Raw genomic sequence first — 72,089 nt, forward strand, 5'->3', positions numbered from 1 at the left:
CCACAATTTTGAAAGTGCTAATAACACTTTTACTTTATTCGTCCCTATTGGTTCCTCAATGGTTTTGATGAATTGAATGGGAAATGGCTTGGCTCAAGTCGGTGATAGAACTGACCTGTCATTGGTGACGTTCTTGCAGCTTTACTAAATTTATGAAATTTATTCACAGTTGTGGAATCTTCCTTCCTGCAATTAGCTGCGTCAAGTATGAGAATATTACCTGTTGCTGATACAAGATAATTTGCTTTGCTGGAACAGAATAAGATGCTGTGTGCTAACTTGTCAATGAAAAATAAATTTTAGAAAATAGCAAATAATTCTATTGCTACTCCGCTGCAGCTTCCTGCTGTATAGATCTTTCACTGTTGAACATCAGAACTGTTTTTGATAGGATAGGAGAATGTAATTTGCCAGGTATTTGAAACGGTATTTCAAGGCTAAACAGTGAACCACTATCTAACAATATACTTATCTAGCTTATGGTAACTTGGTCAACATTTCACTTTCAAATAAAACCTTTGACCTCCACAATAGTCTTCAGAGTCCATGTACTCCCAATATGGGTGACCGCTGTACACTCTTCATAAGTCAGAAACTCTGACATAGTTAATGGTTTCAGAACAAACCTAATTCTGTTGACTACACTTTCCTCTAGAATTTATCGTACATTCCTGTTTTGTGATCAAACTGCTCATAGTTCCCTTTTTCCCAGCGTATTGTTGGTCGTGAATCCCCGTTGTTTCCTACACTTATTTCTTGTTAAATCTTCTGTCTTGAAAATCTTATTTCCTGCTTTCTTCTTTCTTCCAATCTTCCTCTCTTGCGAGTCCTCTTCATTGATGAATTTTCGAAGTCAGATCTAGAAGATTTCGATTTTCACTGAAACAGTATCAATGCGAGAGTTTTCCGGAAACTTCTATGTTCCACCCATCTACACACTAACGCAGCATCCTCTGTCTCAGAACAGTATTTCTCTTTTCCTCTTAAATCTTTTGACTTCCACCACAAGGGAAACTGCTGCTCCTTCTGCGAAATTACCAACTTTTTCCATCATTAACACCTTCTATTTGTAAAATATAAGTGGCTTTCCACTAACGATCTGACATTACCCTTCTGTACATCTGTACATAAATACAGTACCACATACTATTGTCAACTGCCTTTATTTTCTTTGTACTTTTCTTTCTGCAGAATATCACAGAGACAACATTTCGTACCGGACCGAAGTGTATAAAATTTACACGTAAATTTCGTACAGTTAGAGTTACATGCAATATAAAACCTGTTTTAAACCATACATTATATTTGATTTACATTACAACATCAAATAGAAATAGTGGATTAAGAGTGTATTAATAATTACAATCTTTATTATATCATATTAAAATTCCGTTACGTAGCCTTCTGATAAAAGAAAAATATCTATATGTTACAACCTTAATTATATCATACTTAGGTAACAATGTAGAATGGAATACTGAACTGCAAAGCACACTCAGCTTGTAGTGTGGTAAATGATAGTGCACTACATTCAAGAGGACGATGAGATCAGAAATTAGAGTAAATTAGATGTAGTTTTCTTCCCAATGAATCTATAGTGAGGATGTAGAAATAGTTAAAAAACAAGAATAAATATTGATAAACAAAGAGAGCTTCCACAGGTAGCAAGTGAAATGGTCCTCATCTATGTAGAATAAGCGACAAAACTGTAACCCTCGAGCGGACGTGCCATTTTTTTAATACACGATGGGCCCGATGAATGCTTTGTATACACGGAAAAAAGAGCTGTCATTGTTACTAAGGCAAATATGTATGAACAAAAGAACATGGTTTTCTTATTTTCATCAAACAACGATAAAATAAACCTGTATATTGTGAGTTAAATCACCTGTTAGTTAAACATTAATAACACAAACACCGTTGCCGCTTACCTGTGTTACCCCATAGTAATTCCCACTCAAACCATGGAACAGATCTCAGCCAACCGCTTATTCGATAGCCATTTATCTCATAGACAGCTGCATCATTCGGATCGTAATTTTTTTTTCTCGCATAGCTCGTTGTTTATTGAATATTACCGCTGCTCACCTCAAACTACTATAACTGCTGTAACGTAATATTTGCGGCAGTTCCCATAAGATGTTGCTTGAGGATATTTAGTCTAATTTTAAATCACCAAGAACACACGCCACTTTGTCTGCTTAAGACTTCGTTATTGACTCTTTACCTAGCAGTTATCCCAGAATCATCACGTCTTTGCTACCAAAGAATAAACAAAAAATAAATAAAATTTTAAAGATATTACATCATGTTATCAGTAATGAACTCTAACTATTAACGGTCTTGGCAACGTAATAAAACATAAAAATTCCATTTAGATTCATCACTGTTACCTTTACAGTACCATGGCACAACATAGCACTGTGTTAGCAGAAACAGTAATGGAGGAATAGGTAAGGGTTCGCATTTCTAAAACAACAATGAAGCGGTACAAAACAACGTCGGTGGCGCACTTTACAAAACAGGTTCTCCCACTCGAGGATTAACACGCTTTCGTTTAAAAGGTAATAATGTATGTGTCACAAAGCATGTAAGTGTTCAATACATTAACGTGTATGTTCTTAGACTATTGTAGATACGCATCGTCAAATAGGAAAGTCATTTATATTAGTCACATTACAGCACTGAATTTGTGCAGAAGTAATGTGGTACGTAATATTCGAATTATTTGATACTATTAAGAACACACAGACATTAGCTGGCTCTGCTGAGACATTCGTCAAAGAGTTGGCCACCAATAAGTACTTCAGGCCCCTCTTAAACTGAAGTTTAGTAGCAGTTAAAGTTTTATGGAGTCTGGTAACGGACACGTTCTTGGACCAAATTAAATTAATATAAATCTTTGTGAAGATTACTCTAATCTCTAGCACTGATTCATGGAACTGAGCTGTTGGTTAGAAAAAAAGATATATGTATTAAATACAAATTTCATTAAGAAATGAATATATTGGGAATCAGTAGCTAGTAACTTCAATTTCTTAAACAAGGCTCTGCGGAACGTTCTTGAGTTCACACGACCGATAATTCGAATTAGACGCTTTTGGAATTGGACAACTTTGACTTGATGAGTTACCCCAAAAGTCGTACGTGTTAAAGCGGATAGAGTAGGACGGAATGACGTGATATGGACGTGCTCTTGTGCATTAGTGGTCTAAGTGAAGGAACGTAACTTGCAGAAAATGGTGGGTACTGTGTTCTATTGCGAGTCTTTCCCTTTCCTGTTCCAGTCGAAAATAGAGTCTCCTTTATTAAGTCTTTACGCGAGATCAACGTTGGCTGTAGAATCGTTCTGCAGACGGTTCTCTGAGCTAAGTGTTCGTCCACACGTGGAGCACTGACTCCTGTAGCATGCCAATGCTAGCCCATACACGATCTCTTCCGACATCTGCAACAATCCGACACCTTGTGTTCACTTTCATCGATCATCCTTCATACAGACCCGAACTGGCCCCATACGATTTTTACCTGTTTCCAAAACTTCAAGAACACCTTCAAGGACTTCACGTCGATAGTGATGAAACGGTGCAAGCAGAGGTGATGTTTGGATCTGTCAATAAAGTCAAACATTCTGCAGCACGGCTGGCCAAACAGCGCTCCCCTAGCGCTGTTATGAGTTGGAATAAATATTCATTGGGAGATCATTACAGCACGTCTGTATGATGCATTTATCTTGTGATGAGCAACAGTGAATGCTGGCTGAGTGCGGGCGTTACGTGAAAAAGGTTGTGACAAAATCTTTTATGGCTCACACCACCCAAAGAAAAAAAATTCACTTCATTAAGCTCTCGGTTACTCACCGTACTCAATTCATTAAGCGTTTTAATGCAAGGGGAGAATTATTTTGTAGCAAATATTGCGGGCAAGGTTGAGATTGTCTTCGACTGCACAGAGAAGTCGTTAAAGTTATTTCAGTATTTGGTCCGACGTAGGTGTGAGAACAGTATTGCTTCCACTGCGAAACTGAGAAAGTTCAGCCAACGTTTGGGGTTAACAGATTTTAATCTGCGTAACACCATATGTTTGTATCATGAACTCAGGTCCAAATACGATGGTTGGAACTTAAATAGTGGCAACTATTTATTCACAAACGAAACAAAAGAGTTACATACTTGCACCTGTTACTGTGCGTCAAAGTAGTCACCAGCGTTGTGTAGAAGCCGTTTCCAGTGATGTGAAAGGCGTAGTATACCGTTAGCAGAGCCTGGTTGTTGATGATGCAAATGCAGCGGTCTAAAATTATGGTGATTCTCGTGTACGACTGTGATTGTGTTATCCTAACGCATTACGTCCTTCCACGGCAGACCGTCAATGCGCAGTATTACTGTTCGATTTTGGAACATCACCTGCGACCAGCTTTGCGAAACAAGCGCGACACTTTCTGAACAACCCACCAATCATTTTGCACGACAATGTGCGGGCGCATACAGCGGAAGCTGTGGCTGCTCTGTTCGGTCGATGGGACTGAGAAGAACTGTACCGTCTACCATACTACCCGGACTTAAGTCATTGTGAGTTTGATTTGATTCCGATGACGAAGGAACCACTTCGTGGCATTCACTGCAGAACTGTTCCAGAGATTCGACGGGCAGTAGGCCGGTCCATTCGCACTATCAACAGAACAGCCTGTGCTAACAGTATACTGCGCTTTCCACATCGCTGGCAACGGTTCTACAAAACGCTGGTGACTACTTTGAAGGACAGTAACAGGTGCAAACATGAAATTCTTTTGTATCGGTTGTGAGTAAATAGTTGCCACTATTTAAGTTCCAACCCTCGTATATAGCATATTCTGAAATCTTAATGTGAATAAACTTATGAAGATCACAACTTAATGTCAGATGCCTCTTTGTAGAGTATTGTAGTTCAGCTCACTGTATTAGCACTATCTAATGTACTTATTGAATTAAGTACTAAAGCTGTTGCTTTTGGGGCAAAATAAAAATTTGAAAGTAAACACTAGTGATGAAATCATCATCCTAAGAGTATGTAGGAGTAGTGGCACTGTGTTGCAGACACGTCTTGCTAGTAAGGGAAACTCCCCATCGCAGTGTGGCGGTTTGGCGGTTATTGTGTATCACCAACATGGAGAAATGCAACGAATATTGATGATATGACACTCTACGGTACCCTGAGGTTTGAATTCACTGTTTTTTTTTATTTTTTTTTTTTTTAGCACTTGCATTGATTTGATTTTGTAAATGATACTGACAATATTATACACATGTATAACGCATTATTCATACTACAACTTCTCCCAGATAATTCTTTTGTTCAAATTGCACTAGAATTCTACCTGATGTAGTGTAATAATGTTGACTGTAAGTTGTGTTCATATCACTAAAATTACAGATCGTACATCAGAGCTTTTATAATTTTTGTCTTCGATGGATTTAATTATTCTTAGCAAATTGATCATGAAAAGGAACCACACAATACCACCCGCACACAACACTGACGTATGCTACCAGAAATATTTTTCTCCGTGATTCGTTCGTAGTTTAAATTTGGCCTCATACATCAGCAATGAACTTACGTTCAGTATTTTAAACATAGCTGCGCAACAGCAATGTTTCCACGTAATAAGACTAAAAACAGCCGACCAGTTGCAATGGAGAAAGTAATCTTTACCTAGGTTTCGACAGATTTAAACCTGTCTTCTCCAGAAGGCGGCAGTATTACATTAATATGGAATGATGTATCATTGTCGTTTTTACAAATATCTGCATAGATCCATTAGTCCAAAATAAAATATAGCCCTGAAAATAGAGTTTGTCATGTAAATAAAAATTAGTACATGCATGTAGCAGAGCTCATAAGCGACTCAAGATATTTGTAAAAACGACAATGATACATCATTCCATATTAATGTAATACTGCCGCCTTCTGAAGAAGACAGGTTTAAATCTGTAGAAACCTAGGTAAAGATTACTTTATCCATTGCAACTGGTCGGCTGTTTTTAGTCTTATAACTTACGTTCAACAATAAATACCATCAGCACTGTTCTTAGAAAATGCAGTCTGATTCGATTAATTTTTTCTTTTATAAATAGAGTTCAGTACCACCGGTGCACATTTATTTCTTACACATCGGAATATTGTTTGCAGTTTCAAGTAATTTAAATTTGCCACTGTGATAAAAGTTAAGACGGCGGCCAACAAAAGAAAGAGGGTTTCTTTTTTAATTAAGATTTTCCTTTTCTCAATAAATAATTAATCATTTGAATTGATGCTACCAATAAAAAAATTATTAAATTGTTTTGCAAATTAGTTTAACACAAACCCATCCTATTTTCAACTAGAAGTACAGACGAAGTTGCTATATAATCGCAACTAACAATGGCTGCGCTTCTTGCAGCTATGATAAAACAATTAATACAAAATTGTAATTAAAAGAGGAAGTGAATTTTCAATAATTAATCATAAATAGTTGTAACGCATTTGGCTCTATTTGTTTTTACCAGCAAATGAACATTAAAGTACAATAATTTTACATTAAATGTTTTTCATTCAACACACCTCAAATCGATTCGCGTCTTGCGTCAGCGACGTACATCAGAAGAAGACGACAAAAGGGTACAAAGCAAAAGAAAAGAATGACATAGATTAACAACGAATGTGAAACTAATATTGTCTCTGTTTTACATAATTATCATCTTTTTAAGAAATAATTACATAATTGAATGAATGTTATTGAGTTACGTAATTTTCCACACGTTCATATTCCACTCGTAATAAAAATATATATATATCCTGGAGTTATAGCAGTCCTCTCAGATTTAGTGGTAGAATGGCCCAGTGGGTAGTCCGTCAAAAACTGAACACAGATCAAGCATAAAACGAGCAACATTAGGCGAACTTGAATAGTCATGGCGTCGTGGTGATGTGGTCAAGGTGATGGACTGCGCCAAGGGAGATACATGTTTAAATCTCCATCATACCTCTTTTTTTTCACAAAATTATGAGCTGTCCGTCCGGTCATTGACGTGTCTGTTCGCTGTACTCAAATTTGCGTCTGTGTCGTCCGATTGCAACAGCGAGGGGTAATGTTGTTGTTGTTTGTTTGGAGGGAAGAGACCAGGGGGTAATGAAGGGACCCTTAGACGTATGTACCTCCTATTTGTTCTGCACAAATACGACGTGTTGTGACTCTTGAGTTTCGTTTTGGAAGTACTGACTGCTGAATTCCTTTGTTTTACGATAGTCCACATTCATTTATTGTTGTTTTCATGTCTCCTACTCTCCCTACTCATCTTATTTACTTGCGACAGTAATATATTCTTACCTCATGTTTAATATTCTGTAACCAGTGTACGGTATTACAATTGCCAACATTATACACACTTCAATGACTTGACGGACAGTTCATAATTATGTGGAAAAAAACAAAAGAAAACTGGGGCACGCTGCAGATTCAGACACGCATCTCCCACTTCGCAATCCAACGCCGTGGCCGCACAACTACGACACTATGACAGTTAAAACTTGGTCAGTGTTGCACATCTTAAACTTTCCCGTTCACTGTTTCTATTTTGCTTCTTTTTTCACGATTCAGTACAGCTCCTTCCTGTTTTCATGCTTGATTTGCATTCAGTTTCAGAGTATCCACTGGGCCGGGCCATTCTACCATTAAATCTGAGGGGGAGGAGGGAGCAGGAGTTAACCTTTGCAAGATTCTTACCTGTACAGTCTTCGGTTGCTCGGAAAAGCGCAGTGGTGGGGGAGGCCAGAACGTTGAGCAGACTCACCTGCGCTCGTGGAGCTCGTGCGCTCTCTGGAAGCGGAAATTTTGGCCAGGCCTGTTCTACACTTACGGTATCAACAAACCGGCCTCTGGTTCTACACAGATTACGCGAAAGAACTTGCCCCCCTTCTAACAGCCGTGTACCGCAAGTCTCTAGAGGAACGGAAGGTTCCAAATGATTGGAAAAGAGCACAGGTAGTCCCAGTCTTCAAGAAGGGTCGTCGAGCAGATGCGCAAAACTATAGACCTCTATCTCTGACGTTGATCTGTTGTAGAATTTTAGAACATGTTTTTTGCTCGAGTATCATGTCGTTTTTGGAAACCCAGAATCTGCTATGTAGGAATCAACATGGATTCCGGAAACAGCGATCGTGTGAGACCCAACTCGCTTTATTTGTTCATGATACCTAGAAAATATTAGATACAGGCTCCCAGGTAGATGCTATTTTTCTTGACTTCCGGAAGGCGTTCGATACAGTTCCGCACTGTCGCCTGATAAACAAAGTAAGAGCCTACGGAATATCAGACCAGCTGTGTGGCTGGATTGAAGAGTTTTTAGCAAACAGAACACAGCATGTTGTTCTCAATGGAGAGACGTCTACAGACGTTAAAGTAACCTCTGGCGTGCCACAGGGGAGTGTTATGGGACCATTGCTTTTCACAATATATATAAATGACCTAGTAGATAGTGCCGGAAGTTCCATGCGGCTTTTCGCGGATGATGCTGTAGTATACAGAGAAGTTGTAGCATTAGAAAATTGTAGCGAAATGCAGGAAGATCTGCAGCGGATACGCACTTAGTGCAGGGAGTGGCAACTGACCCTTAACATAGACAAAAGTAATGTATTGCGAATACATAGAAAGAAGGACCCTTTATTGTATGATTATATGATAGCGGAACAAACACTGGTAGCAGTTACGTCTGTAAAATATCTGGGAGTATGCGTGCTGAACGATTTGAAGTGGAATGATCATATAAAATTAATTGTTGGTAAGGCAGGTACCAGGTTGAGATTCATTGGGAGAGTCCTTAGAAAATGTAGTCGATCAACAAAGGAGGTGGCTTACAAAACACTCGTTCGACCTATACTTGAGTATTGCTCATCAGTGTGGGATCCGTACCAGATCGGGTTGACGGAGGAGATAGAGAAGATCCAAAGAAGAGCGGTGCGTTTCGTCACAGTTTTATTTGGTAACCGTGATAGCGTTACGGAGATGTTTAACAAACTCAAGTGGCAGACTCTGCAAGAGAGGCGCTCGGCATCGCGGTGTAGCTTGCTCGCCAGGTTTCGAGAGGGTGCGTTTCTGGATGAGGTATCGAATATATTGCTTCCCCCTACTTATACCTCCTGAGGAGATCACGAATGTAAAATTAGAGAGATTAGAGCTCGCACGGAGGCTTTCAGACAGTCGTTCTTCCCGCGAACCATACGCGACTGGAACAGGAAAGGGAGGTAAAGACAGTGGCACGTAAAGTGCCCTCCGCCACACACCGTTGGGTGGCTTGCGGAGTATAAATGTAGATGTAGATGTAGATGTGGTTGAGAGAAATGTAACGTCGTCAGCGTGACTGTTTCGAAAAATAAATTTGTAGACCCGAAGAATAAAGATGTAGAATGTTAATAAATTTTATTTTACCAGACGTTGAAAATACCGCTGCAGTTGTAAGGTTCTTTTACTTAGAACACGACCGGTTTCGGGCTTTCATTCGCCCGAGTATTAGTTCGTGCTGTGACTAGTACAGGACGCGGTGTAATAACAGCTGGTAATACACCGCGTCCCGTACTAGTCCACCGCGGCGCTCGGAGTCACAGCAAGAAGTAAGAACACCTGGGCCGGCCTTGGTGGCCGAGCGGTTCTGGGCGCTTCAGTCCGGAGCCGCGCGACTGCTACGGTCGCAGGTTCGAATCCTGCCTCGGGCAAGGATGTGTGTGATGTCCTTAGGTTAGTTAGGCTTAAGTAGTTCTAAGTTCTAGGGGACTGATGACCTCAGATGTTAAGTCCCATAGTACTCAGAGCCATTTGAACCATTAGAAGAAGAACACCTGAAGACGGGCATATAAAAGCCCGAAACTGGTCGTGTTCTAAATAAAAGAACCTTCCAACTGTAGTGGTATTTTCAGCCTCTGGTATAATGCTCAGTTGAGGATGTTCCTCCGACAGGATTGTTTGAAGTTTAATTTATTCAAAAAGGCTTAAGAGCTCCGAAAATATTAATGTTTAAAATATATCGGCTCAACCATTTGTTTATAGTGTAAAACACAAGACTGACGCGTTTCGGAAGTCAAGCTTCCATCATCAGAGTAATAAAAAGTAAAAGAATCTGTTAAGACTCGCTAGTATGGAACATGCACCAGGCACAATAAAATTGATAATAAAATTAAAACAGCTTGGCTACTTCCCTTGTTGCAGCCGTGACTTCCAAGGTGCGTCTGCACATAGTCAAAAGTGGTGACGACCATGTGGAGATGCACCTTGGGAGTCACGGCTGCAACAAGGGAAGTAGCCAAGCTGTTTTAATTTTATTATCAATTTTATTGTGTCTGGTGCATGTTCCATATTAGCGAGTCTTAACAGATTCTTTTACTTTTTATTAGTCTGATGATGGAAGCTTGACTTCCGAAACGCGTCAGTCTTAGTGTTTTACACTACAAACAAGTGGTTGAGCCGATATATTTTTAACATTGACATTCACAACCACGACCTCTCATCCAGTATGGATAAAACCGAAGATATTACTTTTCAGCTCGCCTTCGTAATTGGTTCTACGAGGGTCACTCCAAAAGCAATGCACACTATTTTTGTAAAAAATACATTTTTCATTCTGCATGTGTGAAAGTTTTACAGCGTGTAGATACATCCTTCCCGCTCGTTTTCAAACTTAATTCAACATGTTCCCGTAGTGGCGCCGTCACAGCATGTCTTCAAGATGGCTGCTACACTTGACGTTCGTCAGAAGCAACGTGCTGTCTTAGAATTCCTGTGCTGTGAAAACGAGACAGTGGGAAACACCCACAAGAAGTTGAAAAAGGTGTATGGAGATGCTGCTGTCGATCACAGTACAGTTAGTCGGTGGGCAAGCAAGTTACGTGATGAAAGCGGGCACGGGAATATTGAGGATTGTCCTCGCAGCGGCAGGCCTCGAACTGCACACACTCCAGACAGTGTGCAGAGAGTTAACGAATTGGTGATTGCTAACAGACGGACCACAGTGAACGAATTGTCACGCTACGCTGGGATAGGTGAAGGAAGTATTTGCAGAATACTGAAAGTGTTGGCGTTAAAAAAGGTTTGTGCCAGTTGGGTTCCAAGGACGTTGACAGTGGCTCACAAAGAAACAAGAAAAACTTATGGCTCAAAATGGTTCAAATGGCTGTGAGCACTATGCGACTTAACTTCTGAGGTCATCAGTCGCCTAGAACGTAGAACTAATTAAACCTAACTAACCTAAGGACATCACACACATCCATGCCCGAGGCAGGATTCGAACCTGCGACCGTAGCGGTCACGCGGTTCCTTTTGGAACAGTACGAGAATGGTGGAGGTGAACTTCTTGGACGAATTGTGATAGGTGATGTAACATGGCTCCATCATTTTTCACAAGAGACGAAGAGGCCATCAATGGAGTGGCATCATGCAAATTCACCCAAGAAAAAAAAATTCAAAAACACACCTTCTGCTGGAAAAGTTATGGCTACGGTGTTTTTCGATTCCAAAGGACTCTTGCTTGTGGACATCGTGCCAAGTGAAACCACCATAAATTCTGATGCATATGTGACGGCACTGAATAAACTTCAAGCTCGATTGAGTCGTGTTCGACCACATCGGCAAAAGCAGGATGTTTTGCTGTTGCACGACAATGCACTGCCACATATCAGTCAAAAAAACCACGGAAGCGATCACAAAACTCAGATGCACAACACTGAAACACCCGCCTTACAGTCCTGACCTGGCTCCATGTGACTATCATCTCTTTCCGGAACTGAAACAAATGTTCAAATGTGTGTGAAATCTTATGGAACTTTCCTGCTAAGGTCATCAGTCCCTCAGGCTACACACTACTTAACCTAAAATGTCCTAATGACAAACACACACACCCATGCCCGAGGGAGGACTCGAACCTCAGCCGGAACCAGCTGCACAGTCAAAGACTGCAGCGCCCTAGACTGCTCGGCTAATCCCGCGCGGCCTTTGGGAAACTGAAAGACTCTCTTCGTGGAACGAGGTTTGAAGATGATGGCTGCCTTGTGCAGGCTGCCAAACAGTGCCTCCAACAGGTTGGTCCTGAATTTTACCGTGCGGGTGTACAGGCGCTGGTTTCAAGATGGCGTAAGGCAGCTGAGAGGGATGGAAATTATGTGGAGAAATGAAAATATTGTTCCTAAAGGATGTATCTAAACACTGTGAAACTTTCAAACATGTAGAATAAAAGATGGATTTTTTATTTTTAATATAGTGTGCATTTGTTTTGGAGTGACCCTCGTACTACTCAGAAGATCTCCGAGCCCCGTATCGTGTTGATGTGTACTGTAAACGGGCCGTTTCGTGCTGTGCAGGATGGACGGCGTGGTGGAGGAGGAGGGCAACTTCTCGCTGCTGGGCGATGACCTGGAGCAGGTGGAGTACACGCCGTACTCGGAGCGGCCCGAGACGTACGTGGTGCCGGTGCTGTTCGCGCTGATCTTCCTGGCGGGCGTGCTGGGCAACGGCACGCTGGTCGTCATCTTCGCCCGGCACCGCACCATGCGCAACGCGCCCAACACCTACATCATCTCGCTGGCGCTCGGCGACCTGCTCGTCATCGTCACGTGCGTGCCCTTCACGTCGATCGTGTACACGCTCGAGTCGTGGCCGTGGGGCACGCTCGTGTGCAAGCTGAGCGAGTGCGCCAAGGACGTGTCGATCGGCGTGTCGGTGTTCACGCTGACGGCGCTGAGCGCCGAGCGCTACTGCGCCATCGTCAACCCGATGCGGCGGCACGCGGCCGGCCGGCTGGGCGCGCGCCTCGGCTCCCGGCTGCTCGCAGTGCTGTCGGCCGCCGCCATCTGGGCGCTGGCGCTGCTGCTGGCGCTGCCCGCCGCCCTCTACTCGCACGTGCCCGAGGTCAACCTCTCCTCCGTCAACAGGACCATACAGGTGAGCCGGCCGGCCGCCGACCATCCTCTGTTAACAGTAGCGGCGGGCTGCACGTCTCCCGAAATAAGATACTAACACCGGGAGAGTTGGACCACTGGGTGACACGGACTAGAGGCCTATACAGGGTGGTTCACTGATCCTGACCGGGCCAAATATCTCACGAACTAAGCGTCAACCTAAAAAACTACAATGAACGAAAGTTGTCTACCTTGAAGGGGGAAACCAGATGGCGCTATGGTTGGCCCACTAGATGGCGCTGCCATAGGTTCAGAGGGTTCAAATGGCTCTGAGCACTATGGGACTTAACTTCTGAGGCCATCAGTCCCCTAGAAATTAGAACTACTTAAACCTAACTAACCTACGGACATCACACACAGCCATGCCCGAGGCAGCGTTCGAACCTGCGACCGTAGCGCTCCCGCCGTTCCGGACTGTAGCGCCTAGAACCGCTCGGCCTCTCCGGCCGGCTACCATACGTCAAACGGATATAAATTGCGTTTTTTAAATAGGACCCCCAATCTTTTATTACATATTCATGTAGTACGTAAAGAAATATGAATGTTTTAATTGGGCTACTTTTTTCGCTGTGTGATAGATGTTGCTTTAATAGTCACAAACATATGGCTCACAATTTTAGACGAACAGTTGCTAACAGGTAGGTTTCTTAAATTAAAATACAGAACATAGGCACGTTTGAACATTTTATTTCGGTTGTTCCAATATGACACATGTACCTTTGTGAACTTATCATTTCTGAGAACTCATGCTGTTACAGCTGATTACCGGTAAATACCACATTAATGCAATAAATGCTCAAAATGATGTCCGTCAACCTCAATGCATTTGCCAATACGTGTAACGACATTCCTCTCAACAGCGAGTAGTTCGCCTTCCGTAATGTTTGCACATGCATTGACAATGCGCTGACGCATGTTGTCAGGCGTTGTCGGTGGATCACGATAACAAATATCTTCAACTTTTCCCACAGAAATAAATCCGGGGACGTCAGATCCGGTGAACGTGCGGGCCATGGTATGGTGCTTCGACGACCAATCCACCTGTCATGAAATATGCTATTCAATACCGCTTCAACCGCACGCAAGCTATGTGCCGGACATCCATCATGTTGGAAGTAAATCGCCATTCTGTCATGCAGTGACACATCTTGTAGTGACACTGGTATAACATTACGTAGGAAATCAGTATACATTGCACCATTTAGATTGCCAACGATAAAATGGGGGCCAATTATCGTTCCTCCCATAATGCCGCAGCGAAGGTCACTGATGTTCCACTTGTCGCAGCCATCGTGGATTTTCCGTTGCCCAATAGTGCATATTAAGCCGGATTACGTTATCTCTGTTGGTGAATGACGCTTCGTTGCTAAACAGAACGTGTGCAAAAACTATGTCATCGTCCCGTAATTTCTCTTGTGCCCAGTGGCAGAACTGTACACGACGTTCAAAGCCGTCGTCATGCAATTCCTGGTGCTTAGAAATATGGCATGGGTGCAATCGATCTTGATATAGCATTCTCACCACCGACGTTTTTGAGATTCCCGATTCTCGAGCAATTTGTCAGCTACTGATGTGCGGATTAGCCGCGACAGCAGCTAAAACACCTACTTGGGCATCATCATTTGTTGCAGGTCGTGGATGACGTTTAGCACATGGCTGAACACTTCCTGTATCCTGAAATTACGTAACTACCCGGCGAACGGTCCGGACACTTGGATGATGTCATCCAGGATACCGAGCGGCATACATAGCACACGCCCGTTGGGCATTTTGATCACAATAGCCATATATCAACACGATATCGACGTTTTCCGCAATTGGTAAACGGTTCATTTTAACTCGGGTAGTGTATCACGAGTCAAATACCGTCCTCACTGGCGGAATGTTACGTGATACCACGTACTTATACGTTTGTGAGTATTACAGCGCCATCTATCACAAAGCGAAAAAAAGTGGTCCAACTGAAACATTCGTATTTCTGTACGTACTACACGAATATGTAATAAAATGGGGGTTCCTATTTTAAAAAAAAAACGCAGTTTATAGCCGTTTGACCTATGGCAGCGCCATCTAGCGAGCCAACCATAGCGCCATCTGGTTTCCCCCTGCAAACTAGATGAGTTTCGTTCTTTGTAGTTTGCTCCTTTGATGCTTATTTCGTGAGATATCTGGCCGGGTCACTATCAATGGACCACCCTGTATCACAAATGCACCGCTGGAGAGCAGCCACCGCTAATTGTGAGGAAGCTCTTTAGTGAAAAAACATGGTGCGAAAGTGTTGCTGTTATTTTCGTGTTAGTTCTGGAGAAAAATGAAGTTCCTGTTCCGGTAGGCCTAAAAATTTTATCGTACAGCTACATAATTTTATTTTTTAGGCATGTTTTGCACTATATTCATGTAGTTTTCTTTTTACTGAGAGCTTGACAAACGTGTAGCCATGAAACTAACCTAAAATGGCCTTCGATTTCGCTATGTGCAGATAGAAGTCGTGGTGGTCCATCTCTCCCAGACAATAGGGATAGATACAACAGTGTTATTCTCGGAGAAATTGACCGCTTGTTTTACTGTGGGAGAAGTGGAGTGTAATTAAATTTTGTTTCGAAGCATGTGAATAATCCCAGAGCAGATGATCGTAGACTCAGACTATGCTAATTTGTAGGAAGATATGTCCGTGCCAAGAAACGGAAGAGCAGAAACTCACACAGACCAGCAAACCAAAGCTCATCAAAAGGTCCTGTGACGCCGAGCACATCATAAGAGCAGAGTTATCTGTACTAGACAAACTCCTACACTGACATCACTTCGGACTACACTCCTGCTAAAACTGAAACTTCCACGAGAAAATGTCTACTCCTAAGCCAACACAGACAAGACTTTTGCAAGAAATAGCACCTGTTTCTTCTATTGACAGAACAATGAATCTCAAGAGAAAGGCAACAACTCTATCCAAATGACTAAACTTTGCAGAAAATATTCAAACTGTAAAGAAAAAGAGAGATACGAAAATAAAGGGGGGAAAACGCACAAAAAGATCACCAAAAGAAAATGTTGGTGAAGAAACAGTGTGAAGAAGCTAAAAAGGAAAAATAATCTAACCAGCTGACCATGTTCATCAGGTACAGCAATTGTAGAGAATTATGAAAATAACTTTGAATAGTATCAAGATGAATGTGTTGAGTGTTCTCAAACCAATTAGGAAACTAATAAAATTGACGATTGGAATCAGTGTGTTTGTCGTTCACGATTGCCAAATGAATTTTGTTCAACATTTGGTAATAAGTGCAATTCCTGTGATGAGAGAAAGATAGGATACTGCTTCAAGAAAACAACAACTCATCAGAAAAGCCAACGTTCAATCAAGATTTACAATAAACTGATAAATTTGCTTTGGACTAATATATTTAATCCTATAGTTCTGTATTCATTACAAAATATTTCAAATAAAAACATGTAATTTTAATTGTCTCTTTTCTCATACATAGCCGTTCTTTATGGTCAATCTCTCCCAGTACTGTGCTCCATCTCACTCATACCCCTATCGACCACTCATGTACATTTTCATGCTATCTCTTGTATTTTGAGTGACAATGCCTCAGTAATGTATTGTACTTAAGCTTGTATGATACTACACAAGAACATGCTGCCAGATGAGGACAAAAGTTGAAAAACACAAATTTTATGTTGAAGAAGAAAAGTGGTACAATTCTCACAGACTTGCCCTACTTAGTACGACACAGCAGTGCCTTCATTATTAACAAGTACGATGCAATGTTCCTTCGGACATCTGTGCATGTCTGAAGGAACATTCCATCTACTTCTCAACAACAGAGGCGCTGCTACTTCGTATTTATTCGCCAACAGCAGGCCGTCGACTCTCAATAAGTTTGTCCTTCCTGAACGGGAATGTACGTATTGTAGAAGCCCAGGTTGTGACACAAGGGCGATGACATTGTCATGATTCAAGCATGGGTAGCCGAAGAGGTCAAGGCGCCTTCTCGTGTGAAGGCGAAATTCGGATTCGAGTCCTGGTCCAACACAAATCTTCATTGTCATCTTTCCGACATACAGCTGACGATTGTTAACCAAGATACTTGGTTTCAGTTTTGGTTTCAAAATCTGGTAGACTGAACAGATTAAACTGCAGTCTCATTTGTTGAATGTATTACACATGTACGAGGGGCAGTCAAATGAAAACCGAACGTATACTATAATAGGACCATGCAATGCATCCACTTAGAGTAATCACCACATGCGTTAAGACATTTATTTCGCTGGCTGATGAGATAGTCAGTTTCCGTTTTGTAGAACGCGGTCGCCACTAACAGATTCGCAGCAGCACCCACTACTGCACTTTTTCATCTGATTGAAAGCAACGTCAATGCATGTCTTTCTTCAGGTCGCCAAATATGTGAAAATCACACAGTGAAAGATCCGCGCTGTACGGAGGATATTGTAGTGTTTCCCAACCAAATCACTGAAGTGTAGCCTTTGTACGATTGGCAGTTTTTTTTTAATTTACTCGTCAAATTTCGTAGGAACAAATTGAGGAGCAAATCTCCAAGGTCATGGAACGTGTCAGTACATGCAATACAACATAAACGTAATAACAGATAAAAATAAATGTTCATGAACCTTAAAAAAGTCAGTTCATAAGTCTAAGTAAACGCTATCAGCAATACAATAAAACTCAGATTAATTTTTCAAGGAACTTCTCGACAGAGTAGGAGTGACCGATGAGGAAACTCTTCAGTTTCGATTTGAAAGCGCATGAATTACTGCTAAGATTTTTGAATTCGAATGGCAGCTTATTGAAAATGGATGTTAGCAGTACACTGCACACCTTTTTGCACGAGAGTTAAGGAAGTCCAGTACAAATGCAGGTTTGATATCTCCCGAGTATTAACCGAGTGAAAGTTGCTTATTCTTTGGAATAAACTAATATTGGTAACAAGAAACGACAGTAAGGAATAAACGTATTGGGAGGCCAATGTCGAAATACCCAGACTCGTGAACAGAGGTCGACAAGAGGTTCGTGAACTAACACCACTTATTGCCCGAACCGCCCGTTTCTGGGCCAAAAATATCCTTTTAGAATGGGAAGAGTTACCCCAAAATATAATACCATACGACAATAGCGAATGAAAACAAGCAAAGTAGACTAATTTTCGCGTCGAACGATCACTCACTTCTGATACCGTTCGAATAGCAAAAATAGCAGTATTAAGTCTTTGAACAAGATCCTGAACGTGGGCTTTCCACGACAGCTTAATATCTATCTGAACACCTAGAAATTTGAACAGTTCAGTTTCACTAATCATATACCCGTTCTGTGAAATTAAAATGTCAGGTTTTGTTGAATTGTGTTTTAGAAACTGTAAAAACTGTGACTTACTGTGATTTAGAGTTAGTTTATTTTCTACAAGCCGTGAACCGAGGTCATGTACTGCACTATTTGAAACCGAAGTGTGGAAGCAGGCATCATAGTGCAATAGGGTAATTCCGTTTGACAACATTCTCACAGTCCAAGAGCAAATAGCAAAGCCAACAGTGAAGGCACCCTACATCTCCACCGCTAAATGAATCCAGTGCTTTTTCAATAAGTTCCAGTAAGGTCTTGATAGCTTTCTTCGACTGCTGGGGCCATCTACTCGTCGATCTCATCGAATGTGGAACGCCCAGGAAATCTGTCGAGCGGATTCATCTTGGTGCACGATAATGCCCGCCTCCGTACTGCCTACTGGGCGAAGGCTACGCTTCAGAGATTTGATTGGGATACACTGCAACATACTCCTTACAGCTCACATCTTTCACCGTGTGATTTTTACATCTTGGGCGACCTGGAGAAAGACATGTGTGGGCGTCAAATCCACTCAGACGAGGAAGTTTAAGAGTGGATACAGTTGTGGGTTCGTCAGCAGCCGACCGCCTCCGACGAAACAGGAATTGATAGACTTCTCTCGCAGTGGGATAAATGTGTTAGTGTGAGCCGTGATTGCTTTCGAATAGCACCATTCTATGCTCCCGTTGTGGTAGGTGTTTCGTTTTCACTCCATATCTGTTGTATGATAATGTGTTATATGCACGTTACCGAAGTATGGAAATGAACGGCTACACTCGAACCCAGTCACCAGTATAAATTGCATGAGTTGCGAGAGAAATTTAAGTAAAGAACTATCATTCCATTCTTTTGTCGCTCCACACTGTACCAACATCAGACACCCTGGACATTACACAGTACCCCACCCTGGCACCATCCCGTTTCACATCATTCCAAACTCCTTGCAGGTGGCTGAAGTTAATGTTTGGTTGTGGTCATGAAAGGATTAAATTACGCCTAGTGAACTTCAATAATCTGTGGTTCCAAAAGCACCTATGCACGCATTTTTTGTCTCTGAACAGATTTTATTTCACAGGTTGCATTAAAAAGCACATTCAGATACCAATAAAATACACTACTGGCCATTAAAATTGCTATACCACGAAGATGACGTGCTACACACGCGAAATTTAACCGACAGGAAGAAGATGCTGTGATATGCAAATGATTAGCTTTTCGGAGCATTAACACCAGGTTGGTGGCGGTCGCGACACCTACAAAGTGCTGACGTGTGGAAAGTTTCCAACCGATTACTCATACAAAAACAGCCTATCGCGATTGCGGTTTACCGTATCGCGACATTGCTGCCCCCGTTGGTCGAGATCCAATGACTGTTACCAGAATATGGAATCGGTGGGTTCAGGTGGGTATTACGGAACTCCTTCCTGAATCCCAACGGTCTCGTATCACTAGCAGTCGAGATGACAGGCATCTTATCCGCATGGCTGTAACGGATCGTGTAGCCACGTCTCGATCCCTGAATCAACAGATGGGGATGTTTGCAAGACAACAACCATCTACACGAACAGTTCGACGACGTTTCCAGCAGCATGGACTCTCAGCTCGGAGACCATGGCTGCGGTCACCCTTGATGCTGCATCACAGACAGGAGCGCCTGCGATGGTGTACTCGACGACGAACCTGGGTGCACGAATGGCAAAACGTCATTTTTTCGGATGAATCCAGGTTCTGTTTACAGCATCATGATGGTCGCATCCATGTTTGGCGACATCGCGGTGAACGCACATTGGAAGCGTGTATTCGTCATCGCCATACTGGCGTATCACCCGGCGTGATGGTATGGGGTGCCATTCGTTACACGTCTCGGTCACCTCTTGTTCGCATTGACGGCACTTTGGACAGTGTACGTTACATTTCAAATGTGTTACGACCCGTGGCTCTACCCTTGATTCGATCCCCTTGAAACCCTACATTTCAGCAGGATAATGGACGACCGCATGTTGCAGGTCCTGTACGGGCCTTTCTGGATACAGAAAATGTTCGACTGCTGCCCTGGCCAGCACATTCTCTAGATATCTTACCAATTGAAAACGTCTGGTCAACGGTGGCCGAGCAACTGGCTCGTCACAATACGCCAGTCACTACTCTTGATGAACTGTGGTGTGGTGTTGAAGCTGCATGGGCAGCTGTAGCTGTACACGCCATCCAAGCTCTGTCTGACTCAATGCCCAGGCGTATCAAGGCCGTTATTACGGCCAGAGGTAGTTGTTCTGGGTACTAATTTCTCAGGATCTATGCACCCAAATTGCGTGAAAACGTAACCACATGTCAATTCTAGTATAATATATTTGTCCAATGAATACTCGTTTATCATCTGCATTTCTTCTTGGTGTAGCAATTTTAATGGCCAGTAGTGTATGAACTGATTAATTATTTTACATATTACTTCGAGTAGTTGTTAGAGTAAAGGACAAGGACAGCGTTCTGTTCATGGGTGATTTTAATGCCAGGATTGGAAATCGAACAGAAGGTATGAGAAGGTTATGGGTAAATTTGGAGAGGATATGGAGGCCAACAGGAACGGGAAACAACTCTTGGATTTCTGTGCCAGTATGGGCTTAGAAATCACAAATTCCTTTTTTAAACATTAGAACATTCACCAGTATACTTGGGACGGCAGGGGAACCAGATCTGTCATTGACTATATAATAACAAATCAGGAATTCCGGAAGGCTGTGAGGGACACACGTGTGTTCAGGGGATTATTTGATGACTCTGATCACTATTTAATCTGCGGTGAAATTGGTATTGTGAGGAGGATAAGAGTGGAGAAACTTCAGGATAAGGAAATCAGGCACAAGCACATAACAGCGATCTCAGGAAGGTACCAGTTAGTTGAATGTAGTCAATTACAGTCATTGGAAAAGGAATGGACAAGGTACAGGGACACAGTACTAGAAGTGGCTAAAGAATGTCTTGGAACAGTAGTGTGTAAAGGCAGGATGAAGCAAACAGCTTGGTGGAATGACACAGTCGAGGGAGCCTGTAAAAGAAAAAAGAAGGCATATCAAAAATGGCTACATACTAGAACTCAGGTAGACAGAGAAAGTTATGTTGAAGAAAGAAACAAAGCCAAACATAATTACAGCATCCAAGAAGAAATTTTGGGAAGACTTTGGAAACAGGTTGGAGACTTTGGGTCAAGCTGTTGGAAAACCATTCTGGAGTGTAATTAGCAGTCTTCGAAAGGGAGGTAAGAAGGAAATGACAAGTATTTTGGACAGGTCAGGAAAACTGCTGGTGAATCCTGATGATGCCTTGGGCAGATGGAGGGAATATTTTGAATAGTTGCTCAATGTAGGTGAAAATACGATCAGTAATGTTTCAGATTTCGATGTACAATGGGATAGGAGTGATGATGAAAATAGGATCACATTTTAGGAAGTGGAGAAAATGGTCAATAGATTGCAGTGCAATAAAGCGGCTGGGGTGGATGAAATTAAGTCGGAACTCATCAAATACAGTGGAATGTCAGGTCTTAAATGGCTACACAGGATGACTGAAATGGCGTGGGAGTCGGGACAGGTTCCATCAGACTGGACGAAAGCAGTAATTACACCGATCTTTAAACATGGAAACAGAAAATACTGTAACAACTACAGAGGTAGCTCTTTAATCAGCGTTGTGGGTAAAATATTCTCAGGTCTTGTTGAAAGGAAAGTGCGACTATTAGTTGAGGACAAATTGGATGAAAATCAGTATGGGTTTAGGCCTCTTAGAAGTTGTCAGGACCAGATCTTTAGCTTACGACAAATAAAAGAGAAGTGTTGCCAGTGGAACAGGGAATTGTAAAAAAAAAATGGTTCTAATGGCTCTGAGCACTATGGGACTTAACTACTGAGGTCATCAGTCCCCTAGAACTTAGAACTACTTAAACCTAAGTAACCTAAGGACATCACACACATCCATGCGCAGGGCAGGATTCGAACCTGCGACCGTAGCGGTCACGCGGTTCCAAACTGACGCGCTTAGTATCGCACGGCCACACCGGCTGGCAGGGAATTGTATCTATGCTTTATAGATCTAGAAAAGGCATATGACCGGGTTCCTAGGAGGAAGTTATTGTCTTTCCTACGAGATTATGGAATAGGAGGCAAACTTTTGCAAGCAGTTAAAGGTCTTTAGATAGATAGTCAGGCAGCTGTTAGAGTTGACGGTAAACTGAGTTCATGATTCAGAGTAGTTTTAGGGGTAAGACAAGGCTGCAACCTGTCTCCACTGTTCTTCATACTATTTATGGATCATATGTTGAAACAATAGACTGTCCACGTGAGATTAAGATATGTGAACACAAAGTAAGCAGTCTCGCATATGCGGATGACTTAGTTGTGGTGGCAGATTCGATTGAAAGTTTGCAAAGTAGTATTTTAGAGCTAGATCAGAAATGTAAGGACTATGGTATGAAGATTAGCATCTCCAAAACGAAAGTAATGTCAGTGGGGAAGAGATATAAACCGATTGAGTGCCAAATAGCAGGAATAAAGTTAGAACAGGTGGACGGTTTCAAGTACTTAGGATTCATATTCTCACAGGATGGCAACATAGTGAAAGAACTGGAAGGGAGGTGTAGCAAAGCTAATGCAGTGAGCGCTCAGCTACGATCTACTCTCTTCTGCAAGAAGGAAGTCAGTACCAAGACTAAGTTATCTGTGCACCGTTCAATCTTTCGACCAACTTTGTTGTATGGGAGCGAAAGCTGGGTGGAGTCAGGTTACCTTATCAACAAGGTTGAGGTTACGGATATGAAAGTAGCTAGGATGATTGCAGGTACTAGTAGATGGGAACAATGGCAGTAGGGTGTCCACAGCGAGGAAATCAAAAGAAAAACTTGGAATGAACTCTATAGATGTAGCTGTCAGGGTGAACAGGCTTAGATGGTGGGGTCATGTTACACGCATGGGAGAAGCAAGGTTACCCAAGAGACTCATGAGTTCAGCAGTAGAGGGTAGGAGGAGTCGGAGTAGACCAAGGAGAAGGTACCTGGATTCGGTTAAGAATGATTTTGAAGTAATAGGCTTACCATCAGAAGAGGCACCAATGTTAGCACTGAATAGGCGATCATGGAGGAATTTTATAAGGGGGTCTATGCTCCAGACTGAACGCTGAAAGGCATAATCAGTCTTAAATGATGATGATGATGATTGCTTCGTGTGGCTCGTTCATTAGATGACAGACTGAATGATTTCAACATTGAGTAATTAACAGACAACATGTGTTTCATGTTTCCAGGTGTGCAACCCATTTCCTGAGTACCTGGGCGAGGGCTACGCGGCCTTCATGGTGCTGTTCAAGTTCCTGACGTACTACGCGGTGCCCCTGGTAATCATCACCGTGTTCTACACCATGATGGCGGCCCAGCTGCAGTCGGCGGCGCGGTGCATGCCGGGAGAACCGCAGGGCCAGAGCGCGCAGGTGCGCGCGCGGAAGAAGGTCGCGAAGATGGTGCTCGCCTTCGTCGCCATCTTCTTCCTCTGCTTCCTGCCCTACCACGTCTTCATGCTCTGGTCTCTCGCCTTCTTCTCCGTCGTATTCGTTCCATTATCTCTCCTGATCTACCGTCTGAAGTTGCTTCTTTTGCACGAGTTTGGTTCCATTTCCTTACTTCTGTGAGAACTTCAGCTGTACCTTAAATAACACAGCATCATTCTCACAGAAGATTATGGTACTAAGGCAATATTTGTATAAATCTGCATCATTAAGTGGCAGAATATCGCTACGAAATTAATTATGAAGATATTTAAACACGGGATTGAATGTCTGTAAGTACCTTTTCTTAATTTGAGCATCGAGATAGTTCGACAGTTTTGTAATGTATATAACACATGTCTTATTAGAATATGGCCTCAAATACACGTCTGTTTACTTAATGTGCAAAAATATAGCTGTAACAATGAAACATCAAGCGACTTCAGTAGGTAGGTCATGTTCTCAGATTTTAAAGTGGTTATTAAGTGTAAAAATATTTCTTTCCATATATTAGATTTCTTAATTGACGTACATAGGATTGCAGTTCTGCTTTGGAGATCCACACAAGTGATTCATTTAACTTAAAAGCTTCTAATGAAATGAAATTTGTAAGAATGTACATAAATGAGTAATGTGAAACTGTGACAAGTTCAGTTATATGGAGTTGACAAATTTACAAATTTTTCTTGCAGACAGGCTAGCGTTTGAAAAAACTGGTCATGCTATAAACCAGAACACATGCTTACTTGTCACCATGATAAACTAGGAGTACTCACACAGCCTTTATTTCAGTGCTGCATAGAATGAAGTATACTATAACTGAAATCTAACGATATCCAGCTGACCACATATCTAAAGTAAAAGTATGGTAATCATGGAAATACAGTTCTTGGCATTGGTTATGAGCATGCTAGCTGCACATATTCAACCATTCACTCCTTTTGAGCATTCTGATGATGTCTCGATATGTGCTCTGACTTGGACTGGTAGCACAAAATTTTCATGAAGTTACAGACAAAAGCCAGTTCTGTTACTGTTCTTTCGTAACGTAATATACATTTGGTCATAAGTCTTCCTCTGCACAAGTAATACATCCTACCGCCTCTAAAACCTGTTCTACATTTTATGATTTTTATTCACCCTACACAAGCAAATGAACTACAAAATCGTGGCTTCTTCTAGTAAGAATTTTGTGTAGACATGTATCCTCGCCAATTACTTTAAATATATTCTCACCAGTTATTTCAAGCAAATTGTTCTTACACACTTCGACAAACTTTGTCCTTAACATTTTACTTATCTCAGGTTTGAAATGCTAACAGCTTTTCTTTCTTCACGTTTCCCATGATCCATGTTTCAAATTGCTTACAGTTTTATGCTTCAGACGTAAACAAACCTCACGTGGGACTGTGTATCGTCGTCATATACACTTCCACTTACTCCCCTCCACGCTCCCTGCCTGCACCAGCCTTGCGAATTCCAATCTTTTCACTCGTTAAGTGTGGGGTCTTGCCCACCTTGAGTGGATTCTTGAACATTAGTATAGTGTAGTATCAAGGATGAGTCACAACTTAGCCATCTGGAGGAGTCTTCCCATCAGCTGGTGTGCCCTGAGTCGTATTATGAACCCTGCCTTATTGTGCAAAGATGTCGATTAGGCGACGCTGTGTTCTCGTCTGGAGCGGCATAGCGTTCCGAGTAGTTATGTCACTGCCTATGTTCCCTAACTGTGTAGGCTGCTGTCTACAACAGGGCTTAACAACTGGCCGGTTGTGAGCGCGAGTACTCGCGTCTGCTCAGGCACGTGCTCGCGAGCAGGTGGAAGGTCGCGGAGTAGGGAGGGAGGGGAAATGCGCGCGCACGTTTGAATGTGATCTCGCGTTCTTAGCAGATTTAACTAGACATCTGAATGCTTTGAACATTTTACTACAAGGTAAAGATCTGCTAATTACTCATTTCATAGATCGAATACGAGCTTTTACAATGAAATTGACACTTTGGGTGAGTCAGCTGGAAACAGGAAAGATAGCTCATTTTCCTAAATTATCATCCATGCAAGATGTTCACAAAGACTGTGAACGTTATTCACATAGTTTAGTTGATCAGCGCTTTCAAGATTTGACAGCACTAGACAGTGATTTTGATCTGTTCTCTCCATATTCAGCGAATATTTAAGAGATTCGTCCTGAGCTGCAACTAGAAATTATTGAACTGCAGTGTGACAGAGTACAGAGACAAATTTCAGAACAAGAAAAACATTCTGGAATTCTACAGACACTTCCCTCAGGATAGATTTCATCGTTTGCACAAACTGGCGGCTACAATAATATCAATATTCGGTTCCACGTATGTTTGTGAACAACTGTGCTCTGCAATGAAATGTAACAAGACGCGCCTGAGAAACGCATTGTCTGATCGACATTTAAACTGCATGCTGCACCTAAAATGCACAAGAACAATTACTCCGAACATAGACGCAATTGTAAAGGGCAAAAAGTACAAGATAACCGAGAATCCCACACTTCAGTGACACCTTTTATTGTGTAACAGTTCACAAATTAATGCGAATGTAGAGGCATACACTAAGCTAATAGAATTATGTGGAATGTGTACATTCTCCTTTATTTGTTTCATTTGTCGCAGTAATAATTCGTGAGTGATATCCCTGCAGGTGGCCGCGGATTTACATTGACTGGCGGCAGCTGTTGTGTGCCCCACGTGACTTTCCCCACTCTCCGCTCTCGTCGGGTAGTGGGGGTAGCGTGCTCGCGCTGCTCCGTGCTCGCGCCTTGCTGCTCACAGCTTGCTCCGCGAGCACGTATGTTGTGAAGCCCTGGTCTACAAGGAATATTGTGACAGTGTTTGCGCTTGTTTCATCTGATGGACGATAATGTCCGACCATACAGGCGTGGCGTAGTGGATGAGTACGAGGAACTTCGTTACGTCACGCGACTACTATATTCCTGGGCTTTACTTCAGACTGAAGTTACTTGCGACGCAAGTAACGATTAGAGAGCGCGTGATGTTATGAAGTACCTGGAACTCACATACTACGGCAGGCCTATGTGGTAGCATATTGTCATCCACAGCATAATACCCAAATCTACACGTCCAAGGATCGTTGCTGACTTTCAGGAGGCACTTGTTAAGTTACGTGTACGACTTGATCCACACCAAGGGGATCCTGAACAAAATCTTATCGGCTTTATAGCCACGTTATTGCAACAAAAATACTTTTTGTGGTTTATGCTCTTTCATAAAATTATCAGAAATTCATTCCTTTCTCCTGGAGACACAGCGTCGCCTTTATGGCAGAACGATGGCAACGGTTGCATATCAGCACACCACTCAGAACAGCTCTAGTATAAGCAATGCCATATACTCGCAAAATCTGTGCTGCTAAAATTATTAGAAAAATATGCCTTATTGGATTATGACTATTGTCAGCCTATCAGTTAACTGTCACTTATAATTACTAGTTTATACCTGGACCAGAGTCCCATATCTCAAACTGATACATGTGTCCACCTCCAACATTCACCATCCCATTTACATCAGCTCCGTAGATACAGCCTCGTTAAGAAACTGTCGTCCTTTCCGAGAAGTTTAATTTCTGCAAGTAATGCATTTATCTTCTGTTTCCTATCCGACTGCACATCATGAGCGATCTCCGCTGCTTCGATTGCAAACACTCTCAAAGTAACTGGCGCAAAGAGGAAGGTGTTAGAAACCGAAAACGTACCTCCTGTTCAGAGAACTTCTGGAGCAGTACTGAAACTGGGGTATTTTCCACACCATCCATTGAATGTGAAAGATTTCTTCTGTGTGCGACTTGGCTTTACCATCTACCTGATATTCACTCTGCCCATTAAACTTGTATGGAATTTCATCTCTCGGCCATTTCCTCGAGCAAACTGATACATTTGCTCGTCTCCAACATCCAGTGTCTCATTTACATCTGCGTCTTGGTAACAGTCTATTTAACAAACTGTCTTCGTTTCCTGGAAGGCTGTGTTCATCAAGGAGCGCGTTTATCCGAATGTCCCATCCCACTAAATGTCATTAGTGATCTTCGTGCTTCGATTGCAGATACTCTCACCAATGACTGGTGCAGAAGGGAAGATGTAGAGGCAGAAGACGTACCCTTCACCCAGAGAATATGTGGAGCAATACTGAAATGAGGAAATATTCCTAAACATCCAGCGAATATTAAATATTTCTTATGTGTGTGAAACTTTGCTATCCACCTGACATGTCACTCCACTCGTTAAACTTGTTTGGAATTTCATCGCTCGGTCATTTTCATCAAGTAAACGCTGAGGTGCATATAATGGAGCTGAACTTTGTCACTGGTACAAAAAGTGTAAGGATTTCTTTAAAGCCGGCCGGAGTGGCCGAGCGGTTCTAGGCGCTACAGTCTGGAACCGCGCGACCGCTACGGTCGCAGGTTCGAATCCTGCCTCGGGCATGGATGTGTGTGATGTCCTTAAGTTAGTTAGGTTTAAGTAGTTCTAAGTTCTAGGGGACTGATGATACAGCAGTTAAGTCTCATAGTGCTCAGAGCCATTTGATTTCTTTAAAAGTATGAAGGCCTTTATCAAAAGTTGTGATGTCTCCACTTATTTCTGATTATTGACTTCTTCTGAAACATTTTCCAGCTACAAATTGAATTTTAACTTTTTCATGTGCTATGACACTAGGAGCGTCCACGTCTACGTTTCATATTTATTTATTATATTGTAGCCTACACTGAGCTGACAGTCGTGAGATTGCGAAGCGCACATATACAGGATAGTCCATTGATCGTGACTGGGCCAAATATCTCACGAAATAAGTGTCAAACGAAAAAACTACAAAGAACGAAACTTGTCTACCTTGAACGGGGAAACCAGATGGCGCTGCTGTTAGCCCTCTAGATGGCGCTGCCACAGGTCAAACGGATATCAACTGCGTTTTTTAAAATAGGAACCCCCATTTTTTTATTAGATATTCGTGTAGTACGTAAAGAAGTATAAGTACGTGGTATCACGTAACATTCCGCCAGTGCGGACGGTATTTGCTTCGTGATACATTATCCGTGTTAAAATGGACCGTTTACCAATTGCGGAAAAGGTCGATATCGTGTTGATGTATGGCTATTGTGCTCAAAATGCCCAACGGGCGTGTGCTATGTATGCAGCTCGGTATCCTGGACGACATCATCCAAGTGTCCGGACCGTTCGCCGGATAGTTACGTTATTCAAGGAAACAGGAAGTGTTCAGCCACATGTGAAACGTCATCCACAATCTTAAACAAATGATGATGCCCATGTAGGTGTTTTACCTGCTGTCGCGGCTAATTCGCACATAAGTAGCAGACAAATTGCGCGAGAATGGGGAATCTCAAAAATTTCGGTGTTGAGAATGCTACATCAACATCGATTGCACCCGTACCATATTTCTATGCACCAGGAATTGCGTGGCGACGACTCTGAACGTCGTGTACAGTTCTGGCACTGGCCACAAGAGAAATTACGGGACGATGACAGATTTTTTTCACGCTTTCTATTTTCCGACGAACCGTCATTTACCAACAGCGGTAAAGTAAACCGGCATAATATGCACTACTGGGCAACGTAAAATTCACGATGGTTGCGACAAGTGGAACATCAGCGACCTTGGCGGGTTAATGTATGGTGCGGCATTATGAGAGGAAGGATAACTGGCACCCATTTTATAGATGGCAATCTAAATGGTGCAATGTATGCTGATTTCCTACGTAATGTTATACCGATGATACTACAAGATGTTTCACTGCATTACAGAATGGCAATGTAATTCCAACATGATGGATGTCCGGCACATAGCTCGCGTGCGGTTGAAGCGGTATTCAATAGCACATTTCATGACAGGCGGATTGGTCGTCGAAGCACCATACAATGGCCCGCACGTTCACCGGATCTGACGTCCCCGGATTTCTTTCTGTGGGGGAAGTCGAAGGATATTTATTATCGTGATCCACCGACAACGCCTGACAACATGCGTCAGCGCATTGTCAATGCATGTGCGAACATTACGGAAGGCGAACTTCTCGCTGCTGAGACGAATGTCGTTACACGTATTGTCAAATGCATTGAGTTTGACGGACATCATTTTGAGGATTTATTGCATTAATGTGGTATTTACTGGTAATCACGCTGTAACAGCATGCGTTCTTAGAAATGATAAGTTCACAAAGGTACATGTATCACATTGGAACAACCGAAATAAAATGTTCAAAGGTACCTACGTTCTGTATTTTAGTTTAAAAAACCTAGCTGTTACCAATTGTTCGTCTAAAATTGTGAGCCATATGTTTGTAACTATTACAGCGCCATCTGTCACAAAGCGAAAAAAGTGGCCCAACTGAAACATCGATATTTCTTTACGTACTAAACGAACATGTAATAAAAATGGGGGTTCCTAGCCGGCCGGTGTGGCCGTGCGGTTAAAGGCGCTTCAGTCTGGAACCGCGTGACCGCTACGGTCGCAGGTTCGAATCCTGCCTCGGGCATGGATGTGTGTGATGTCCTTAGGTTTAATTAGTTCTAAGTTCTAGGCGACTGATGACCTCAGAAGTTAAGTCGCATAGTGCTCAGAGCCATTTTTTTGTGGGTTCATGCTTAAAAAAACGCAATTGATACCTGTTTGACTATGGGAGCGCCATCTGGCGGGCCAGCCATAGCGCCATCTGGTTTCCCCCTTCAAGCTAGACAAGTTTCGTTCTTTGTAGTTTTTTCGTTTGACGCTTATTTCGTGAGATGTTTGGCCCAGTCACGATCATTGGACCACCCTGTAGAGATGGCACTAGTATCGCGTACACAAGGTATAAAAGAGCGGTGTGTTGGCGGAGATATCATTTACACTCAGGTCTCACGTGAAAACGTTTCCAACGTGATTATCGTTGCACGACAGGAGTTAACTGACTTTGAACGCGGAATGGTAGTTGAAGCTAGACCCATAGGACATTGCATTTCGGAAATTGTTAGGGAATTCAGTATCCCGAGATCCATAGTGTCAAGAGTGTGCCGAATATACCAATTTTCAGGTATTACCTCTCACCTCAGAAAACGCAGTTGCCAACGACCAAGAGCAGCGACGTTTGCGTAGAGTTTTCCGTGCCAACAGACAAACAGCACAGGGGAGGGGCACTGAGGCGAAAACGCTTGCTATTGGATGGAGCGCCGTGACGTCACGACGAGGACCCTAGCGCAGTGCAGCCGTGTGCTTACACAGCAAATGCGTCGCACCACAGACTCAGTGCAATGTTACTCGTTCACTTTACTTTCGGTTTCGTTCGATACGCATCTGTACAAATCAAAACAAGGGGAATGACATGTTTTGTACACATTAAGAGTAAATAAATGATAATTAAGATGAAAAATAACTCACTCGTTCGATGAAGAAGCAAATGTTAATGTAGTCTGTTTCTACTGCCCTTTACCAGATGACGATGCAATCCATAACTGCTTCCAACTTTGCTTCTTGATTGAGATGCCTAATCCTTATAAATTCTCGTTTTTACATAAAGAGTAATAATTGCTTCATGAACCTCAGGAAACTTTTGTTTTAAAATAGAGCATAGAGACTTTAGACTTTTTTTGTTTACACACTCTATTTCCGTGAAAAGCAGCAAGTTATTCTTCAAACTGCAACACTCTGTTTTCCAATGCTGGCGTTGGAGTGTAAAGACCACCACGAGATATAATTGATATCCAGTCTGCAGTATGATCTCCTTCACTTTTTGCTGCTGGAAAGCCTAGTGATTTATCAATGTTGTGGCACGTAAATGCAATATAGCCTGCAATGTATTTTACCGCATCTGGAAGAACATCTGAGATTACAGAGTCATCCCCCTTTGTTACCACATCTGTCAGTAAATTTTCTTCCACATTCTCAGTTTCTGGGATTTCTCGTAGTGGCGCTTCGTCAACAACATTTACACAGAGCTCACTGGTAATGAAACTTAGGGAAGCAGAATCCGGTTCGACGTCACACTGGGAAGACTCTGTGTTTAATTCTTTAGTAACTGGCGTGTTCCCAGAGAAAGAAATATCACTTCCATTACCCATCATTATAAGGAGACGTATCCTGTTCCTTACTTCAAAAGTTGTAGGATACACATAATCCTCGTACCTTAGAAAAAAAGTTATCCAGGCAATCTTGATTCAGTCTAAAAGTTCATATATAGCTAACTTTCATACTTTTCAGATTTTCGAAAAGACCAAAGAGAGATTTTATTGAAGTTATGAAACGTTTTTGGAAAGGCAGCATTATTTCTTTGTCACCAACTCGCATTGCTGAACAGATGTCTAAGAATCTCTTCAAAGTATTTTCTTGAATTATGATATTCATTCCAAACCCACTACGCATGGGTGAGCATTCATCTTTTGGAACTCTTACAGTTCAGGACATCAAAGACGTCATTAACTTGCATCGCTTGGGGCCGGAATGGCCTACCTGCTTTTTCTATATACCTGCTTGAAATAGCCGCAGAAATCAATGTGGGACGTACGACGAAAGTATGAGAACAGTGCAGCGAAATTTGGCTGTAATGGTCTATGCCAACAGACGACCGATGCAAGTGCCTTTGCTAACAACTCTACATCGTCTGCAGCGCGTCTCCTGGGCTCGTGACCGTGTTGGTTGGACCCTAGACGACTGTCAAATGGGACCTTGATCCGATGGGTGCCGATTCCAGCTGGTAAGAGCTAGCTGACGGTAGGTCTGAGTGTGGCTACTGGGAGACCATTTGCAGCCATTCATGGACTTTACGTTCCCAAACAACGATGGAATTTGTATGGATGACAGTGAGTCGTGTCACCGGGCCACAGTTGTTCGCAATTGGCTTGAAGAACGGTCTGAACAGTTCCAGGGAATGGTTTGACAACCCAGATCGCCCGACACGAGTCCCATCAAGCATTTACGCGATGTAATCGAGAGGTGAGTTGGTGCACAAAATCCTGCGCGGGCAACACCTTCACGAGGCGGCATGGCTCAGCAGTTCTTCAGGGGACTTCCAGCGACATGTTCAGTCGCACTATGGTGGGAAAAAAGTAACCCATGACTTTTGTCACCTCAGTGTCTTATCTGTAGTATAGTTTAAACACAGGATGTATTCGTTCTTACACGAACTGTTACTATCTCTAACAATTTTCCATACACACCGGTAACTAATTATGTAATATAGATTGTTACATCCAAGACATACTGCTTCCCAACACCATTGCTGTTTCTACTATTATTACTATTTTTACTAAGATTACACCTTCTAACGAAGCGATGTCTAGCACTATTACTAACATATGATTGTTTTCTTCCTGTTTGTCGCTAGTATACACCGTAACAAGTGAAACAGTTATAAGCAGTAAAGACATCAGTTCCACAATGCACTTCATCGCTCCCGATTCGGAAGTACGCTTTACCTGTTGTAACGTCTACTTTGGAAAATTATATATTACTGTGCTGGAGAACTTCTACGTTATTTGATTTTCAAACAGATGAGCAAAACTGAACGTACTCAGACATTTCTCTCTTTACTTATTCTGATCATCACTAAACTGACACACAATGTTTTTAGCGCAGCGCAGTCTGACTTTCAGTAATCTCCACAAAATAATGTCCGTGACTAACAATAACCTTTACCTTTCATGAGTCACTTACCTCACAAAAATCTTCGTTACTCGAACTACTGCAACACAGCGAGCGCCAATACTGCCAGCTAAATAAAAGATTCAAACTACTGAAGGCACTAACTACTGATAGGCATAGTTAGCAAATGAAAGATTTTGATAGAGAACAAACAATGTATTTACCTTAATAGTGTTCAAAAGTCATAACATATGTATCAGTTCATGACATCCAGTCTTACAAATTCCTTTTTTCTGACGGACAAACGTCCAGATCGTCTGCTCTCAAACTTGTGCCATCTCTCTCTCCACATCCGCCATTGCTGGTGGCTCACCTCCAACTGCGCAACGCTGCGCGCTGTTCACATCCAACTGCCCAACACTACAATAGCAAATATTCCAACAATGCAAACCAGCCACAGACTGCACACAGCACAGTCAGTGATTTTCATGCAGAGCGCTACGTGGCGTTACCAACATAGAAACCTAAACAGCCTACTTACACTGTTGCTCGGGTGCTGTAGAGGACATTGTTGTTGCACCTGCCTCTCCCTTTGTCTGTCGGCTTCCTAACTGCAGGAAAAGACTCGTCAGTTCCCAGGAAGACCCGTTGCTGAAGGCGAGAAGTGTAGACGCATGGGGGTCGTCCTCATCGCGCTGGTTCTAGTTCCTTGGATGGCGATAGACACGGCAACCGGCCGCACGTCACACTACTGGAATCGTTACGACTGCCATTCATGCGGTGTTGGTTGTTCATCTGCCGCAACTGGTTGACCTTACATGTCATCTCTGTGTTGGTTCTGGATCTTCTGTCGCAACCTCCAAGTGGTGAAGTAGACGGCGGTAGATTAATAACGTAAGGCACTACCTAAGCCTTTCTGGAAACAGGGCAGACAGTATTGTTCAGGATCCTCTGCCCCGTAACACACCATCTGCTTAAAATTGAGTATTCCGTGTCGAGCCAGTTGTTGTCGATCGTCATCAGCAACTTAGGCATACAGTGGATATCCCTAGGCTTGCTTTCTTGACCACAGACACATTTGGAGATTTCTCTTCTACCAGTTTTTGGTGCCGATAGGTGGCACAACGTCCATGACCAGTCAAGCAGCCTGACAGGCTTTTGAGGAATTCAGGTGCCTCTTTCGAGTCTGTTTTACGTCTGGGAGAAAACTATAGGTGCCGGTCGCTGTTTGGGTATCATCGAGTAGTTTCTGTCATCCAGTCGTTTCTCCCGTAGGTCGAGGATCTGATTGTGAATTTGCTGCTTTTTTTGTCCATTATTCCTGTTATTTTGTCCGTATCTGAGGTCGAGTGGACATATTCTGAGTTTTACCTGCAAATCTGCCGCAGCCAAAGAAGTATTTCGCGTTGCACCCTGTGAAATACCCGTACTGTACGCAGCAGACACGATCACTGTGAATATTGCGAAGACTGTACAAAAGAACTGTGGGAAACAAACTTTTCTATCTGAAGCAGCGCTCGCTACGCAGACGCGTCCCAATACACTGACATTCCAGGGCGCGTGCATTCCTGCCATACCGCACACATGCCAGACGTGCGGTTTCCCAAAATACGGGCGGCCACGCGAGATAACGGGCCACTATCATAGCTGTGACCTGCTGTCTACAAAAACAGGATTAGCGGCGCATTTATCGTGCTCTTCTTCCTGTCAACAGGAACATTCATTATTACGACAAAAGACAGGAAGGCGTTCGGTCTGAGAGTTCCACAACCTCATGTAAGCCAAGTTTATGTAGATACCAAGCATTTCTGAATAAATTTCAAATCATAATGCTATGAGGAGACCGACTTACGCTTAAGAATTTTCGGTAATTAATTCATTTCATTTTATTGAAACAATCTTTTCACCTCAAGTTAGTGAGTGGTTAACGGACAATAAAAAAAGGATTATGCTTATCCATTACGGATATTTTAGAACCGTGACTGTATATTGAATGCAAATAAGTTATACACAAATGCAACCAGTCACTTTTTTGGATAATAATGCTTTATTACATGAATCGGTTTCGAACCTTTTCAGGTTCATCTTTAGATGGTTTCTGGAGGATCCGGGAAGTTACATCATTACTGGTAGTAGCATAATGCTGGGTGCTGGTTTGCGACAGTATAGGCGGCTTTTTTCGGATCTGTCTGCCTCCATTTTGATGTCCAGAACACTTTCACACAAACTATATTAGTTTGCGCTTTATAACCTGGATGCTAGATGCTGGTAAAGTGTCACTGTCAAAGTGTAAACTAATATAGTTTGTGTGAAAGTGTTGTGGACATCAAAATGGAGGCAGACAGATCAGAAAAAAGCCGCCTATACTGTCGCAAACCAGCACCCAGCATTATGCTACTACCAGTAATGATGTAACTTCCCGAATCCTCCCGAAACCATCTGAAGATGAACCTGAAAAGGTTCGAAAACCGGTTCATGTAATAAAGCATTATTATCCAAAAAAGTGACTGGTTCCAGTTGTGTATAACTTATTTACATAAAAAAAGGAGAAAAAGATTAATTTAATGAATCTGTTTTATTAAGCTGCGACCTGAATTTCCACCAAAATATCGTGAAATACTTCAAACTTGCGCCGTCTTCATTTCGTGAACCTTTCAGAACATTGAAATTAGGTTTTCGGCATACGACAGTATCAACATTATCTCTTGAAAAGAGGAATTCGATGATGTATTGCTTGTTAATATTGGTGTTGAAACTTCCCAAAAAATATCCGTGAGCTGAGCTAATATTGGAAGCCAATCTGGTCAGAACTGACTGTTGTGATATATCACGACTTTCGGCTGTCTACTCGTTTTCGCAAAAGCTGTTCGCTTAGAGATGAGTACGTACACATATCTAAAATTATTTTCCCTCCCCGCCTGGTATGCTACAGGGTGTCCAGCAAAGGAGACCTCCATTTCAAAATGAAATAGTTCTAAAACTAAGATCACGAGTGCAACAAAAATTATGTTTATCGTGAAATCTGTGAGAACAAAAGTCGTACAGAAGTTTCGAAATAATTCGAAAAACTGCTACTAGATGTTGCCGTACGCTGTGCAGCTCGTGCAGTATCAGCGCTGCATAATTAAACTCCTCTTTTGCAAGCAGTCTTGGCAATCACATCCCAATCTTTTAGAAATGCCTGCCGCTATGAGTATGAAGGTCACGAGAATGAACCGTGAATTTTCCCACCACATACTGCAGCGTCTCAAAGGAAAAGGATTCAGATGCCACACACACCACCGATTCACAAAATTTAGAGTTTTAAGTGACTCGCTTTGTACAATCGCTCAGTCTTACGGCAACTGACAAACTTGCTTTTTATTCCTGGTTCATTTTTCGGACACTTCTTCGAAATGTTTCAACGCCAGCGTTAACTGTACTCCCCTCTTAAGAAACTTTAGGAAGTTAGAAAAGGATTCCATTTATAAAATTTACTTTCTTGAATACCTCTCTTGATTAAACACGCAACTAAGTTACCTGTCCCTCTGCGTACTATCATTCGTTCCAAACCTAGTGTCGACGTCGTGAACGTTACACAAAATTTAGAGCTTTAAGTGATTCCCTCTGTACAATCGCGCAGCACAACTATAACTGAGAAAAGAAATTTATTCCATCAAGGATAGTTACTTACCTTCCAACACCGGCTAGTTACGCCATTCATACTCTTCACACAACGAAGAACTTTAAGATACAAGATTAATAGACATAGCCCATGCGTTAATTGGACTTAACGGAAGCCTAGAACGTTTTATTAGTGGCAAAGTGCTTAATACAATTCATGGAAAATTTAGGTCAGAAAATGAACAAATTACTATTTGCAGTTGATTGTAACAGGAAAGTATATGCCGAAGAAAAGTGGAAAGACTTGGGCAAAATTTCCATTCTGTGTAATGAATGGCAAACGCTCTTTAAATGTGAATATATGCAAGACAATGCCCATAATAAAGAGAAAGAACCGACAATATCTGATTACAAAATACTGAGCCCGTCCCATTGCATAAGTATATGTGGAAATATTAAGAAGTAGTATGGTATGAGAAGATCACATCGAAATAGTATTAAGAAGGGCCAATAAAAGACTTATATTTTATGGAAATGTTCTGGGATATTCCTCTAAATCTGTAAACAATACCGCTTACAAGACGCTAGCCTGACCAATTTTACAGTTTTGTTCCATAATTTGGAGTTCTCAGCAGGTAGGCAGGACAACAGACAGCGAAATAAATGAAAGAAACTCTGCCAGGATCTAACATGTCTTTATAGCCGGTACGAAAGTGTAACAGAAATGCTTGGGAAAGAGATACAACGCAGTTCCTACGAAAACTTGTTGAATATATTTAGCGAGGGTGTACTCGAAGAAGATTAGTGGGAGCATTATGCTGCCACCATCAATTGTCTTGCGTGGGGATCATGAGGATAACAGAGATTAGGACGCGTACGGAGATTTATAGGCAGTGCGAGAATGGAACACAACAGAGAGTCGATAATGTTGGCACGAAGTACCCTCCATCATCTAACATAGTGTGGGTTGCAGAATTTGTATACATATTAAGATTTACCCTATGAGTGCGGTGAGCAGAGACACAACTGTAGGGCGCTGTTTCTGGATGGTATGGGTTACGATTGTTTGTTGTTGTCCAGAATGGAAACGACTAAAGATAAGCTGCACTAAGGTCCGTCTATCAACTGTTTCAACTGATGATAGTCGGCGACGATCCCTGCGACAAACATATTTCATAAGACTGAATCCAGCTGCTAACAGTAACACCAGTTTCTTCTAGTAAAGTAGGTTTCAATGCTTGGCAATCCTAGTACAATTTTGCTGTGCCACCAAATTTCTATGTCATGTTTAGCACATTCCCCGAATATTATTGCGGAGCACTTAATTACAGACATTAAGAAGCGTTTACATAATTTTCCTTCTAGTTTCCATTGTAAGAAAATCTTTTTGCATCAATACATCGACAAATTAAATATTAAGAAATATTAACAATATTTGCGGTCCATCATAAATCAAAATCTTGCTTCAGATACGTCAGAGACATATGCGAGCCGTTGATCTCACTATTAGAGGTAATGCTTCTCCATAGCCAGGTGTATTGCGATAGCTAATTTGTCTTTGATGGGGATCGGTGCGTGCTGGCAATCGTAGTAGATAACGATATTGGACAGCCTAGGCTGTAATCTCTATCTCCGATGGGCGGGTAGCAATGCTTTCACCGAGATTGGACAACTCGCGCCATCAAGTGCAAAAGGATATTTCTTTTCATTCGCCAGGCAAAAGTTAAAGCTCCTACTATTTCACAAGACTGGAGCAGAAGTGTTTCAGGGGCTTCTTCAGTATGACTTATGTGTCCAACCTTTCGGTTCGCTCCTCTGTTTTGTTGAAATGGTATTTTATGTAATCCACATGGTTGTCTTTAATTTAAGTTTCTTTAACTCCTCCAATAATGAGATGCGGATGATAGGGGAAGTAGGTCTCGCAATCTCGTACTGCCACTGAGCTGGCGTTCGTGTCTTGACGCCGAGCCTCTTCCTGAAATAAACTTGAGGTCTCCCGGAAAAGTCCCCTTAGAAGAGAGAGGGGCAAGTGGTGGGGCGAGCTTGTCATTTTAAGGATCTGTGGTGTTTGAACTCCGTCAGCAGTTGGTGTACCAAACGCAGTGCACGATTCTGAGCTGTATACGTAAATCCTCCGGGTTTCGTCACGTTTTGGTTGCTTAGTTTAGTATCTACCATCGCAATAACTTGTACAAGACGACCCTGTGGTGTGGATTTGAGGCTGGTGTTGCGGCTTTAAGCCTATCCTGCGCCATACCCCACAGATACTGGACTTAATGGCGCTTCTTTTCTGAGTGTCCAACTGGAGTCAGCACTCCATTAGCCGACAGCCTGCAGCTACCTGAGACACGCTGACAACGATGCACACTGCTTCCGTTAGAACTGTAGCATTCTGTGGGATCAAAATGGCGTAAAGCGTTCTACAAACGTTAAGATATGGTAACGTTAGCGATTGAGCATAACCTCAAAAAGTAGGTAGTAGACAGTACATCTACACTCCCTAAATACAGAACGATTACAGGTAGGACCTCCCTTTCAGAAATTGTATGTCTTTAATCATCTTAAGGTTGAAGCTGACAAATAAATTTGTTTTTGGAAAGGGTTCGCCTTGAGCAAAAGACATTCTTTTCTTTTCTTCTCTTACTCAGTCGCGGTTTTTCTGGGTTTTTTATCTTTTGTATTGCACTTGTTTTCCTGTTTCCTTTGACAGTTTGTCATGTGAAGCCTTGTAGAACTTAATGTAGAAATGTTCAAAATGGTTCAAATGGCTCTGAGTGCTGTGGGACTTAATATGTGAGGTCATCAGTGCCCTAGACTTAGAACTACTTGAACCTAACTAACCTAAGGACATCACACACATCCATGCCCGAGGCAGGATTCGAACCTGCGACCGTAGTGGTCGCGCGGTTCCAGACTGAACCGCCTAGAACCGCTCGGCCACACTGGCCGGCTACTGCATACAGGCATGGCGTGTAGTCAGAGATGAAATATTACTCAAAAAAATGGTTCAAATGGCTCTGAGCACTATGGGACTCAACATCTTAGGTCATCAGTCCCCTAGAACTTAGAACTACTTAAACCGAACTAACCTAAGGACATCACACACACCCATGCCCGAGGCAGGATTCGAACCTGCGACCGTAGCAGTCCCGCGGTTCCGGACTGCAACGCCAGAACCGCTAGACCTCCCGGCCGGCAATATTACTCAATACGAGAGTTGTCAGACATGCATTTAATATATGGGGCGGCAGGATGTAGTTTGCATAAAGCAGCTCGAACGTGCACAGAACAAGTTCTCAATAGGCATCAGCCTAATTGGAAGAAATTTATCTATGGAGTTACCAACTTACGAGAGATGGGGTCGTTGACGTCACAGAGAGCCAGCCAAGTTCCCCACCACTTCCGATCACCAGACATTGTGGAGATGGATCATGTGACTGACCACCCAGCGACAAGGACCCATCAACTCGCCCTAGAAAAGGAAACTTCAAATGTTACAGTGTGGAGAATACTGGTGGAGCAGGTATTAAACCCCTATCATAAAGTGCATGTTGAAACATTGTGCCTATTGTGTACTGAACCGCGGACCTAGAAACGATGTCGAGGCTTCGTCCCAGCGTAGTCCTTAGTTGTTCACAACCCCACAAGAGGCCACTGCAGTCCACCCACCCCACCGCCGCCCCACACCGAACCCAGGGTTACTGTGCGGTTCAGCCCCCAGTGGACTCCCCGAAGAAAGTCTCATACCAGACGAGTGTAACCCCAAATGTTTCCGTGGTAGAGTAATGGTGGTGTACGCATACGTGGAGAAAGTGTTTGGTTATCAATCGCCGACGTAGTGTAATTGAGGCCGAATAAGTGGAACCTGCCCGCCTTAAAAACCATCCACAGGCTGGCCGGCACACCAGATCTCGACACTAATCTGCCGGGTGGATTCGTTCCGGGGATTGGCACGCCTTCTGCTCGGGAAGCAGCGAGTTAGACTGCGCGGCTAGCCGAGCGGGCTGAAACATTGGGACCAACGGATTTTCGACCCCACATTCACTCTGTCAATTGTGCCGAACTTTGAAAAGTTTGTATTGTTCACAGATGTCGCCTCATTCACCTGTGATGATGTTTCCGACAGCCACAGCAGCCATGTCTGGAGTGAGAACAATCCCCATACCACCGACAGCGGTAGCCACCAGCAACGATCCTCTATCAACGTATGGCCGGGCACTGTCGAAGATCACCTAATATGAGCTAATATACTGCCTCCCTGTATGACTGGTCCATGTTAGCTACTGTTACTGAGAGATGTGCTGCCACAATTCTCGGAGACTATAACAGTTGTTGTCCACTGAAGCATATGGTTTCGGCACAACGGTGTACCAAGCCACTTTGGTGATAATACTCGCGAGCGCCTGAGCAATTAGAAGGGGAGGTCCTACCCCCTGGCCAGTGCGACTGCTGGATCTGACGACTCTGGATTTTTTCCTCTGTGGTTACGTCAAGATGTTGGTGTACGAAACCCCTGTAGACGAGCGTGCAGCAGAGCTTCAAGCGCCATTGCTATATAAGCACTGAGACAAGCAATCGTGACTTTAAACAATTACTGTGAGATATGTTTTTGTTATGTGGTGTACCCGCCACGTTAGCCGAGAGCGCTAATGCGCTGCTTCGTGGACTCGGGGAGACGCGCTGGCCCCGGATCGAATCCGCCCGGCGGATTAACGACGACCGTCGGTGTGCCAGACAGCCTGGATGTGGTTTTTAGGCGGTTTTCCACATCCCCCTAGGTGAATACCGGTCTGGTCCCCACGTCCCGCTTCAGTTATATGGCTCGCAGACATCTTAACACTTCCGCATTATTCCACGGATTACACTAGTCGCAAACAGTTGGGGTACACTAATTCCGTCCTGGGGGAGTACGAGGTGGCGGCAGGAAGGGCATCCGGGCACCCTTTAATCTAACATTGCCAAATCCGATTAACCACGGTGACCCTGGTTACCTGTGGGACAAGGGCACAAGAGAAAGAAAAAAAGCGTTTTGTTATGTGGTGTATGCTGTGCATTTCCATAACACAATAAATATGTATTTCTGAGCGATGGTTCCATATTTTAGTATAATCGCTTGTGGACACTGTCATCTGTTTCAACTTGATGCAAATGTTTGAGACACCCTGTTTGTTTTACTTTTTTCGACGATTTGAAGTCATCATTTGTAAAGAATAAGTTATTTCTAGGGGATTTTTACTATTGCTGTCTTCTAATGTACCAAGTGATCAAAAAGTCAGTATAAATTCGAAAACTGAATAAATCACGGAATAATGTAGATAGAGATGTACAAATTGACACACATGCTTGGAATGACATGGGGTTTAAACAAAAAAATACAAAAGTTCAAAAAATGTCGTACAAATGGCGCTTCATCTGATCAGAATAGCAATAATTAGCATAACAAAGTAAGACAAAGCAAAGTTGATGTTCTTTATGGGAAATGCCCAATATGTCCACCATTATTCCTCAACAATAGCTGTAGTCGAGGAATAATGTTGTGAACAGCACTGTAAAGCATGTCCTGAGGTATGGTGAGGCATCCCTAGAGATGTCGGTCGATCACGATACACTTGCGACTTCAGGTAACCCCCGAAGCCAATAGTCGCACGGACTGAGGTCTGGGGACCTGGGAGGCGAAGCATGACGAAAGTGGCGGCTGAGGAGGCGACCATCACCAAACGACGCGCGCAAGAGATCGTTCACGCGTCTAGCAATATGGGGTGGAGCGCCATGCTGCATACACATCGTACGTTCCAGCTGGTGTTTATCAGCCAGGCTGGGTATGATGCAATTCTGTAACATATCGGCGTACCTCTCACCCGTCACGGTAGCAGTCACTGACGTTTGGCTGTCCAGCGCCATCTGTCGGCCTTTTTGTGAACTGTTGTGTACATAGTTCCGCGTAGTCAGCGCGTACACATCTTTCCCAACAGAGCGCGCCCCGCTAAGCACAACAGAACAGGCGCAGCACTCATCCGTCTCCGCACTACGAGATGGCGCTGTCTTAGAGATGTACCAAATTCTGCTTCCACCGACCCGCGTATTAATATGTAACGCAGCCAATGAGATGGCTGCTAACGTAGAACCTTTTTTCCTCGCGGATCACACTCGCGCAGTGATACCTGAACGCTCGAGGTACTATAATGAGTGTACAGACCTCCGATTAGTCAGTCTGCATTAGTCTGCATCAGTCTGCATTAGTCTGCACCAGTCTATAGTCAAGTTTCAGTCTGCGCCTAATAAGATTATCATATTCCTGTACTTAGCCATGAAGAGAAATGAATAGACACATTGTCAAGTATCAGAGATATGTGAGAATAAGATTAACGTACCAAGACCAAAGGAACTTCAGATTGTCAATTGTAAACAGCGTCCAGAATCAAGTTACGTAATATCTATGTTTTTATTATTTTAATAAATGTGTGTGAAAATTAATCAAGTTCTGTTTAAAGTTGGTCACCGTCAATCTGCTACTCTAAGCGTGCAAGTGGCATTTCTATTGTCTGACCTAACGGCAGACCGAGCGAGGTGGCGCAGTGGCCAGCACACTGGACTCGCATTCGGGAGGACGACGGTTCAATCCCGCGTCCGGCCATCCTGATTTAGGTTTTCCGTGATTTCCCTAAATCGCTCCAGGCAAATGCCGGGATGGTTCCTTTGAAAGGGCATGGCCGACTTCCTTCCCCATCCTTCCCTAATGCGATGAGACTGATGACCTCGCTGTCTGGTCTCCTCCCCCAGACAACCCAACCCCAACGGCAGAAGATAAACACGCCACGATAAGACCACGAGACATATTGCTGACACTCGCCTACTTCGTTAGAGCGACAAGTCAAATAATCTGATGGTGTGTGTACCGAAGGTCTTACAGTACGCACACCACATGAACTTCGTTTTTTTTTGTTTTTTTTTTTTTTGTTCTAATAAAACCCCATGTCATTCCAAGCATGTGTGTCAATTTTTACCTCTCTATCTACATTACTAAGTTTTCAAATTTATACTGGCTTTTTGATCACCCGGTACATTCTCAGAATGATTTTCTTTATGACTGTACAATGTTTTTTCAGTCTGTAGAGTCACTCATAAGGTCATGACATAACTGGTGTTAGTGAGAAGGCAAGATAAAAACAAACTGTCAATGTCTGCAGGTTCCACCTGTATCCAAACTCCCGACTGGACTACAACCTGGCGTGGCACGGGCTGCGCATCGTGGGCTTCTGCCTGAGCTACATCAACTCGTGCGTGAACCCCATCACGCTGTACTGCGTGAGCGGCGCCTTCCGCAAGCATTTCAACAAGTACCTGTTCTGCTGCTGCGCGCGCCCGGGGCAGGGGCGCGCGCGCAGCGGCAGCTCGTGCACGGCGGCGCGGGCAGACGGCGCCGACCACACGTCGCTGGCGCACCTGCGCAGCACGGTGCGCGGCCGCTGCCACGGCGGCTCCCGCCACAACTCCACCGTGCAGACGGCGCTCTTCCACACCGACAAGACGTGCGACGGCTCGCCGCCGCTCGACAAGTCGCGCCTCTAGCGGCGGCCTGCCCAAGTGCGGCGCGACACGCGCGGACAGAGCAAGCAGAACACCTTCTGAGGGCCGCGCCCCTAGCGGTCGTCCTCCCGAACTAAGCACAGTGACTCGGCGCTTGTGAAATTAGAAGCGATACCAATGGTGGTGCTCTTTTCTGCGACTGTGTTAGCATGTACCTCTAAATCGTTGGAGTTCGCTCCTATTTCACGGCCTGTCGTTCAAAAGGACAGCTCGCATGTCACTGTAACATATGCAGGTGTTCCACAGCAACATACGGGTATGCGATAACAGGTGTTGCTACAGCATATTCTGAAGACAAAACACGGTATACTTTAGTCGCAATGGTTTCCTAGATTTAAGAGTATGAAACTACCAGGAACAGGATCGAGTTAGTTACATGTTCCATTGATCATTTTGTACGATAGATCGTAATGATGTGGAACCAGTCATTCCACATTCACATGTCAAGTTAAATTACTCATATGGATAACATTCTGAACATTTCTAAGTTTGTTCAGCTTTTTTTATTTATTTTTTTTCTTTTTTACAAAAAGTAAACATTGAGTTAGTAATTCCTACCCATCTGCGTCTACGGAACAGAAGGCGTTGTCAAGGAGAAACTTTCTCAATCTGTCAGACACTTTATATCTCTGAGTAAGTGACCAAAATATTTTTACAGGATTCTGCATCCCTCTTTGTACTAAAGACAACTTTAAAATGGATGTCATTCTACATCTACATCCATACTCCGCAAGCCACCTGACAGTGTGGCGGAGGGTACCTTGAGTACCTCTATCGGTTCTCCCATCTATTCCAGTTTCGTATTGTTCGTGGAAAGAAGGATTATCGGTATGCCTCTGTGTGGGATCTAATGTCTCTGATTTTATCCTCATGGTCTCTTCTCGAGATATACGTAGGAGGGAGCACTATACTGCTTGATTCCTCGGTGAAGGTATGTTCTCGAAACTTCAACAAAAGCCCGTACCGAGCTACTGAGCGTCTCTTCTGCAGAGTCTTCCACTGGAGTTTATCTATCATCTCCGTAACGCTTTCGCGATTACTAAATGATCCTGTAACGAAGCGCGCTGCTCTCCGTTGGATCTTCTCTATCTCTTCTATCAACCCTATCTGGTACGGATCCCACACTGCTGAGCAGTATTCAAGCAGTGGGCGAACAAGCGTACCGTAATCTACTTCCTTTGTTTTCGGATTGAATTTCCTTAGGATTCTTCCAATGAATTTCAGTCTGGCATCATTTTTCCTTCCGATATTGTAATTATGCACGTCGTTGTTCCTTATAAACTATAGTGGATTATTTACAACAAACTTCATGAGGGTATAAATATACTGTGAAGCCACAGTCACATTGCCGAATTTCTTAAAGAGATATCCACAAGGTGATTGTGGGTGAGCACCACATATTACTCTTAAAACACGTTTTTGCGCAATGAAGACTTTCTTCTTAAATCTTCGTACATCCATAGTTGAAATGCAGGACAGTGGGACGTCAGCTGGTACAAATTTAGATTAAAAATGAAGAAATTCTTCCAGCTGTATTTAAGGTGTAGATTTTATTTTGGAAACAGATGAGTTTCTTCAGAACATTATTCTATTTGACATTATTGAATAAAAATATGCAAAATATGAGATCTGTAAGATCGTCTCTTACCAAAGTCGATGTATTTTGCAGATATAATTTTGTTGTTAAAAACAAATCTCTAATCATGCTTTTTTGTGACCACCCGAAACCTTACACGTTACTTGTGAGAATCTGCTTACATTTCCAGCCAGTGCGTTCACAGTCTTACCAACTGACTCGACGTATTAGACGAGTCTTGCATTCAAAATACCAACGAACAGATGAAGATGAGTAAGAAATTCAATAGCTCTTCTTAAGCCAAGTATTGGCTGCAGCCAGGACTGTTCAATAAACTCTCCCAACTTTTCTTGCAGCATTTGTATCAAGATACATGTGTTGATATTGGTTCCTCGTATCTAAATCTTATATCAACTCATACACAAGTATTAAAAATCCTAGCGATTAACGTCTAGTTTTTTCTTTTTTCATATAGTTTTCTCTCTTCACGTAATCTTATAGACACTAATGACATAGAGAAATGGCATGTAATCTTGGTGGGCACACGACCATACCTTTTCAACCCCTAAGATTGGCTTCATGTGTGTGCTGTACCACTTACAGTGGAGAATGTCCAGTGGCATTTGTTAATAAGAGTTTAAAAGGCAACGCTACAATAAAGCAGCAATAACGTGTTAATTTACTTTGACCTACGACATTCCCGTTAATGGCAGTTTCAGACCTAGGAAACCAATGTACAAGTGTTTCCCTTCAGAAGAGTACATTCGTAGTACACTTTATGTATGTCCATTTCAGCTTGAAACAGCCTGCAGACTGTAATATATCTTAGAGTCGGACGTTTCATTCTTTGAACTGTCTCTTATACACACGTCTTATTTCGACAACAACATTTTTTTACAAAATTAAGAAACACCTACAAATACGTAAAAAATATCGGAACAGAGGAACCTTTTGACAGGTGCACACAACCTTAGGAACCTTTGGACAGGTGCACGCAACCTTCTTCGCAGATCTTCGTCAAATTATTTGACTATTGAAAACTGTAATCCTTGGCATATGCTCCAAATTTTTCGACATTTGAAGTGACAATGTGACGAGAGACTGGGAAACTACTGACTGAATTAGTTAATGTTTCGAATATAACACAGTCACTTCATTGAGTTGTATTCAGCGAGCTATTAAGGAAATGTAAGTCTCAATTCAGGTTATTTGACACACCTTCACATGATATGTAGATTTTCTGCTAGTGAGAACCTGCAGTTCCAGACGTACCTAGCTCTTTTAAACGCGAAACCAAATCAGAAACGCGAATCGATCTTACACACATTTATCTCTCGTAATAAACGGTAGTGCCCGCACGGAAGGTCGAAAGCGAACCTAAATGTGCAAGGCGGCTGTCTGTTTCGTGACCGGCACGATCTACTTCTGTTTATGCAGATTTCATTGCCGATGGACAAGCGTGTATTCCATATTTCCAGATACAACGAGGTGTGGACACTAGTGTAGCAAGCGCTGAAAATATCCCACAAACTAAAACTTAGACATTGAAACAAATAAACTTCCCGAAACGTTTCTTCCAACTGAGGTAATGTCGGAAATACTACCGGGAAACCAAATATTTATTTGTTAATCAAAATTTTCTTCACCGAACCTAGTCATCTTACGATTATCTTAATTTCTATCACGCACTGTTTTGTTTTTCTTGAAATGCAATCACTTGCAGACTGAGGGTCGTTTCGAATGATTTTAAGGGCTGTGGATTTTGTTCTCTTTTTTTTTTGTTGACCAACACAGACTACAACTACCAAATTTACTACCAGTCCCTTATAAACAAATATTTCGACATTTCATCATCTTTATTTTTTCATTCGATCATGTACATTATAAAACAGTTAATGTAAAAAGCTGAAAAGCCATACATATTATACTATGTAGCCTCGTGAGAATAACACTCCTTTAGTTAAAAGTGGAACTGGTGGTGGGAAGGGGTGCTTTTGCTTTCATGAAATAATATTATCCTTCTCGATACAATGTAATACAACATTTTTGTCTCACACTCCTTGCTGCTCATATATTTTGTAAAGGTGTTCATTGTAAAATAGGGTGATAATGAAATCATATACTGTATTCTGTAACATTACAAGGACAAAATTCGGAAACGAGGACCATTTCGTATAACATGCCAAGTGTTCGTTCGTTGCTGAGTATCCTACTGCACGGATCTCGGTTCTATAGCCTCCGGACATCCTGTAGCGATGTGGGAAAGCGACTGTACGCCGAAAAGTGCTACATTATTCTCTGAAAGCTCCTCCCAGATATACTGCAGGCGTGGCTGAAGCAGTTTTCAATTGAGCCGTCCATATTCTTTGAGCCCTGATAAAGATATTGAACTGTTTCCTGAGACGTAGCAGATTTCATTACTGCAGCAACACACTGATGAAGTCAAATTTGAGAGACATATCAGAGCGGTTTTAGGCCACAGTGTTAATTCCATTTCCGCGGTAAGCTGACTGTGACAACATTATTCATAAGTGAAAACTATCTCCTTACTGAGCAAAACAAAGCTTGCTGTCAACATCTAGTGGTCTCTATGCTCCGACCGGCTGTTGGAGCAGATAGTTCTGGCAGCTGTACCCAAAAAGACTTTGCTTGTAAAATGCGGTGCTCATTAAGTGATTTTGTATTAAATACAGTATTATAGATTATCACCTGACATTAGTTCAGACAACTGTTATTGCATGGCATAATATGTCCAGTAACGTACCTCAAACTCTTGAATCGAACCTTATGCGTTTGTAAATAGTAAGAAATACATGTAAATTGCTATTTGCTTTCGGAATGCTAAGTAATTTGTGCTAGGTGTTTCTGAATTTGCCTTCTTGTGACTGTGGTTTGGAGGGATATCTCGTACTGTAGATAGATACCGTTCTGATTAGACGTTTAAATGATACAGTATCTGTTTTACTTGATTTTACACATTTGTCAACAGAATACGTATCAAATTTGCGATTCGTACCCATATTTTAGCTTTTCTGTTTGCAAGTTGCTCTTTTGCGTACATTGCACTGGTATGTAGTATGGTCTGATGTTCTAGTGATAAACGTGCCTGGACACCCTAAAACCATGGTCTCGAATCCCAGAATATTTCAGTCTGCCTTAACCTAGCCATCACCTCTAAATAATGTGAAGATTCGTGAAGATTCGCTACTAACGACTCACGGCTCGGCTTCCGCGTTAAAATTTAAGTCCCTTTTCCCCGGTAGGACTACTAGGTATATTTGTGATATGCATGTTGCCGATATGGTGTCCAATTTAATGACCTGCAACAACTCTTGAGCCACATGGTATTAATGTTTGGAGAAATGACTTTAAAAAGATTTTTGACTCGCTTCTGCACGTAGGAATTACAAGAAGAATAAAAGAACGAACGAATCAGTGGAAATTCATTTTTTCTTTGTAATATTTTGTGCATAATTTTATGACAACGCGTTTTGGCTCTGCTCTGTGTGCTACTGACGGACGGTTTCTACATCGTCGCTTACATGTGCTTCTTTTCTTCTACTTATTATGGTCTTCAGTCTGGTTTTATGCAGCTCTCATCGCTGATCTATCTTCCTTATATCGCTCACCTCTGCGTAATTACTGCAGCCTATCTCCATTTGAACGTGCTTGCTATAGATGCGTCGTGGTCTCCCTCTACGATTTTTAACCTCCCAGTTCCCCTTTCTGCAGATTTTCTGGACCTTCAAATAACCTATTCTTCTGTACCTCAGAATGAGTCTTACCAAGCTACCCCTTCCCCAGATCGGCTTCTCCCAATAGTTCCCTCCGTCTATGGATGATTTAGTGTAGTATGACTTTCTAAGCTGATACTTCTGTAATACCTACCCAGATGTCTGAGGGCACTGCTCAAGTCTCGTCTATCCTATATAGTAGGTGGAACAGTTTCGTTGTTGTTGCTTCTTCGTGGGATATCAATAATTCTGAGGGAATGTTGTCTACTCCTGGTGGTTACTTTCTACATAGGTCTTTCAGTGTTGCCGAATTCTTCTCGTAGTATCGTATCCATCATCTCCTCTGCGTAAACTTCCTTTACATTATATAGTCCCCAACATTCATTCTTTTATATAGTCATTCTGCATGTTCCTTCCACATTTCAGCCTTCCGTTCTTTTCTTCGTACTGACGTACCATACTATCTGATGTCTTGATGATAGATCCCTAACAGTTAGAGAAAACATTTGAGAACTATACTTTATTATTTATTCACTATTAAGCAGCTTCTCTTTTCTCGAAGTTCTCCTCTTCGTGGCATCTACCCGCCATGTATGCTTTTACTGAATTGAATTTCTCCTGTAGCCATTCCTTCTGTGCCACATGCATCTTCTGGCAACCTAGCTTCTTAGAAGTATGCTTTCGCTTTTGCCAGATTCGTTCGTTGCATTTTTACAATCTCTCATTTCATAAATGAAATTTAATATGTCATTCGTTATCCAACGATTCCTGCTAACCCTTATCTTTGTGCTTACTAGTTCCTTTCCTGCCTTCACTATTTCATCTCAAAAACACAGCCATTCATGTTCTGTTGCATTTCTTCTCCCTATTTCTGTCCGTTTTTTTCAATGCTTCCTTCGCAACTCTCAACGATCTCCAGTTTTATTACTTATCCAAATCCCGTAGCCTTAGTTTCCTCCCTTTCTCCTATTTCTTTAACTTTAATTTGCACCCCATAACTAATAAATTATGTTCAGAGTACTTTCTGATCTAGAAATGTTTTTCAGTTTAAATTATGGTTTCTAAATTAGTATCTTACTCCAGCGCTTCCTCTTTTTTATCCTACTTTCCTTTCATTTCGTCGTACATTTTTTTCAGTCTCGTCTTCTGCAAGGCTAGTATGTAAATATACTCTTAGTACTGCGGTAGATCTTCCTTGGCTACGATGACGCGTTCTCAATGCTGTTCAAAGTAGTTCCTCTGAATTCTTATTTTCTTTTTCATTATAATCCTTATTAGTTATGGTTTTGGTAGCCCTGTACTCACCATATGGTAAATCCTATTCTACCAACCCCCATACTTCGCTCTTTCCCATTGCATCTACCTCCAACCTACCACTTTCTCTTTTCAAGTTCTCAATTCTACCAGCATAAATAAAGGATCTCGCATTCCACGTTTCTATCCGTAGAACGTCACATTTGTTGTTTCTGATGACGTCCTTCCCAATACTCCTCGCCGAAAGATCCGTATGGGGGACTACTTTACCTAGAAGCGTGCCATCGTCATTATATCACACAGTAGCACAGCATCTCCTCCTGAAATATAACGGCTGTACCTTCCCCTTGCTTTCAGCCGTCCGCAGTACCAACAGTGCAAGGCCATGTTGGCTAGTGTTACAAAGCCTGATCGGTCGATTATCTACACTGTTGCTCCTTTAAATAATAAAAACTTTGCTTTCTCTCTTCAGGAAACATATGTTATTCTGCTCTCTCCACAGTACGACTCATGTGTGGTTTGGCTATCTGTGTCGGTGAAGCGCACATGGTAATAATTTGCGTAAGTAGACGTAAAAACGATCTAACGTTCGTACTTCTTCAAGCTGAAATCTTACGCAAGTATTACGGGCTGTATACCTTTTCCAGCTTACGTACGGTTTCTTTTTTTTATGTCCTCATCCTTTCGGCTGTTTTGACGCTGCCTTCCATCCATCCCTATCTTGTGTTACTTTTGATTTCTTTCCGGAACTAGTAATCCCCACATCTTGTATATTTCTTTTGTATAATATGCTTTTGTTCTGCCCCTTATTTTCGCCTGTGCTGTTCTTTACAGCGCCATATTAACTGCTCCTTGATACCTTAATAGATTTACGTTAACCTTGTCTCTCCCAGAGACTTTTTCTGAATTTCTTCCTTAACTGCATGTCAGTATCTGACACCAGAACTCTTTCACTGATTAAGGATTTCTGTACCAGTGGCAATCTTCTCCCGTTATCTTCCACGCTACTCCCATTCTCTGTAATGTTGCTACGTAGATAGGAAAATTCTTTCAGTTCTACCGTTACTATATTAAGTAAGTTGTTATCCTGATTTCATTTTCTATTCATTACCTTCGTCTTTGCTCTGTTAATCTTCAAGCCATATCGTGTGCAGTTAAAAATATCTACCTCCGTGTGTGCATCATTTCTTTCTTCTCCGTTAGTTTACATCTCTGTCGACAATAAATATTTGCTGCATGCCTATCTGTTGAAAAGTACGTAGGAAGCTTATGAATAACACTGGTTCAGTCTTCAGCGATACAAATGTTGTTCCACACTTCACGCTTCATAACACACCTCAGCGCGGTTCCGTAACCTTACACCTGATGACGTCACTACCAGACCTTTTAGTGCATACACGTAAACAGTTCTTATTCTGAGATTTTTTCAAGTACGAAACTACTTTCTGAGTATACGCTCTGATGAAGACGGTACTCTCATTCGTCAACGTTATTGTGACACTGTATTCTTCCCTAAGTGCGTCTTTCACTGGTGCATTCGGCTCTGACTTCATTTTTAAGCTTCCACACCTCAGTCTATAAATACAGTAGCTTTGCAGGGTCTCTTCCTTGTCCATCTTCTACCCCGTCTGTTTGTCTGTATGACAATCGTGGGTAGAGGTATGAAGCTGAAATTTGTCTTATGTACAGTCCATGGTCCCTTGGCACTGCAAATAACTGAAGTTTGTAAGTCAATACAATGAAAAAGATATGACCATACATGTCACACACACAATTCGGGCTGGTGGTCTAACAGTAAAGGGCGCGCGCGCCTGGAAACCGAGGTCGCGGGATCAAATCTCAGTCGTTTACTATCAAAAACAGTCTTGATCACAATTTATTTATCACGGTGACCGGTGTCGACCACTACTGTGGTCATCTTCAGACCTACAAGTCGTATACAAAGTTTTAATTAGAGGGCTACGTTAGTAATGACATCATTCCGTCAGAAGTGGACAGAGCCTCCATTGTATGTAGTAAGACGTGCACTGGTTTCTCCAGTAGTGATTCTCCAGCAGAAGGCGGTTTTTACTCATTGGTAATTCATCGTTCTATAGCTTTATAACTTTAATGTACGTAGCCCTCTAATTAAAGCTTTGTATACGACTTGTAAGTCTGAAGATGACCACAGTAGTGGTCGAAACTGGTCACCGTGATAAATAAATTGTGACCAAGACTGTTTTTGATAGTAAATAGTTGTAACACATTGATCACTGTCACTCCCATAATGTATTCAAAAGTAAATCTCAGTCAGACCACCGATTTTTCAGTCTTAGTTTTGACCTAGCCTTCACCTTTCAACGATGTGAGGAGTCGCCACAAACAACATGTGGTTTGGATTCCATGTTAGACTGTAGGTCCTATTTCACCGGTTGGATACCTTGCTTAGGTTAGGGAACGCAGTTTACCAAAGTGGCGTCCATTAGGAAGACTTTAACTAGGCTATTGAGCCACACGAAGTTATTATTATATTCATATGTAATTAATTTTGTAGAGCATACTCAGAGAGTGCGTCCACTGACTCTTAACCGGTTTTTATTGATGATAATTTTGACCGCAACGAATTTCACAGCTGGAGCTGCCCTTGGAACGAGAGAATATTTGGCGAATGGACTGCCACCCCCACCCCACCCCACCCCACCCCCCCCCGTCCCCCGTCCCCCATCTCACGTCTCCGTCCCCCATATCCCATTCCCCGTCCCCTGTCCCCCATCCCCCATCCCACGTCTCCATCCCCCATCTCCCGTCCTCCATCTCCCATCCCCCATCCCCCATCCCACGTCTCCATCCCCCATCTCCCATCCCCCATCCCCCATCCCATAATTAAAATCCCACGGTTAGCATGCACTGGGGAGACGTTTGCACCACGTCCACATGTACCAAAGGACATCAAGCAGTTGGAGGAATGGAACGCCGTACAACAAAAACAACTCGTGGCCACCGTAGGCGCACGTTGCAGAGCACACACGGTCTTCTGTGGTGATCACAGACTACGTCCTCTCTTTATAGAGGTCCGTCATGAAATGCAGTGACTTCCACATAATTATTGTCTTTGAATAAGAATGTCTTTTCTGTTCGTCTCATTGCGTATTTCTTTCAGTTACCAACTGTACGACATTGTAGCAGTTCTTCCTATGAATGGTTCAAGTTTCATCGAGCCATGTTACTTTGCGGTGACACATCGTGTGAAAGTTACTTTCGCCCTTATGTTTTGTACTCCACTGTATAAATAAAACGAACAGATTCGTTTTTACATGGTGACATGGGTGATAACACTTGTGACTCTCGTGTAAATTGGGTAGTCGCTTTTCAACGAACTTGTTTAAATTTTGGTTTACGAATACCCGAGGGGTAAACTTCAGTTTTGATCGGCTTTGAATATGTTGTATCGTAGATGATAATAAGAGGCACTTATTTTCTTATACAGGCCTATACGGCCGTTAAGGGAATGAAACACCCCTTGAAAAAAAACTGCGTTTAATTTTTCTGACTAATATTCGTTGAAACAGTAACAGTTATGAAAATAAACTTCAAATAAAAGTATAGCAGTTTTTAAGTACGTTACAACGGTGCACCCATATTTGTCGAGAAAGTCGTTTTTTTTTCGAAATCCGTCCACCCCCCGCCCTGGTCAACCGGCTTGCCACAGTGGTAAAACCGGTTCCCATCAGATAACGGAAGTTAAGCGCTGTCAGGCTGGGCTAGCACTTTGATAGGTGACCATCTGGTCTTCCGAGCGCTGTTGGAATGTGAGGTGCACTCAGCCATTTTGAGGCAAACTGAGGAGCTACTTGATTGAGAAGTAGCGGCTCCGGTCTCGGAAACTGACATACGGCCGGGAGAGCGGCGTGCTGACCACAGGCCCCTCCATATCCGCATCCAGTGACGCCTGTGGGCTGAGGATGACACGGCGGCCGGTCGGTACCGTTGGGCCTTCCAAGGCCTGTTCGGATGGACAGAGAGTAATCCCGTCCCCCAACACTATTTTGGTTTCATTTAGGCATTTAACTAATAGCATTAGCAGGAGATTCAGTCGTATATGATGAAGTGATATTCTAAAGACGCATTTGTCAGACATAAGCTATAAACACCTTTATATCATTGTATGTGAGCAGGATATGTCTGCTTCAACGCCATTTGTTATGTTGGGTTCAATAAGTCTTTCCCAAATAAACATGTTCTAAATGTATATTCTACCTATATTGTTCGATATTTATTTTTACTTTTATCTGAATAAAATATCTTTTGTTGTATTTGTGTTTTCTTTTTACAATTTATGCCTTTTTTCAAGTTGTAGCCTTTATGGATTTAATTACGTTATATTTGAAATATGATTACGTAGGCTTTCCCGGCGTAATAAGTCTTGAAAGTCTCTTCGGGTTTGCTGCCGGATCCTAAAATCAACTTGATATTTCGGCGATCCGACTGGTCCCCATCTTCAGGAAAATGCTGCTTCTGCTGATGAGTCCCGCTGACAACTGACACCTGGTTGCAAATCGACGTCCAATACAGGCCACTGTTCAGTACATGGCACATGCGCCGCCCATCACGGTTTCTGCCTTCCAAGACAGGGAGGTGGCGTCGCCCTTAGTGAAAAACTGCTGGCAACGATATATCGCAATCAAGGCCGCACCGAAGAACGTTCAGTTTTGATGCGAGATAATACAGGATTCCACGTCTTGCTAAGAAATTATTGTGACGTTATTACAAATCTGTATTATAATGAAGTGTAGAACTGTTTGAGTCACAAAATTTGCTGAATATGAGGGGATTTCGAAAAAATTACTTTTCCTACAAATATGGGTGCACAGTTGTGACGTACATTAAAAACCATAGAATTTCATTCAGGACAATTAAACACAATTTTTTCAAGGTGATATTGCACCCACTTAACAGCCGTATGGGTATGAATAAGAAAGTACGTGTCTCTTATTTTGCTCTACACTATAACATATTCAAAACTGATCAACATCGAAGTTTATCCGTTGGGTAGGTTTAGTTGTAACGGGATAATGTCCGACCGCTATAAAAATAAATAAATATATTGGAAAAAATAAAACATTGAGGCCACCATAGTAGTGCTTGCAGTCCGTCTGCAGATAGAGTATTACCGTATTTGACTTCACACTCGAATGTTACCCGGTTTTTGCCACCTTTCATTTACGCAGAGGTTCTGCCATGCTCCCTAAAGAATTAATGTGATGAGCAAGTAGCAAGTGTCGAGCTCTGAATTTTACAGCCGTTGAACATCATACCCGACGACGCCTTCACCCTGCAGCCTGCCGTGCAGAAACAACACCCCTATTGTGAACTGGGCGGAAGTGGCTCGAGGAAAAGCACCGTGACGTGGCCAGCACGTGGGCGCCATTGTTCCACAGAAAGCCGGCCGGCGCTCGGCTCTCGCCCGGAAACGCCCACGCCGCCCGCAGACGATTGAATAAACGCAGCGGCTGCGCCCGCGTGGCGGTTGCGACAACAGCCGCGGGCCCCTGCACTCGTGTAGCCGGCGCGGCGCTGTCCTGCCGTCTGAAAGCCGGCCGCGCTGTGTGTGCGTGACGGCTTAAAAGGAGGCCCGGCACTCGAGCGCTGCGGGCCAGACTAACCACAAGGGGCGCGCCGCTTTTCTGCCGTCAAAGTCTTTCATTGCGTCTTCGCTTCTACCTCGCGACGCCTGCCGAGCCCAAATAGCAAACCACAAGTCACTGTTATTATATGGTAGACAGCGATACACTTGTCAAACGTACATGTATCGGCAATTACGGAGTGTCGCCCACGATCCTCAGCACAATTTTTTTGAAAATATTCCAGCGTTACATTTCTAGTAGCCAGAGCGATAAAAACGTGAATATTTGTTTCGGAAATTTGTTCCACAGATTTCGAACATCTATTACCAAAAGAGATAATCAGTTACGGCCTACCACTGAAATTTTTGTCCAGAGCGGATATATCATTTTCATTTTTCCACAAACACACACAAACGTGGTCGCATTTCTAATTTAACATTTTAAGAGAGTATTTCCGCTCAATCAAATTCATAAAGTTAATCCCTTCAAAACCTAATCAAAATAAACTGTCATTTTTCGGAAGAGCAACTTTCTGTGTGTGCGCACCATCACAACAATCAGAATACCTCATCCAATGAAACACACAGATCAGTTCATACTCGAAACAATTTTCAGATTAACTTATCATATTACTACGAAGTTTTTGTCAGTCCTCACAAAACTGTTTAGTGGACATACCTGTTTAACTGTCTATACATTATCAGTAGCCCATGAATGTTACCTGGTCGATGGTTGCACCAAACGTGCTTGCAATCAGCTTCCATTATGTTAAGTAATGTTAGTAAAAACCACAACCGCTAGATCTCCGGTTCTTTCCAAATGGACTTCTTCAGATGACCTGCAGACACATATTAGACGAAAAGCTATTAAAACACGCTCATATGATATGGAACTGATGTCGAAACTTCACCAATAGTCTTCTTAACTAATTCTCTCAAAGTGATAGAAATACGCAGATGTCATGATAAAATTGTTAATTGGTTGTGGTGTAATAAACGAACCTGATACAAAGGAGTGATGGTCTCTTATTAACATATATTATTCAGCTTCGGAGGTACAATATGATGAAAATTATTTGTTCCTAGAAGTGTCCTTTAGCAGGAGTCTCAAGGAAGTGTTGCTTCCTAGCAAGTTTTGACATAGCAATCGGCCGAGAAATATTTATGGGCTTTAGTTAATGACTAGATAATTGAAATTTGTCTAGTGATTCAACAATTTGTGGGCAGTGACTCAAAAAAATTGAAGGCGTAGGCAGAAGGAAGTATTGAACCATACTAGAGTATTTGGACGTATTGTATGTTAAACTCGAAGACAAGTACATAAATATAATAAGAAAAAACAGTTTCTATAGAGGAGAGTTCTTTCTAGCGGTGCATGTAGAATTACTTGTTACCAGTTTTTGGTACATTCAAATATACAACAAGTAGCGTGATCAGACTAATCCTTACCGTATTGAGGGTTAGAACTTTATCTGTCGATCCCCTCATATATTATTTAGAGAAAAATAATGTGTTCACATGCTGTCAGCCAATAAAGCGGCAAATATGAATATCTCTCTTGATTTACTTACTTTGGCAATCCTCTTATCGGGCACTATCTCCGACGTGACCACACAGTGTGTTGAACTCTTCAAGGAACTTTGTTGATTACATAGAAAATGTCATGGCTTCAGCCAGCTTTGATTCTTCTGTATATAATTTACGGGTACCAACTTTCACACCAGACCACTCATTTTCTGTCCAATAGAGCCACAGTATGTTTGCAAGTTTCGTGTGTCTTCGGCGATAACTGACTCACAGTTTAAAGTAAAAGTGCTTTGATTCTTCTGTATATAATTTACGGTTACCAACTTTCACACCAGACCACTCATTTTCTGTTCAATAGAGCCACAGTATGTTTACACGTTTCGTGTGTCTTTGGTGATAACTGACTCACAGTTTAAAGTAAAAATGCTGTGGCTCAATCGAAATGGAAATGTGTAGAGATTTTGTGCAGCTTGGTCTTGGTTTATTGGATGGAAAGTGGAACAAATTTCTGGATACTGCGACGATGGGATGAATATTGACCAGTGACATTGCGTAGTTCAACGTACTGTGGGGTCACATCATTTCCGTTGTGACGGAAAACCCTGCAGGACTGCCAGTGGAACTTCACGAAGAAAAGTTTCTTTGAAAGCTATGATGATGATTTATGATGAAGTTCCTTGATTTTCGTAATGGCGTGTATCCGAAAAGCGCCAATTTTGATGTTATCATAACGTTATCAGATGTGCGAGTTGGAGTCGAAGTATTCCCATGAAGAGAAAGAATATCAATCGAGTTTCAAGGAAGCAAATTCTTAACTTGCGCTCTGGTCCACTGTTTTTCTACGTGTCCACAGGCCGGCTCGAGAGAACCACAGCAGTAGCTAGCTACGACACTGAATGAGAATTCGGAAGAGGACGATTATTGGCACACTTTTCATGTTTTATCCCACATCGTTGTCGGTTTCTGAACTTGTGCTTCGTCTCTAATGAGCACTACCATAAATGCAGAACATCCTTTTTCCCTTTTCCACAAGTTCATTGAGTGATCCACAATATGATATTTTTCATTGTGTCGTTCTCATTCACGAGCAAGTACCTCAGTAGTGATCTAGCTCTTGTGTTTTCCATTGTTTTCTATCCAGAAACGAGAAACCATGTACTATTGTCCCACTCAATATCGTTGATCTTTCAAAATTTCCCAGATGAACTCGCTGATCAATGCGCATCGAATGTTGCATTGCTTTCTACGGATAGTGGCTGTGACTTTCGAATGAACGAGGCAGAAGGGCGAAGAGGATCAGAAATTTTTTACAGTCTCTCCTCGACTTTTTCTGTTTATTCTTGCGATTGTAGAAATTTTCCTTCATTTCAACCAGTCTTCCATTAACTTTTACAATTCTGTACAAGTGCTTCGCCCAAAGCACTCGATGGTTAATTCTGGAAGTGTTGGCACGTCTTCTTCCGATCTGCCCTTCTTGTAGTAAGAAGAGTCCCTCTTCTGTTTGTTTGAATACATCCTCAAATTGTATTTACGTGTCCACTTAATAATGGCATTATTCTGCAACAATGCGTTCAAATACTTCCATCCGCTTCTCTAATTTTTCACAGTCTGCATTTTACTTCTATGCAATTCCAGAAATACGTTCTGCAGTTTCAGTTAATTCTTGATATCAATACTTATTTTGTGCAAATAAATAAACCTGGTAAGTTACAACTCTGTCTTGCTTTCTTAGAGAGCGAATGTATCTCTACTACTTTTCCATTATTCTTACTGTCACTTCGAATTTATAGATATTGTGCATAGCACTTATGTTTCTGCACAACGCACACATTCTACACATGCCTTTCGTGGATCCACATTCAGTATGAATGTATCGATTTTTTCTTCTTTTTTGTTATTAAGTTAGAATTGTCTCTCCTTTCCTGAAATCTGACTAATATTCTTCCACTGCTTCTTCATTTTATTTTTGCTCAGCCGTATATTACTCTGACCAATAAGTTAGTCTACCAACTTCAGTTGTCTGATTCATCTTTAGTCCGTATGATCCAGGTGAAAACGATAGATGTTTGTGTGATGGCATTGCTGTTCTGAAAATCTGATTTCTAAATATTTGTTGTTAATTATAAAACTTTATAATATATATAAAGTGTGAAACTTGCTACTTTTCCATATTATTAATTAATTCATTAATAAATACTACCAACAAGCAGTTTCTGTCAAACAGTTAATTAATAATATGACGTATTTACAATCTCAAGAACCTGCTGAGCTCGAAGTGTACAAGACATGCCATTTTTCGTGTACAGTTCTTATATTTATTGTGGTTCCATAGAAACACATTCAACATCTTCGTATCTGAGTAAATAAGAAGCGGAAAGTCCTCGCATTGATACAGAGCGCTTTGTCTTGTGTACTGCGATCACTCCTCTAAATTAGAGCATGCAGCTTTAGAAGCTAGAAACAAATAACAAGGGATATTGGGGGCACATACTGCTTAGAAAAGTTTGTGAAGTAAGAATATCTTACCGCATCATATTTACAGATAAGTGTATGCAGAGGGTGTCTAAAAAACAGTTGGGCTCAATTTGCGATCGGATTTCACAAAATTAAGCAAGGAGGAGTTAGAGTTAGTAATTCAAGACCATAGCAGAATTACATACCAGTTGTCAATTGTTACCTCATAGAAATTATTAACTGTGACTCACAGATTTTCATCAAAAATGTTCTTTCTTCTGAACTGTATAGCCCTTTCGAAGCATCTCAAAGACTTAAAAAGCTTTCTTAGGTTTTCATACGTTGCATATCTACACATGAACCGCCTCTTGCGTGAACGACTCCTGACAGATATTACTAACGACTAAAATGGAAGGTACTGGAGCACTTCTGACAGACAAGACCTAGAAATAGTCTTCCCCTACATATCGAAATGTCATGATAACATCATCCTGTGCAGGAATTGAAATATACTGGAGGCCCACCATGTATAAACCGCATACGTCTTTTGTCTAATGTCTGTATGTGTTGATCAGGATGTTCTGGACGTTGACTTTAATTAGTAACATAATGTTTCCAATATTTAGAAACATATCATTTACGGATGTACGATTACCTGACGCTTTTTTCCTTGTTTTGATGTGCACAGATAGTCTCTAAAGTTTTTCATGCATTTTTATTGCATGTCTTACAAACAGTAGTATAGACTTTTTTGCCTTTTTTCACATGATATGAGTGTTGAATAAGTCTAATCACCAGTGTAAAAATTGTGAACTACATCATTCCGAAATAACAGGTCATATTTTAATCGGCGGTTCTGTTGACTTTCTCCGTCCTGCTTTCCTTGATCAATCTACGAGGAAATTGTATTTCTAATGTTAGAAATGACATTAAATCTTTCGCATAGTAATTATTTATTGATAGACTATGCTGCTTCATTGTGGATTCCGTAATTAAAATCTTTGATGCAATGTCGTAAACACTTTTGAGACGCATTTTGTCAGCAATGTTAGCCTTTACACTTGATATAGTATGTAGTTCCAGGCCTATGTCTTGGCTCGATCTCCATCCAGGCCACAGTCACTTGCGTAATATTTCTGTAGACTTTTATTGTGATGATCTTTACCAGATCTGTAGATCTCAACGTGTCATAACGTGTCATAACTTGTATAATAAGAGACACTGGTTTCCAGAAACCAGAGAACAAAGGGGAAAAGAAAAGCTTCATTGGTCAAGGGCAAAAACAAGCCCAAATATAATTACATGATTGTTATATGTTATAAATTCTGTAAATGTTTTATGTGTATGAATGTGCCACAGTGTGTGTTGCAAATTTGGTTAATAAATGTTTCTAATAGATAAGTACAGTACTTTACAGACAAATTGAAAACAAAAGCCTGCTCCAGTTTCCTTTATACCTTGCTGCTTATGAACCTTGTGTTTAACTTACTATACAGATAATAATTTAGCCTCAGTTTGTTGTGTTTATAAGTTTGATTTCTTACTGATGTGGCAGTCGATCCTAAATTCGACTGATAAAATTATTGTTCGATTTATTGATTTATTTATTATTTCATCTATAATTAATAGTTGTCGACGGGGCAGTACTGACCACACAGTAAGTATAATGACTATGACAAATATTTACATTTATTTATAATACAATGAACCATGCTTTTCAGGAACAGTGAATCTGCCTTCGGTTGTAACAAGGTGCTGCAGATGGTTTCCTTTGACTTTACTTGACCTCGTTGAAAATTATATCCCTGATATCAAAAGACAGTTCCATAATCAGGGAAGAGAAAAATTACCGAACATATGGGAAGAACTTCCATCTGCTCCACACCATCGCACAGTCTAGGGATTGCACTGTCTCACGACGCACCATTTCGACAAAAATATGCATACTTATGTTCCTAATTAATCATAGGTATCTTACACCATCTCAATTCACTCTAGTGTAGAGGAAATTCTGTAGAAAAATATTTTCCTGAAGATTTGTTCATTGGTCCCTAAAAGAGGCAGCAGCGAAAAGTTACTGCTGTATGAGATCAATCCAGATGAATGCTTTAGCCACCTAATCCGAATGTACGAGTGCTGGGAGTCGGAACAAAGGAAAAAAGCATACAGCAGAAATATGTGAATACACCACCACCGAAAAAGTCGAAGATCCAACCATCGTCAGACAAGGAGGTGTGTGTTTTGCTAGGACTGCGATGGTGTGGTGGTAATAGATTTGGTATTAAATGGAAAAAATTCGCAGGAAGATACTACGGTGATATTCGGATGAGGACGTGTGAGGTTGTCAAGATCAAGCGTCACGGAAAGCTGCCCAGGGAGGTGTTTTTGCTAAGCTAAAACGCCCCTGATCATTTTGCACAGATAACAGTCAGGCACGCTGTTTCTTTGGATTATCAGATTTTGTACCACATCCGGCCCCACACCCTTCTTCTAAGGTGGCACACAATGACTCATTGCTCTTTTCTAGGATGAAGAAACCATTTGGACGACTGAACAGCCAAAATTCACATTTTTACACCCAAGATCTCTATTAAGTCATCCATTGTTGCGAAAAATATGTTGCATTAAAAGGGGAATATGTAGGTAAACATAAACTCGACAAACAAGTTTCATGATCGCAGTTTTTTTTTTCTTTTAAGAGGTAATTAAAACTTTGTGACCATACTGTCACTTGGTTAAACACGTCACTGGGATTTGTTATATTTTTAGCGGATCTAAGCATAACAGTGGGTAAAGCACACGATATTAGCGCCTATAATGCACCCATACAGCGGATGCCAGACACGCCGGACACTCAGAGGTTCTACAGACACTGGACTGTTCATGCGCCAGCGTTTCTATAGTGTACCATAAGTACTTTGCAAAATGCGGGGAAAAGCACGCCCGATGCCGGCAGACACTGCCGCTTTCAACAACGTATGGCTGATAGGGATCGACGTTACCCACCGCAAGTTTTCACAATGGGCAGAAGAAACAGCTACAACGTTTACATGGAGGGTCAAAATCTTGTTTTCGTGAGACCGATTTCCCAATACCCCTTGCGACTGACCATTAATAAAGGTTTTGGAAATGCAGTTCTAGCTGCTGGATTTTTCTTTACCACAATCGACTTTCGCTCCTATGTCAATACTCAACTGTTTTTGAAACGTGCTTGGAATGTCAAGTTTTGTCTTTTTCCTGAAAACAGCTGTTAATCTGGACGGATTAACTTCTCATGTAGTGGACTGAAAGGTAGGTTATCTACATCTCATATTTAAGTGGAACAGCCATCATGCTGACAAAATTGGAGAAACTGATTTCCAGAGGCTATTTATGAAAAACTACTGATCGGAAGACATATATTTCACCAGGCTAGAAAAACCAATACAGGTGTTAACACAAAATACGGAAAAAGGAAGAAACGATTCCTGAAATGCAGTTTCCTTCTTTCGGAAATTTTTCTCACTTAGTACAGCAAGTCACTTGCCGGATTAATACAGCAAAATAACCGGCGAGCAACCATAGATCCAGGGCACCAAACAACTCGTGTTACTACTTGTCGTGAGCCACAGGACATAGAGATCAACAAGGACGTGGAAACAGTCATTGACCAATCGAAACATGGATAAAGGCCTCCTGAGCTGATGAGTGGCGATACAAGTTGGATCACAGGGATGGCGGGGTTTGAGTCGGTTTTAAGCTGCAAGAGTGATATATTCTTCTTGGGAACAGTTTACTACAGCATCCATTAGGCAGTCTGTACAATCAGCAAGAATCTTCGATCCAGAACTGCCATACCCGCATGCCACTGAACGTCAGTTTATCTCAGTCCTCACCAGTACGTCCGGGACGTCATCGAAGGTGCAAGGATGAAGACCGGTGGTTGACTGATTGTGGATCAAGATTTCTCGCCAACACTTTCGGTGTGTTGTGGTGCCTGTGACATACACCCGTCGCTTGGTGGAGAGGATTCAATCCCCTGTTCGGCTATCCTCGATGAATCCCCACAAAGGTACGGTTAATTTGTGAGGTATACAACTGGTTCCCACATACATCGTTGTCCTATCTGAACTGAGTTGTATCTATTGTTCTCACGTCGTCCACGAAGCGTTAATAATCAGTTTTCTTTCCCTCTGTATGTTATCAGGCGTCTCGGCTGTCTTCGAGGTGTTCTGACGTGCTTCACTCTGCGAAACCAGTTTCTCCAACTCAATTCCTCACGACTGTATTGCACACGGTCAGTTGTTACAATTTTTTATCTGTCTCAAGAACTTTCATACTTGTTTAACGTAGGTGATGTAAGAATATTATTCAATAAATATATTGTTGATATGGAACCAAAAAGTACTGAAATCACCCTCACTTGGTATCGTAAAACTTGCTACCAAAGTAATTTTAATGTTACACATTGTTCGGATGTGAGGTAGCGGTTTTACTGATACATTATTAGTACTAATTTATAGCATTTAATACACCTTAACCGTATTTTGAGAATACAGCAACGTTTGGAAATTTGTGTCTGCGCATCGAAATTAATAAAGACAGCAGAGAGCGTGCAACTTAGGAAGTTTACTGGGTTTTAGATTGGACAAAAATACGGAAGCACGACAAACTCAACACATTACGATGCCTAATACGGGCTAGGAAACCCCTTGGCATTCAAAATGCCTTCCAGTCGTTTCGTATTAGATAAATAAAGGACCTGTACTGTTTTCAAGAGAATATTAATATTATTCTTCCTGCAGAATACTGTCAGGTTCAGGTAACCCTAAAATATTTCTGTTTGCTGATGACACTAGACTGACAGTAAAGGATATTGGGTGCAACACTGGCTCCGGTTCAGACAGTGCAGTTCATGGCCTAAGTTCATGGCTTGTAGAAAATAAACTCAAAATCACAGTAAGATTCAGTTTTTGCAGCTTCTAACACACAATTCAACAAAACCCGACGATTTAATGTCACAGAATGGACATATGACTACTGAAACTGAACAGCTCGAATTTCTAAGTGTTCAGATAGATAGTAAACTGACGTGGAAAGCCGACGTTCAGTATCTTGTTCAAAGACTTAATGCTGCCATTTTTATTATTCTAACGGTATCTGAAGTGAGTGATCGTTCGACATAAAAATTTGTCTACTTTACTTATTTTCATTCGCTTATGTCTTATGCTATTATATTTTGGGGTAACTCTTCCCATTCTAAAAGAATATTTTTCGCTCAGAAACGGGCAGCCTGGACAATAAGTGGTGTAAGTTCGGGAAACTCTTGTCGACCCCTGTTCACGAGTCTGGGTATTTTGACACTGGCCTCTCAGTATATGTATTCCATATGTCATTTCTCGTTAACAATATTAGCTTATTCAGTAGAAATCAAACCTGCATTTGTATCGGACTTCCTTAACTCTTGTGCAGAAATCTGGGCAGTATACCGCTGCGTCCGTTTTTAATAAGCTACCATTCGAATTCAAAAATCTTAGCAGTAATCTACGCGCTTCCAAATCGAAACTGAAGAGTTTCCGCATAGGTCACTGCTTCTGTTCTGTCGTGGAGTTCCTTGAAACATTAAGCTGATTCTTGTTGTATTGTTAATTGCGTTTACTTAAACTTATGTACTGACTTTTTTCGGGTTAATAAACATTTTATTTTTATCTGATATTACTATTATGTTGTAATTTCATGTACTGACACGTTCCATGACCTTGGAGATTTGCTCCTCAATTTGGCCCTATCCAACTTGACGTGTAAATAAAATAAAATACATAAAAATGATGGATGATGTAAGTGGATATCAATTACGAATCCTTCTCTCCAAAGTAGACCGCATAACACTGCGATCTGGCGTTGGCTAGGAGAGATACGACATTACATCGTTGTGGTCACAAAACCAAGCCTGGAAGACGCGATCTCTGTGAACAGGAATCCTGTCGCCTTCGAGAATACACCTCACCATGGGGGAAAAACATTGTACCTTGGGTTGGACATGATCAGCCAAAATGCTCACATAATCCTTGATAGTAAAGCGACATTGCAGAGTAACGACAGGGCTCATGGAATACCACGACAGAGCAGCCCAAAACATCAGCGAAACCCTACTATTTTTCACTGTTTGGACTTTGCCAGAAGTTGGAAACAGTAGGAAGCGAGGTACATCCGAACAAATAATACTCTACTGGCCATTAAAATTGCTACACCATGAAGATGACGTGCTACAGACGCGAAATTTAACCGACAGGAAAAACATGCTGTGATATGCAAATGATTAGCTTTTCAGAGCATTCACACAAGGTTGGCGCCGATGGCGACACCTACAACGTGCTGACATGAGTAAAGTTTCCAACCGATTTCTCATACAAAAACAGCAGTTGACCGGCGTTGCTTGGTGAAATGTTGTTGTGATGCCTCGTGTAAGGAGGACAAATGCGTACCATCACGTTTCCGACTTTGATAAAGGGATTGTAGCCTATCGCGGTTGCGGTTTATCGTATCGCGACATTGCTGCTCGCATTGGTCGAGATCCAATGACTGTTAGCAGAATACGGAATCCGTGGGTTCAGGAGGATATTACGGAAAGCCATGGTGGATCCCAACGGCCTCGTATCACTAGCGGTCGAGATGACAAGCATCTTATCCGCATGGCTGTAACGGATCGTGCAGTCACGTCTCAATCTCTGAGTCAACACATGGGGACGTTTGCAAGACAACAACCATCTCCACGAACAGTTCGACGACGTTTGCAGCACCATGGACTATCAGCTCGGAGACCGTGGATGCGGTCACCCTTGACACTGCATCACAGACAGGAGCGCCTGCGATGGTGTACTCAACGACGAACCTGGGTGCACGAATGGCAAAACGTCATTTCTTCGGATGAATCCAGGTTCCGTTTACAGCATCATGATGGTCGCATCCGTGTTTGGCGACATCGCGGTGAACGCAGATTGGAAGTGTGCATTCGTCATCGTCATACAGGCGTATCTCCCGGCGTGATGGTATGGGGTGCCATTGGTTGCACGTCTCGGTCACCTTTTGTTCGCATTGACGGCACTTTGAACAGTGGACGTTAGATTTCAAATATGTTACGAGCCGTGGTTCTACCCTTCATTCGATCCCTGTGAAACCCTACATTTCAGCTGGATAATGCACGACCGCATGTTGCAGGTCCTGTACGGGCCTTTCTCGATACAGAAAATGTTCGACTGCTGCCCTGGCCAGCAAATTCTACAGATCTCTCACCAACTGAAAACGTCTGGTCCATGGTGGCCGAGCAACTGACTCGTCACAATACGCCAGTCACCACTCTTGATGAACTGTGGTACCGTGTTGATGCAGCATGGGCAGCTGTATCCGTACACGCCATCCAAGCTCTGTTTGACTCAATGCCCAGGCGTATCAAGGTCTTTATTACGGCCAGAGGTGGTTGTTCTGGATACTGATTTCTCACGATCTGTGCACCCAAATTGCGTGAAAATGTAATCACATGTCAGTTCTAGTATAATGTATTTGTCCAATGAATACCCGTTTATCATCTGCATTTCTTCTAAGTGTCGCAATTTTAATGGCTAGTAGTTTATTCTTCCACTGCTCCGCGGTCAAGCTTTTACGGCTTCGTCACCACATTTTTCTATTACGGGCGTTTGCAACACTGACGAATGGTTTTGGAGTAACAGTTCTCTCTGCAGTTCCCCGCTGCTGGAACGTCCTTCGTATTGTTCTGGTGGTGACAGGATCTGCGAGCGCGACTTCCAGTTCCGCAGTGACTTTTGTGGTTGTCGCCTTCATATTTTTTGTCGCAGTCCTGTTCAATGACTGTCTGTCGCAATCACTCAGCACAGTCTTTCGTCCACGTTGTTAGCCGACGATGTTTTTTCGCTTTCCCTGTATGCAATATAACTCTTCGATAATACAAAACATTTCGGCTCTCTTGGTTATGGAACCACTAATCGTAAGAACATCAACAATATGCACACGTTCTGCACTGAGCTCCGACGTAATGCATTCACAACTGCACGTAACACTGTTCTGACTACGATAGAGGACACTTCATTTGCGACGTTCGTGGCCATAGACAAAAACGCAACTTGCATGCCTAGCTGGCACCTGCATTTATGTTCAAGCATGTATTTTTCGCTTTGTTTACACACTTTTTTTCAACCGCCGTAATTCCACTGTAACTGAATGAATGCTCGTTACGAATAACACTAAAGCAGAAGGGATTAGACACAGTATCTGCTCGGTGTTAGTGTATAGTAACTTGATTGAATGATGTCTTGGTACTCGTCTGCTGGTGAAGTGAGCGTGCCATCAGAGTTATTACAGACTGTGTATAAGGCCGCGTACGTTTACGGTGACTCTCTGGTTCAGAAATTTAAATTAAAGCCTCTACATCCTTTCTGTCAAAGTCCTCTAATTAATGTACGCAATAAAACTCAGTAACGCTATCTGACGGCGGCCAAAGCTATCAGTCTCACAAGCACTATATCATAAAACCTTCTCTAATGTCAGAGATAGGCTCTGCATATCAACACCGAGTAATCAAACATTAAGTTATTCATATGCAAAGCTGATATTCTTGTAATACATAAATCTTTAATGAGCAATCAGTGTTGAAATAGTAAGAGACTGTGTGTTCGTTGGCTCACAGAGTTATCCCACCGCTTAATAATTAGGCCCTTGCAGTGCAGTGTAATACTGATTCACTCCGAAGGCTTTCAACTTTAGTTCCACTAGTTTTACAGTATGAAACGTCCCCTTAGAAAAATTTATGAATGACTGTGCTGATAAACCTCTTACATTATTTGATTTTCAAACAGCTGAGCAAAACTGAACATACTCAGACATTCACTAAAGTCACACACAATATTTTTATCGCAACGCAGTCTGACTTTCAATAATCCCTACAAAATAATGGCCCTGACTAACATTAACCTATACCTTTCACAAATCACTTACCTCACAAAAATCTTCGTTACTCGAACTATTGAAATAAGGCGAGCGCCAATACTGCCAGCTAAATGAAATATTCTAACTACTGAAGGCACTAACTACTGATAGGCATAGTTAGCAAATGATAGATTTTGATAGAGAACAAACAATTTATTTACCTTAATAGTGTTCAAAAGTCATAAAATATATATCAGTTCATGACATCCAGTCTTACAAATTTACTGTCTCTGTCCAGATCATCCGCTCTCAAAAATCCGCCATCTCTCTCCCCACATCCACCACTGCTGGCGACTCACCTCCAACTACAAAACACTACGCGCTGTTAACAGCCAACTGCCCAACACTACAATAGCAAATTCCAACAATGCTAACCAGCCACAGACTGCACACAGCACAGCCAGTGATTTTCATACAGAGTGCTACGTGGTGTTACCAATATAAAAACCTAAACAGCCTACTTACAAGTACGAAATATAATGACCTACTGAAGTCACGAGACATCTGTGAATTATCGACAAACCACTGTGGATCTGAGACCGAAACACAGCACAATTATGACTCAGAGTTTCCCTACGTGCTGGTGCTACGAATTATGCTCAATGTGTGCTAAAAGTGGGCCACTGAGAAGCTGCTGGCTCTGACGTTGATGCCGTCGCCATTGCTTGAACACTGGACATCTGTGCAGGAACCGACGCTCGACCTCAGCTTACGCTGATGAAAACGCGGAGTGTCTCCGACAAGATACAGCTATAAGCACAATCCCAGCCGTCTAACTGAACCCCCCAGCACAAGCACAGCCTCTCTTCACGGAACCCAGGGGCCTAAACCTTTACTTCTCAACACACATTCGCGGGATCTTACACAGTCCCGCCAATGAATATTTGTCCCACATTTGCCCACTGTCACCGAAAATCCTATCAAGACAACACACCTCTAAACAAATCCAAAAATCCAGTGCACCACCGGAATCCATCCCCACTTAAAAGAAAAGCGAAAAAAACAATCAGGAGTTTCAGTACGCTCACTTTGACGTCATTGACTCCTCTAGCAATGGAGTTTCTTTCGTTGCCCTCCAGCCTCGCTACAGAGGTGCTGAAAATTTACGCCTACAGAGTTACGAAGCTAGACTCATTGTATTTCAGCCCACCGTCGTGACCTTTGCGAAAGCGGCCTATAGGTACCAGCAAAGGCTCCTCCAAGCAACATCCGAATGTGGTTGTTCCCCGCTGTTAGAAAGCTGAGCAGGTCAGAGTTTCGGCGTTCTGTTTGTTTGTCACTGGCTCAACAAGTACTGTGCCCAGACTAAGCGCCTGCAACTCTCGCTTCCCGCGAAGCAGACCGGTACAGCGGGCCCCGGACCGAGTAGGGGTCAGCCTGGCCGGTCGTCCCGGAAACACAGACGCTTCCCAGAGACCACAAGGAGGCGTCCATGGCGCCGCAAGAGGTCGCTACAGCCGCGGACCTCTTTCCTCCCGCTCCACACGTGACTTGCGCCATAGGGTGGTGGGGTTTCGGGTTCCGCTGGATAGGTCAGGAGTCCACTACACGCAACATGCGGCTACACGGGTAGCAGGGGTTGTGTGGCGTGGGCTGGGCGGTTTTTTAGGTTAGATGGCCTTGGGCAAGTACAGAAAGGGCAACAGCCTCAACGGGTGCGGGGCAAAGTCAGGACATGCGGGGACCAAGCAGCAATCGGTATTGTAATTGTCAACTGTCGAAGCTGCGTTGGTAAAGTACCGGAACTTCAAGCGCTGATAGAAAGCACCGAAGCTGAAATCGTTATAGGTACAGAAAGCTGGCTTAAGCCAGAGATAAATTCTGCCGAAATTTTTACAAAGGTACAGACGGTGTTTAGAAACGATAGATTGCATGCAACCGGTGGTGGAGTGTTCATCGCTGTTAGTAGTAGTTTATCCTGTAGTGAAGTAGAAGTGGATAGTTCCTGTGAATTATTATGGGTGGAGGTTACACTAAACAACCGAACTAGGTTAATAATTGGCAACTTTTACCGACCTCCCGACTCAGCAGCAGTAGTGGCAGAACAACTGAGAGAAAATTTGGAATACATTTCACATAAATTTTCTCAGCATGTTATAGTCTTAGGTGGAGATTTCAATTTACCAGATATAGACTGGGACACTCAGATGTTTAGGACGGGTGGTAGGGACAGAGCATCGAGTGACATTATACTGAGTGCACTATCCGAAAATTACCTCGAGCAATTAAACAGAGAACCGACTCGTGGAGATAACATATTGGACCTACTGATAACAAACAGACCCGAACTTTTCGAATCTGTATGTACAGAACAGGGAATCAGTGATCATAAGGCCGTTGCAGCAT

General features: G+C 42.4%; 1 protein-coding gene across 1 annotated transcript; it reads left to right on the top strand.

The window, feature by feature from the left end:
- Nucleotides 1-11,151: 11,151 nt before the first annotated feature.
- LOC124775144 (neuropeptide CCHamide-1 receptor-like) lies at nucleotides 11,152-44,599 on the top strand. Its single transcript, XM_047249984.1, has 5 exons — nucleotides 11,152-11,173; nucleotides 11,490-11,512; nucleotides 12,377-12,937; nucleotides 23,582-23,856; nucleotides 44,218-44,599. The coding sequence occupies exons 1-5, from the start codon at nucleotides 11,152-11,154 to the stop codon at nucleotides 44,597-44,599; spliced, it is 1,263 nt and encodes a 420-aa protein (XP_047105940.1).
- Nucleotides 44,600-72,089: the final 27,490 nt, after the last annotated feature.

Source organism: Schistocerca piceifrons, chromosome 2 (genome assembly GCF_021461385.2).
Source record: "Schistocerca piceifrons isolate TAMUIC-IGC-003096 chromosome 2, iqSchPice1.1, whole genome shotgun sequence".
Taxonomy (NCBI): Eukaryota; Metazoa; Arthropoda; class Insecta; order Orthoptera; family Acrididae; genus Schistocerca; species Schistocerca piceifrons.

Coding starts and splice junctions, on each gene's coding strand:
- LOC124775144 (XM_047249984.1), top strand. CDS start 11,152: ATGGCTCAAAATGGTTCAAATG. Junction 12,938..23,581: donor CCGTCAACAGGACCATACAG/GTGAGCCGGCCG, acceptor TCATGTTTCCAG/GTGTGCAACCCATTTCCTGA. Junction 23,857..44,217: donor TACCACGTCTTCATGCTCTG/GTCTCTCGCCTT, acceptor CAATGTCTGCAG/GTTCCACCTGTATCCAAACT.